This window comes from Panthera uncia, chromosome E3 (genome assembly GCF_023721935.1).
Source record: "Panthera uncia isolate 11264 chromosome E3, Puncia_PCG_1.0, whole genome shotgun sequence".
NCBI classification, from domain to species: Eukaryota; Metazoa; Chordata; class Mammalia; order Carnivora; family Felidae; genus Panthera; species Panthera uncia.
This window is the reverse complement of record NC_064815.1, coordinates 17,985,375-18,055,443: the sequence shown is the minus strand read 5'-3', so window position 1 is coordinate 18,055,443 and position 70,069 is coordinate 17,985,375. Positions and strand designations below refer to the sequence as shown.

Sequence of the window (70,069 nt, the reverse complement as noted above, 5' to 3'; positions counted from 1 at the left end):
AGAAATAGTTTGTTTCTCTTAATGAAAAAGCAAGTAAACTTTCTTTGATCCCACTTCGCCCACCAATCACTACTCCATTTTTTTGCTTCCTTTTTGCAAAACAGTTTCTAAAACAGTTGTCTATTTACTGCATTCAGTTCTGTTCCTCCCACTCTCGTTTAAACCCATTCCAATAAAGCATTTGCCTCACCTCAGCTCCCACTCCACTAAAACTGTTTTCATCAAGGTCACCAAGGATACATGGTTAACTCCAATAGTCTCTATCTTCACCTTTAAGTGATTCAGCAGCAGCTTTTGACATTTGACTACTCCTTCTTGGAACTCATTTGTACATTTGCCTTGGGGTCTCTCCACTCCCCTTGTTCTCCTTCATTCCAGTTCCTCTTTCTGGTTTCTTTTGTCAATCCTTTCCTTTCTCTCTACCCTCTTAAGGAGGATCCCAGAGCTCAGTCTTTGGGCCTCTTTGTTTTCTGTTTTTTGTTTTTATTTGAGAGAGAGAGAGAGAGAGAGAGTGCACAGGAGAAGGGCACAGGGGGAAGGCTAGACAGAATCTCAAGCAGGCTGTACGCCCAGTGCAGGGCCCAACCATGACACGGGGCTCAATCTCATGACCTGAACCAAAATCAAGAGTTAGAATCTTAACCCACTGTTACCACCCAAGTACCCCTGAGCCTCTTTTTTATCTACACTATGTTCTTAGGTGGCCCCAAGGCTATAAATATCGTCTATATGCTGATGTTGCCAAAGTTTATGTCTCCATCCCAGACCCCTCTCTTGAGGTCCAGATTCAGATATCCAACTGCCTGTTCAATGTCTAACAAGTACTTCAAATCAAGTATGTCTAAAATGGAATGCCCGATGGCTCCCAATCTTGCTCCCTACACCTTGCTGCATCTCAGCCTCAAGTAAGCAGACAAGGCTAGGCCAAACCAAGGCAGGACAGATAGGCTTAGTAAAGATACAATGAGCCACTTTTAAGTTTAGACAGATTATTACTTACGCAGATGGCAAAACTAAATTTTCTCATGGTTCTTGTCGTGAGGATCAAAAAGGATAAGCCAAAAAATGGAAGTCTATATTCTAGACTTATAGACAAAGCAGTTCTAGTCTGTAGCTCTTATGGGTGGGGAGGCAAGAAAGTTTTATACTTCATCAGAACCTGGGAGACCACAGAAACTGTCTCATCATGGCCTCCTAAGGGAAGGAGAGAGGCAAGCAGGAGATGGCCCCAGAGCAGCTCCTCAAACCCCTCCCATATTCTCTCTTCTGGGAAGATCACAGACGTTCTACCAAAAATCAGACAAGCTGTGGTTCAAGCCTTTGCCTGTGTGGCCTATGTGGCTGTGCCAGATGGCCAAGGCACCATTGTGGAGATGTTCTCCCACATTCACTCAATGACAACAGTGCCCTGTGTGACTGTGCACATATTGTCCCATTCTCCTACCTTTACTTCTCTCAGCTCACCTCCTCTTTGACTCCTCATTCCTTCCACTCTAGCCATGCTGGCCTCCTTGCTGTTCCTCAGACATACCAGGCACACTTCCATCTTAAGGCCATCACATTGGCTGCTCCCTTTAACTGGACTATTCTTCCCCCAGAGATCTTCAAGGCTCATACTCAAGTCTCTATATTCAACTTCATAAATCCTCTTTACCATGTTTCTTCTCCCTAGTATTTTGGCTTTGCTTTCAAGAGAATGAAGGTAGCAGGGTCTCCTTAATCTCCCATGACCCACATGGCACCTAGGATCATGGCTCCTCTCTTCCAATATAATCTCCCAGACCCATCTCTCCAAATCTCTTTCTGCCACCTACCCAGACAAGTTACCTCTGTCCGAACCTCTTCAATTTGCTTGACTCACCACATTTAAAGGAACTAGACACACAGGATCTACTTTCTGAGAAGGTTCTGGAAAAATACATATAACAAAATATTGTTTCCATTACACTTACTGCTGACAAAAGATCCACTTGAATGCCATTCTTAACAATCTTATTAAGCCTTTGGGGTCTGAGGCCAGACTAAGGGGGTTAAAAATCATATCTCAATAAGTGACTTTTTGACCTTAATTAAGCAAGTTATTTCTTGACCTCCTTGTCCTCATCTAGAAAATGATGGTAATAATAGTACTTAACTTCTTGGAGTTGTTGTTATGATTAAATGAGATAATACATGTCACAGTGCATGTAGTGAATATTCAATCAACATTAGCTATAATTATATTATAATTATATTATTGAGTTAACCAATGATATGGCTAGCACAATCCCAATGATACATAAAGGGGGTATTGGCCTCAAAGTTGCCTGCTACTTACTCAGAAGCATTCTAGACTGTTCCACATCCTCCCTCAGTTGCCAAGCAATAAGTCAAGCTTCAGGCAGGTCAGATAAATAGTTGTATCATAGGCTTTGTGGGAGTTTGGGGGTATTCCTCCCAAGATCACCCTAAGGGTATGGTTGGCCAGGGGTCACTTTCAGGGCAGAGTCAACTATGCACTGCCACCACCCCTAAAATACTTCTTCCTGTTTCCCATCCTTGAAAGAAGAAGTGGCTCAGAGCCTGACCTGAGCAGGACAGAGGAGAAAATTACTAAATCCTGGAATAGGACAAAAGAACCACACTTCCTTCACATGAAAAGAACAGAAGGAGAAGAACTGCAAACTCTTTTATCTGATATTTTTGCTTCTAGAGGAGAGGGGTAAACAAATGTCAAAGGGCAACAATTTCTCCCCAACTCCACAGGACAGATCATTTCTGGGGAGTAGGTCAGATATGTCCTAAGATACATGACTCTATTCAATCACTGAGAGGTTAGGCCAAGCCTACGAAACCACAGTGATTGTATTTTTTTTCTCCTGATCGTTTTAACACTCGAACAGTATTTCATACATCAGCTTTTCTGCACTCACTCCCAGCAGATACGATTTACAAATTTGTCATGATAGGGTAGGCTTAATTCTGTATCATGGTTTTGTCATATAACATTTTAGCACAAATATTTCATGCAGCTTTACAGAATTCTCATTTTAATGGGTATGAAGTATTCCACTCAATTGAGACATTTTAGTGGTTTTGTTTTAGGTAATGCTCATTAAATAATTTTTTACACACAACTTTTTGCTTCTTTGGAATTTTTTTCCAGATATAATTTTTAAGATGAAATGACTGGGGCAAATTAGATGCACATTTTGGGGCCCTTTGTACTCACTGCCAAATGACTCTCCAAATGGGCATTCCATTTTGAAGCCAACATTTTACAGTGCTTTATAGTTTCAAGCCATTTGATAAATTTTATTTCAACCACCCTGGCAGACTAACCTAAATTCCACCTCCTGGGGCAGATACTTTAGTAGGTTAACTCCAGCTCCCTCTCCTGTGCCTCCAAGAGACTGGAAAAGCTGCCTACAGCTTGCCTTATAGCCAGGAGTGGCCATACGATCCCATTCCGACCAATGAGATGTAAGGGAAACCTTGATGGACAAAGGGGCTGATATTTCCCCTCCCTGAACCCCCTGCCTAGAATGTGGAAGTGATGATTTGAGAGAACTAAGCTGTGAGGAAATAGAGAGGTGACAGGAAAGAAATGAAGTCTATTCACAGAGAGGAGGGAGATACCATGAGGGAGCCATACAGCCCCTGAGACAGACAGATGCAGAGTGAGTTCTGGAGCAGCCTGGGTTCTGTGGGTGCTTTCCAGTTTTAGTTCAGCCCCCACATATCCTCATACCTGATCCCTACATATCTTCATACCAAGCCCTTATTTTCTTGTAGAAATTCAGGCAGGTGTCTATTCCTTATAGACAGTCAAGCCCACAGATACTACAGGTGTTCTTGTAATTTATATCCCACATTGGTGGACTCAAAGGATTGAGGCAATTAGGGTTTTGTTCTTCCTGTGCCACAAGAGGAGAGGAAGGTGTTCATACATGAGAAGCCCATTGATTGCTGTCTGAACCACTTGTATCCTGCAAAACACTGCAGGATAAAACAGACTGTAGAGACGACTTCAATTTTTTTGTTCTGTTGTCAAAGTACGACCCCAGTTTCTGGCTAAATAAATTCAAGGATCAATAGAGAAAAGGGCTAGCATCAGATCCATTTTTATACCCTATTTGAAGCATCATCATTCAATAGAAAGCCAACTGAGCACAGAACTGCTCTGTGGAGATTCAAACATAAATATACTTGGTCTGAGTTAGCCTCTGGAAGCCACCCAGCATCATGCTGGTGCTAAACCCAGCACAGCCATTGACTTGGGTTTAGCCACCAGCTCTGCTTTCTACTAGCTGTGTGACTTTGAGCAAGTTAACTTACCTCTATAACTACTCATTTTCCTAATAATTATTAAAACATAAAACATAAAACAGTCAATTATTTTATTAGCAAAAATAGGTTTATTCAACAATAGCAGAGAATTGCAGTTTGGTATATAGAAGCTATGGCAAAACCACAGGCAAGTCCAACAAACAAAGGAGAGGAATTTTATTTTATAGAAAAGAAAGAAGAAGCTGGGAGGGGTTATTTTGAATGAAAGTCCACTGGAGAGAAGCAAGAGTTCAGGATGATGACCATTTCTCATTGGCTGAATTGCAGGGGTGATCAATTTCTTGTAGGTGATGCAGTACACATCTTTCTCTGTTGGGGCCTATAATTTATCATTCTTTCCTGTTGAAGAGTCTTCTGTTGGGATCTATAATTAACAATTCTTCCTTGATGTTGAATGGTACAGCTCCTTCTTCTCTCTGCTTTAGTGAGATTTACTTTTATTAATTTTCACATAATTGGAAATCATATTACTTACTCATAGTGGATATTTGTTGTTTTAGTCCACTCAGTACCTAAGTACCATTCTTCCCTCCTTTTGCTAATAGCCAGTTTCCTTTTGACCAGTTAACTCTCCACCATTGTATAAATTTCTTGGTGATACAGTAAGTCCATGTATGTTAAGGTGACACCCTCCCTTAACTAAATGAGTAGCCTCTTAACCAGAGTAAGATCAAATGGACTCTCTATTTTTTTTTAACGTTTATTTATTTTGAAGGTTTTTTTTCTGAGAGAGAAAGAGTGTGCAAGTGAGCAAGGAGCAGAGAGAGAGAGAAGTGGGGCTCATCCAGGGCTTGTGTTCACTTGAAGTGGGACTCGAGCTCACGTGAAGCAGGGCTTGAGCTTACTGGATGTGGAATTCGAATCATGAACTGTGAGATCATAACCTGAGCTGAAATCAGATGCTTAACAACTGAGCCACTCGGGTGCCCCTATTTTTTTATTTTGAAACAGAGAGTGAGTGAGAGCATGCATAAGCAGGGTAGGAATAGAGAGAGAAGGAGAGAGGGAAGCCCAAGCAGGCTCTCCAACTCGGAGCTTGAACCATGAGATCATGACTTGAGCTGAAATCAAGAGGTGGACACCTAACCAACTGAGCCACACAGGCACCCTGGACTCTCTACTTTTAATATGAATTTTGAGCACAGTGATGCAAAGTCATAAAATTAATATTTGGTTTCTTCCTCTCCTGTCAGGACTGCCAACGCAATGGTTCTTGTCCTCTCTGAGTCTGCTTTCCTTCCATCCTATGAGCCACCAGTAAATTCCATTTTTTACCTGTTAGCCAGAGTCTGTTTTCCCAATAGTCCCTAAGTGATGCACTACTTAACAACAACAACAAAGTTGTAAGGATTAAATAATGTATGTGATAAGCTTAGCACAGTGCCTGGCATGTAGGATGTACCCAACCAATGGTAATTTGTATTGGTTGAGGCTGAGGTTCCACTGCTATAACAAAGACCCCAAAAATCACAAAGCTTTAAGCCAGACTGCCTTATTGACAGTCCAGGGAAGTTAGAGTATCCACAGTATTGGAGAGCCAGGCTCTTTCTAGCAGTTTGTTCTGTTATCCCAAGGTATGTCCTCATCCACCTCATCAAAGATGGCCTACCACCATGTCCACCTTCCCACTGGCAGGAAAAATAGAGGATATGGTGAGTGTGCCTCTTTCCTTTAAGGGTATGACCTAAGAGCTGCACATATCATTTCCCCTTCCATCTCACTGGCCAGAGCTTAACCACATGGTTACACATAGCTGCAAAGGAGGTTGGGAAATGTAGTCTTTACTCCAAGTAATCATATGCCTAGCTAAAATTTGATAGGGGCACTTGTACCCCAATGTTTATAGCAGCACTCTCAACAATAGCCAAATTGTGGAAAGCGCCTAAATGTCCATCAACGGACGAATGGATAAAGAAATTGTGGTTTATATACACGATGGAGTACTATGTGGCAATGAGAAAGAATGAAATATGGCCCTTTGTAGCAACATGGATGGAACTGGAGAGTGTTATGCTAAGTGAAATAAGCCATACAGAGAAAGACAGATACCATATGTTTTCACTCTTATGTGGATCCTGAGAAACTTAACAGAAGACCATGGGGGAGGGGAAGGAAAAAAAAGAAAAAAAAGAGGTTAGAGTGGGAGAGAGAGCCAAAGCATAAGAGACTCTTAAAAACTGAGAACAAACTGAGGGTTGATGGAGGGTGGGAGGGAGGGGAGGGGAGGTGATGGGCACTGAAGAGGGCATCTTTTGGGATGAGCACTGGGTGTTGTATGGAAACTATTTTGACAATAAATTTCATATAATAAAAAATAAAAAAATAAAGATTAATAAAAAAATAAAAATAAATAAAAATAAAAATCACTATCGCTTACTGATCAGAAAAAAATAAAATAAAATTTGGAGTTGAATTTTTAAAGAAGAACAAAATAGATACCAGGAGACAACCAGCTCTCTCTGCCATATTATCATTACCATTACACTGGACATCCTCTGGTTAGAACATCTTGTACAGTTTGACAAATAACTTGATCTTGTATCATTACTGTCACATTCAGCTTCAGGGTCTCCATATTCAGGGCTTTACAGACATTGAGATTTGGGGAAAGTCTGTATGTATAAGATTCTTCCTCCAGAAAAGTTACGTGCAGCTTAAATAAGACCAAGAAACAGGAAGATGGAGACTTCATGGTTCCAAATAAACACGTATTAGGGAATAGGCTAATCCTAGAGAGGCAAAATGAGTTGTGCATTTCCCCCTCCAAGGGACTCCTCAGCAGGGAAGGACCCATAGTAAAGCTAAATATCACACCAAAGAACACCTTAAACCTCAGATCACGAAAACCATGAGCAAGGGAGAAGACTAGGGGCAGCCTGCACCAGAGTGATTAGGAGGTGACTACAATAGCCAGCCAGGCATGTAAGGAACCCTCTGTCATCTCTCCAATTTTTTTCTCCCAGTGTCTCACCTTGGAGCTACAATTAGAAGAGGAAAGAGGTGGGGAGCCTGATTGGTTCAGTTGGTTAAGCAGCTGACTCAATTTTGGCTCAGATCAGATCTTACAGTCATGAGATCAAGTCCTGCATCAGGCTCTGTACTGGGCGTGGAGCCTAAGATTCTCTCTCTCTCCCTCTCCCTCTGCCCCTCTTTGCTCTCTCTCTCTCTCTGCTTTTTTTATTTAAATTCAAGTTAGTTAACATATATGTAATATTGGTTTCAGGAGTAGAATTTAGTGATTCATCACTTACATATAATACCCCGTGCTCATCCCAACAAATGCCCTCCTTAATGCCCATTACCCATTTAGCCCACCCCCCCACCCACCTCCCCTCCAGCCACCTTCAGTTTGTTCTCTGTATTTAAGAGCCTCTCATGGTTTGCCTCCCTCTCTGTTTTTATCTTATTTTTCCTTCCCTTCCCCTATGTTCACCTGCTTTAATGTGTTTCTTAAATTCCATATATGGGTGAAATCATATGGTATTTGTCTTTCTCTGACTTATTTCATTTAGCATAATACACTCTAGTTTCATCCACATTGCTGCAAATGGCAAGATTTCATTCTTTTTGATCACCAAGTAATATTCCATTGTGTACATATACTACTTCTTTATCCCTTCAGCAGTTGGTGGACATTTGGGCTCTTTGCATAATTTGGTTATTGTTGATAGCACTTCTATAAACATTGGGTTGCATGTGCCCCTTTGGATCAGCATTTTTGTATCCTTTGGTTAAATACCTAGTAGTGCAATTGCTGGGTCATGGGATAGTTCTACTTTTAATTTTTTGAGGAACATCCATACTGTTTTCCAGAGTGGCTGCACCAGTTTGCATTCTCACCAACAGTGCATCCTTTCCCCACATAGTCACCAACATCTGTTGTTTCCTGAGTTGTTGACTTTAACCATTATGACAAGATGGTAACCCTGTGGTTTTGATTTGTGTTTCCCTGATGATGAGTGATGAGTGATGTTGAGCATCTTTTCATGTGTCTGTTAGCCATCTGGGTATCTTCTTTGGCAAAGTGTCTGTTCATGTCTTTTGCCCATTTCTTCACTGTATTATTTGGTTTTGGGGTGTTGAGTCTGATAAGTTCTTTATAGATTTTGGATACTAACCCTTTATCGGATATGTCATTTACAAATATCTTCTCCCATTTCGTCAGTTGCTTTTTAGTTTTGTTGATTGTTTCCTTTGCTGTGCAGAAGCTTTTTATCTTGATGAGGTCCCAATAGTTCATTTTTTTTTTTTATTTCTCTTGCCTCCAGAGACATGTCTAGTAAGAAGTTGCTGCCAACTGGTGAAGCCACTCTGGAAAACAGTATGGAGGTTCCTCAAAAAATTAAAAGTAGAACTATCCCACAACCCAGCAATTGCACTACTACATATTTATCCAAAGGATACAAAAATGCTGATCCAAAGGGGCACAGAGAGGGAGGCAAACCATAAGAGACTCTTAAAGGTCGAAGAGGTTGTTGCCTGTTTTCTCCTGTAGGATTTTGATGGTTTCCTTTGTCACATGTAGGTCTCTCATCCATTTTTAATTTTTGTGTATGGTGTAAGAAAGTGGTCCAGGTTCATTCTTCTGTATGTCGCTGTCCAGTTTTCCCAACACCATTTGCTGAAAAGACTATCTTGTTTCCATTGGATAATCTTTCTAGCTGGCCATACATTTGCGGGTCCATTTCTGGGTTCTATATTCTGTTGCATTGATCTATGTGCTGCCTTTCTAGCAGTCCTATACTGTCTTAATGATTACAGCTTTGGAATACAGCTTGAAGTCTGGAATTGTGATGTCTCCAGCTTTGGTTTTGTTGCTCAGGATTGCTTTGTCTATTCAGGGTCCTTCTGGTTCCATACAAATTGTAGGATTGTTTGTTCTAGCTCTGTGAAGAATGCTGGTGTTATTTTGTTAGGGATTGCATTGAATGTATAGACTGTTTCAGGTAGTATCAGCATTTTAACAACATGTGTTCTTCCAATCCATGAGCATGGGATATTTTTCCATTTCTTTGTGTCTTCAATTTCTTTTATAAGCTTTCTGTAGTTTTCAGCATACAGATCTTTTATCTTATGTTTTTTGGTGTAATTGTAAATAGTATCAATTCCTTGATTTCTCTTTCTGCTGCTTCATTATTGATATATAGAAATGCAACTGATTTCTGTACATTCATTTTATATCCTGCAATTTCGCTGAATTTTTGTATCAGTTCTAGCAGTTTTTTGGTGGAGTCTTTTGGGTTTTCCACATAGACTATTATGTCATCTGCAAATATGCCCTCTCTCTGTCTAAAAAATAAATTAATTTAAAAAAATTTAAGGGGCGCCTGGGTGGCTCAGTCGGTTAAGCGGCCGACTTCGGCTCAGGTCATGATCTTGCGGTCAGTGAGTTCGAGCCCCGCGTCGGGCTCTGTGCTGACAGCTCAGAGCCTGGAGCCTATTTCGGATTCTGTGTCTCCCTCTCTCTGACCCTCCCCCGTTCATGCTCTGTCTCTCTCTGTCTCAAAAATAAATAAACGTTAAAAAAAATTAAAAAAAAAATTTAAGAAGAGGAAAGAGAAGAAAGAAGAATGAAAGAGTAGATCACACCCCTGTCACTGTAGTCCTTGAGCTAGAAATATACCTTATATGGTGTAGTGAATATATACACATATATTGTATGTGTACAATATGGCTCTATCCCAGGACCCAACACTATATTTTGCTGGGTCTCAGGAAATGTTGTTTAGATGAACCACATCACAGTTTAATTTTGTATTGGACACTTGTGGTTGCCTCCCCAGCATCCAATTTCCATCTTCCCAGCAACTCTTTTTTTCTTAGTTTTTATTTAAATTTCAGTTAATTAACATACTGTGTAATATTAGTTTCTGGTGTACAATATAGTGATCAAACAATTCCAACATCACCCAGTGCTCATCACAAGTGCACTCCTTAATCCCCGTCATCCGTGTAACCTTCCCAGCATCCAATTTCCTCTTCCCAGCAACTCTTAATATCCATTTAGAGAACTATGTGACGTAAGGTTCTCTCCAGCTCCAAGGGTGGAGCATATGAACTAAACTAAGCCAATCTTTATATTCCATACCCCTCACTTCAGCAAATGGTTTAAGTGTGAGCATGTGACCTAAGCCAGACTCATCAAAGTGGATCTGAGGACAAAGAGTTTTTTCTCTTTCCAGTGTAATATAAAACTTGGAACCACTGCAGACATTTTGGTACCATTAAGAAATTCCACTTGTGGATAAAGCAACACAGCATAGAAACAGAGCCAGATGCCTCCTGAAAATGTGAAACTCTGGATCAAACCACATCTGAAATTCTCTCTATCTCTGAACTATCCAGTTGCATGAGCCAGTAAATTATTTTTATTGCTTAAGTCATTGTGAGTAGAATTTTTTATTTGCAACTGTAAGTATCCCAACTAATACAGAGATATTAAGTTTTACATAGTGGAAGAATATCCAAGCTGGCATATGATACAAACTAACAGTTTCCAAATGTCAGCCTAACACAAGTTAAACAATGGGATGTATGTAAATCTATGTGAATTTTAAAATAGGCCAAAGAAAAAGCAGAGAACGTTTGGAGCTTATTTAAATGTGTTGGATACCTTGCTGACAAATTTAGATAAGAAGAGACAGTTCAACCCTCTAGAGGTGCCTTCTTTAAAATCTTTCAATATTTCCTACCACCAACTGTTAAAAGCCAACTCCTTAGCCCCTGATAATTTAGTACATAGGTAACTTTCAGCCTCATTCCTAACCATTTACATAACCCAAGCTCACTGCATCAGTTACATTTAGCATGCCATATGTGGTAGCCAGCATTCGAGATGTCTCCTAATGATTTTCCTCTCTTAATATTCACACCCCGTCCATATTGAATTATGGCTGGCCTGGGTAACTAATAAAATGCAAAAGAAGTGAAGGTGTGTGGCTTCCAAGGCATTTAAGCTTCTGCCTTAGTCCCTTGGATTGCTAGCTCTGGACTCTGGAGGAAGCCACCCACCATGCTGTGAAGACATTTAAGCTACCCTGTAAAGAGGCCCTGATGGGGAAGAACTGAGGTCTCCCATCAATAGCCAATACCAACTCACCTTCTATGTGAGTGAGCTACTTTGGAAATAGATCCTTCAACACCAGTCAAGCTTTCAGATATCTGCAGCCCTGGCTAACATCTGACCACAACGTCATGAGAGACACTAAGAACTGCTCAGTCACACAATCCCCAATTTCCTGACCCACATAAATCATGGAATAAATCATTATTTTGGGGGGGGGGGATTTAAAAAGCTTTTATTTTTTAGAGCGGTTTTAAGTTGACAGCAAAATTGATAGGAAGATAGAAAGATTTCCCATACATCTCCTATCTGTACATGAGTATAGCCTCCTCCATTATCAGCATCTTCCACCAAAGTGATATATTTGATGCCTCCATAGATTTGTACTTTCCAAAATGTCATAGAGCTGGGATTATACAGTATGTAACCTTTTCAGACTGGCTTCTTTCACTTAATAACAAATGTTTAAGAAAACTTCATGTGTTTTCATGATTTGATAGTTCATTTCTTTTTAGCACTGAATAATATTCCATTGTCTGGGTGTACCACAGTTTATTTATCCATTCACCTACTGAAGGATATCTCAGTTGTTTCCAAGTTTTGACAGCTATGAATAAAGCTGCTATAAGCATCCATGTTCAGGGTTTTGTGTGGACATAAGCTTTCAGTTCCTTTGGTTAAGTATCAAGAAGCATGATTGCTGCATTGTATGGTAAAGTATATTTAATTTTGTAAGAAACCACCAAACTGTCTTCCAAAGTGGCTGGGCCATTTTGCATGTCCACCAGCAATGATTAAGCCACTCAGTTTGGAGTCATTTATTTGGAAGCTTTATGTAACTACAACCTACCATTGAACATATGTAGAATGCCTTCCTTCTGCCTCTCTTTGTTATCCCTATTAACTCTTACTTCTAGAAACTTGCTAGAAACTCCTCCAAAGGTCAATCAAACTGTCACCTCTTCTGAGAAGCTTGCCCTGATTTCCCTATTCAGACCCAGGCTCTCTTGTTCACAGCTCTATTAGCAGTTCTTACACTGTATTCTCATTAAGTGTTTATGAGATTATTTCTCCCACTATAGCTTATTGAAGGCAACAATTTTTTTTACATTTTTAAGAAGTATTTTAATTGTATTTTATATGTACATGTGTGTGTATCATTAGACATAATTCACATAAGATAAGAACTAAAGCTATCTTCCCAAGAAGTATTTGCTGATTGCATTTCCTTGGCAAAGAATCTAGAAAGTAGTGATTTTTAGAAATATTGAAATATGAGCAAGTAAAATTTTTTTCTACTTTATGATTATTATTATTTGAGAGAGAGAGACAGACAGAGAGAGTCCCAAGCAAGCTCCACACTCCACGTGGAGCTCTACTTGGGACTGGATCCCAGGACTCTGGGATCATGATCTGAGCAGAAATAAAGATTCTCCCCCTCTGGCCCTCCCCAGCTCGCTTGGGCTCTCTTTTTCTCTCTCAAAATGAATAAATAAACATTTTTTTAAAAAGAAAAAAAGATTTGTTTTCATTTCATAGCACTCCAGGAGAAGACTCATCACTGAGACCTTTGTACAAAAGAGCTATAGACAGACAGCAGTAATACCAGCTGCTTTATGTTGATGTCTCTATTGGTTGGATTTTAATTCCTTAAATTCTTTAAAATTCTTAATGACTTTTTAAAATGTTTATTTTGGGAAAGAGAGAGAATCCCAAGCAGGCTCCCTGTGGTCACCGCAGAGCCCAACACGGGGCTCAATCCCACTAACCATGAGATCATGACCCAAGAAGGCAACAATTTTTAATTATCCAAATGTATATACTCAGGACTAAGCATGGTACATGACACATTAAATAGAGCTTAGCAAATGTTGATTGAATAAATAATAACTGAAACTTCAATTCAGGATAAGACAAAGAATGTTGCAAATAAGGAGTAAGAAAAAAGGAAACAGTAAGGAAAAGTACCAAAGATATTGTTGTAGAACTGGTCTCACTCTTAACTCTTTAGCTCACACTGAAAACTCCTTTCCTGGGTCATAAAAATGTCAATGAAGCCTAGATAAGCTGTAGTGGGTGGTTCCATAGTGTCTTCTGCTCTCAAAAAAATTAGTCTGCAGATATAAAAGTGTAAGAACCATTGCAACAGAGAACTGGAGCAATAATGTGGCCAAAAGCTGAATGCCCGGAACAATGTGGGGGGAGGGAAGGAGGCTAAATTTTGACAGCATATAGAAAGGAGGAACATCTGGTTTCAGACACTTCCTGCTCACAAACAGAACAAAAAGAAGTGTGGTTTAACAAGGGGTCCAAAATAAATATATAGATAAAAATAAGAATAAAATGGGGTCCACTAGTGATGCTAGAAAAGCCATAGCTCCAAGTCTTCTTCCAGAATCTTGATAATGAAAGTTATTTTAAGAGTATAGAACACAAAGGTCTTAGAGGTAAAGCACTGAGTCTAGAAACAAACTGGAATTTGAGAAGAAGTTGGAATAATGTCCATTTAGAACCTGGAAGGGAGAGGTGAATCTTGGAAAGATTTAGAAAGTAGAAAAGGTAGAACAAGTTCAGATTTAGTTATAGACATGGAATGAACTGATTGATCTGAATTAATAGGCAGCATTAATAGACATATATTAAAGATTAATTTTCAGAAATAGAATATAGTTTTTTAAACACTGAAGCACATTTTACAAAAACCATTCCAATTTTATGCCACAAAAGAGCAGAAATAATGCCCTATTCTCTGATCATGATACATTAAGGTAAAAATAGAAAATACCAAAAATAGAAAAATGCCAAATTCTGAAAATTGAGCATTTTAATAACATAGGACAAATAGTGAACACATATTATAATAACACATTATATTTTAAAATAATAATAATAAAACACCAATTACTACCAACATTGATTGTTTATTCTGTGCCAGTTCTAAGTGTGTTAACTCTTCCAATCTTCATAGAAATCTTATGAAGAAGATATTATAACCCCCATTTTAGAGATTAAGAAACTGAAGCACATAAAAGTTATATATAATTATATACCAAGTTTTTTGCAACAGTGCTTATGTCTGTCGGGATGCTTTGGACTACAAATAACGGAGATACAAATTCAAACCTTAACCAGTGTATCATATCACAGAACAAAACCAGAGGTGGGTTCCAGAGTTGGGTACTCAGCAGCTCAGTGGCATTATTAAGAACTCAATGGGGCGCCTGGGTGGCTCAGTTGGTTGAGCGTCTGACTTCGGCTCAGGTCATGATCTCTTGGTCTGTGAGTTCGAGCCCCGCATCGGGCCCTGTGCTGCCAGCTTAGAGCGTGGAGCCTGCTTCGGATTCTCTGTCTCCCTCTCGTTCTCTGCCCCTCCCCCGCTCATGCTCTGTCTCTGTCTCTCTCTGTGTCAAAAATAAATAAACATTAAAAAAAAAAAAAAAGAACTTCAGTGATTCCAGGGTGCCTGGCTGTCTCAGTTAATAGAACATATGACTCTTGATCTCAGGACCATGATAACAAGCCCCATGTTGGATGTCGAAATTATTTAAAAAGTTAGAATAATGATAAAGTTTTAAAATCTTCCTCAACCTTAAAATAAATAAAAATAAAAGTGTAAAAACAAGAACCCAGTGATTTCATGTCATTTTATTTTAATTCCATGGTTATGTTAAACTGAATTATTCTCAAGTTTTCCTCTTTACAAGGATTCCCCTTGCTTCCTCTTTTCCATGTGTATATGAGGCTCATTTGCCTAAAGTGTTTAGCTTCCTCAATATCTACTGCTACAGGTTTTGTTTTGTTTTGTTTTGTTAGTTTATTTTCAGAAAGAGAGCAAAAGGACAGGATCTGAAGTGGGCTCTGCGCTGGCAGCAGCAAGCTTGATGTAGGGCTCGAACTCACAAACCGTGAGATCATGACCTGAGCCGAAGTCAGACACCCAATTGACTGAGCCACACAGGAACCCATCTACTGCTACATTTTTTAGCTTCTTGCTAAACCCTTACAACTGAATCCATGAATTCCTCATTCATTCATGTGTTCATTAAAATTCAGTATCGTGTATTAAGCAACTATTATGTGCCAAACATTAGAGATCTAGAAGTAAGCAAAACATGGAAAATCCCTGCCCTCCTAGACCTTATGTTCTACAGTTGACCCTTGAACAATACACAGGTTGGGGCACTGACTGCCATGCACTCAAAAATCCATGTATAACTTTTCACTTCCCAAAAACTTAATTAGTAATAGCCTACTGTTGACCAGAGGCCTTACTGACAACATAAACAGTCAATTAATACATATTTTGTATGTTATTTGTATTATATACTGTATTCTTACAATACAGTAAACTAGAGAAAATAAAATATTACTAAGAAAATCATAAGGAAGAGGAAATACATTTACAGTACCATATGTATATTTACTGAAAAAAATCTGGGTGTAAGTGGACCCATGTAATTCAAACCTGTGTTGTTCAAGGGTCAGTTGTAGTTGGGGAGTGTAGCAGACACTGTCAGCTCCCTATCCTCAAATCCCTCAGATGCTAACACCCTTCAAACCCACTGGGCAACTTCCAGAAGGCTGCTAGGGCTGCAACCCATTAAGCTGGAAGTGCAGAGAAGTTAATGCCCACCTCACCCCAAAAGCAGCTCTCAACCAATAACTTTCAGAAGTTGGTATATAAATGCCCTCGGTCCTTCATATCTTACGTGGCATAATTCTGAGGTATGTTTTTCATTGTTTCCCAGCATTTCCCCTCTGGATTAAGGTCCAGTCACCCACTAAGGTAACTGACTTAATGCACCCTGTGTACAAAGTTTCAGTTATACAGGATGAATAAATTCTGGAGATTTAATGTACAATAAAGTGAGTATAGTTAATAATACTATATTGTATACTTGAAATCTGCTAAGAGAGTAAATCTTAAATGTTCTCACCACACACACACAAAGATAACTGTGAGGGGTACTCAGTAAGAACAGCATGTGGCTCTTGATCTCAGGGTAATGGTTTGAGTCCTACATTGGGTGTAGAGATTACTTAAATAAGTAAACTTTAGGGGTGCCTGGGTGGCTCAGTTGGTTGGGCATCTGCTTTCAGCTCAGGTCATGATCTCGCAGTTCATGGGTTTGAGCCCCATGTCAGGCTCTCTCTCTCTCCCCTCTCTCTGCCCCTACCCTGCTTGCACTATCTCTCTCTCAAAATAAATAAATAAACTTAAAAAAAATTTTTTTAATAAAAAATAAAAATAAAAATAAACTTAAAAAAGATGACTATGTGAGATGATGAAAATGTTAATTAGCTTGAATGTGATAATCATTTCACAATATACACATATATAAAAGCATCTGTACACTATAAATATATACAATTTTTATTTCTCAATTATACCTCAATAAAGCTGGAGGAAAAAAATCTTAATGTACCCTTTATTATCTGCCTTTCCTCTATGACCCTCTGCGAGTAATCCTTACACCTTTCAAACAAACTCCCTTACCCAAATCTTTCCTCAGGGTCTGCTTCTGGAAGAACACAACACAAGGTAGATACAGATGATAAAATAAAAAAATAAAAAATAAAAAACTGCTTCAAGGAAGTCCAATGTCCAGGGTGTGAAATGCAGCTGAGACATAAAGATGAAAAAGAAATGCGCCCATCAGATTTAGCAACACAAACCTGACCTTGACAAAGGTCACTGCAGAGCCGTGGGGCATGTGGAAACCAGACTGCTGTGGCTTGAAGAAACAAAACAAAGTAACTATGGTCTCCACACCAGGAAGAGGAAGCAGTGATGGCCTTGGGCATGTGGCCAGGGAAGACAGGGAGATAGATGAGATGCACAGACCACTGAATAGAGTATCTACCTCTAGGACATGTCTGGACGTACCCAAGAGATTTAGACAACTCACAAAGAGGTTAGTAACTGAATTAATAGTAACCACTAAGAAAACAAAGAAAAGAAAAAAGACGATTATTACCTATAGAGAAAACAAAAGTTACACAAGAGAGAAAAACAAATCAGAACATTAGATGGCTTGGCCGTGAATAACATGTACACCATCATAATAGATAACAAAGTCGTCAATTTAATCAAAAATAAAGCTTTCACTGTATTGGGAGCATAGAAGAGAGGAGTGGTAAAACAGGAGAAAGCCCACCTTCCATAGCAGGAAATCCTAATAGGTCATGCCTAAAAGTTGAGTAGTCACTTTATATGGATGTTGCTTACAGTTACGAAAATAAATGCCAAAATTATCAAAAGTGATGGCTTGAGGTGGGGGGGGGGGGGGGGGGGGTGGGGGTGGAGGGGACCAAAGGACTGTAGCTTTTGTGACAAACCTTGTATAACCATTTGATTCTTAAGCCAAGCTTCTTCAAACATTTCTGAATGTAACTATAGTAAAAAACTGAATTTTACTTTACAACTCAGTCCATACATACAAGTATTAGGGGAGTTGTGAACCAATGGGATCTCTAATACACTGCTGGTTAGTGTGAAAACTGATGGAACAACTTTTGAAGCACAGGCTCAAACACTGCATAACTTGTCCAGCAATTCTACTTTTAGGTATTTGTCAAGGTAAATCTAGCACATACGCACCAGAAGACAAATGTAAGAATATTCATATTCACACTATCTATAATGGCTAAAAAAACGATCCAATGTCTGTGATAAGAGAATGAACAGATGTAATGTATAAATAGAATATATACAGCCAAATGAAACACCATCGATGAATCCTAGAAACATAACGTTAAGTCAAATTATCAGGTCCCTGGTATTGCATGGTGCTAAGGAGTAACTGCTGATTTTGTTAGGTGTGATGATAGTAATACGATTATGTAAAAGCCTCAAAAGTTTTTAGAAATGAGTACTGAAGTATGTATAAGTGACTGTATGTAGAAGTACAATTTTTTATTTATTTTTTAATTCAAGTGTAATTAACATACAGTGTTATATATTAGTTTCAGGCATACAATATAATGATTCAACAATTCTATACATTAGTCAGTGTTTACCACAATAAGTTTACTCTTAATCCCCTTCACCTCACCTATTTCACCCATCGCCCTACCCACAGCAAGCACACTTTTTCTGACAGCTGAATTATAGCCTTTATTAAAGTTATTTTTATAAACTTGTGTTTCCTAATATGAGAAGGTAGCTTTTTACTTTAACACATGCCTTGCAAATTTACATCCCCAGTAACAAGGGCTTTGGTGAAACATAATAAGATTTCTAAGATTTGCTTTAAAGTATTCCAGGGAGGGGTGTCTGAGTGGCTCAGTCAGCTTTTTGACTTTGGCTCAGGTCTGATTTCAGGGTTTGTGAGTTCTGCGCTGACTACGGTGAAGCCTGCTTGGGATTCTTTCTCTCTCTTTCTCTCTCTCTCTCTCTCTCTCTCCCTCCATCAAAATAAGTAAATAAACCTTTTCTTTTTAGTATTCCAGGGGCGCCTGGGTGGCTCAGTTGGTTTAGTGTCTGACTTCGGCTCAGGTCATGATCTCACCACAGTCCTTGAGTTCAAGCCCTATGTTGGGCTCTGTGCTGACAGCTCGGAGCCTGGAGCCTGCTTCAAATTCTGTCTCCCTCTCTCTCTGCCCCTCCCCCCATTCGTGCTCTGTCTCTCTCTGTCTCTCAAAAATAAAAACATTAAAAAAATTTTTTTAAATATTCCAGGGAAAGGGTGCCTGGCTAGTTCAGTCGATAGAGCATGTGGTTCTTGATACACAGGTTGTGAGTTCGAGCCCCATGTTGGGTGTAGAGAATACTTAAAAATAAAATCTCTAAAATAAATACATAAAATATTCCAGGAAAAAGAAAGAAAAACGTGATAGGTGAAGCAAGAGTGGCAAAATCTTGATAATTGTTGAAGTTGAGTGATGAGCATATTGAGGTTCATGATATTCCTACTCTCTCTGTTTTGTGGGTTTAAAATTTTCACAATAAGAAAAATTTTAATAAACAAGCCAGTTCCCAGAAGACAGAATATTTTCATGCCACATTCATATAGCTCAAAAACAAGTCAAATGAAACTAACAACATATGTGATAATTAAAAGAAGGACCAGGAAAAATGAAAAACAAATCCAGGTGAATTGTCACCTCTGGGGATAGGGGAGAAGTCCATTCATGAGTAAATTCTTTGAAAAAAAATCTACTTGTTGGGTTAGATACTGGATTCATGGTTGCTCAGGTTTTTCAATACATAAGTTACAGAATACAAGAGAGGCATTCATAGACCAACTGATGATAGTGTACAAATGAAGGCTTGCACATAATCCAATTCTGTGTGCACCTGAGGTTTAACCCAAAATAAGTACGGTATATGTTTTCTGTACCAGGGATCTTACACTTCCAAAAGTGGGAGTAGTATCTCAAAAAGATTTCTGAACTAGGAATTGGGAAAGAGAGCTCCTGGCCTTTGTTCTGCCACTAACTTGCCACATTGCTTTGGAAACTAATTCCTGTGGCTAACTCAGTTTCCTCACCTATAGAATGAGCAATTTGGCCAAACCGTTGCTGAAGCTCCTTTTAAGACAGAAAGGATGGTCAGATACTGGGCCAAGAGGCAAAACACAACAGGCTTCTCTGGCAATACGCTTACAGCCCCTCCCCACAGCAGAGAGACCTCACCCCTCACAACCTCCCCCAGGGCCTCACTTCTCCATTTCCAGTCACCTTCCAGGACCCTGGGTCTGGCCTTCATTCTTCCCTGGTTCCTCTCTCTTGTAGAACAAGTGCTGAGTCCATTTCCTGATGTTCCCAAACCCAGCATCTGCCCCTTCAACTTCCCTTCCCCCTCCCCCTTCCTACTTCCCACCCAGAAACCCAGACACCCTGGCCTAGTCTCTAATTATTCTTGGGAAATCCATTCAGCCTTCAGTACCTGTAGAACCAGGGCAAGGCCTGGTGGCTCACAAAGCCACCTACACACCACCTTCCCCAGGCCCAAATGTTTGTTCCCAGGTGCAGGCAGGGTCAGAGTGTAACTTGGCCTCACAGCAGGGGTGACTCAGCCTGAAACAGGAAATACTCAGGGAACCTGCTTTGCTACTGTGTTCCTCCCAAGCCAGTTTCATGTGTCCTCCTGCCTCTCTCCTGTCTTGCTCACATCCAGGAACTGAGCCCACATCCAGCCCTTTCACTGCCTCCATCTTTCTCAGGAGCCTCCAAGCACAGAGACTCTAAGCTAATCAGAGTTGGAGGGTGTGACTGATGCTGGCTGCTGGCTGGGGCCTCACACTTCTCTGTGCTCCAGAACTTGTCACCACCATAGCTGCTTCTCCCTGCCTGAGGACTTTCTCCCAAGTGTCAGAAAATTACCTGCCCTTGTGAAAAGCAGGCTGGAAGTGCAAGGGAATTATCACCCCTTGGGGGCACCCTCCACCAGGACTGACAGGAGTCAGTGTCTAAGTGCCCAAATTCTTTAACCCCATGTGGGATGAGGGGAGTGCTTTTCCCTGTTTCTCAGCAGGAGGGAGCGCCCCTCCCCACAGTGCTAACCTGCTTCATAATGCACCTTCCCTGGCTCCCTGGATGGCTTCCCCACAACCCTTGGGTGTTTCCTGCACTTCATAAATAAGTCTGTTTTCACTAAGATCTTTGCCTTAAGGTCCACTTCTGGGGGAACCCAAATGAAGACAGTTGGATCTCAGAGAATTGTCTAGGCCAGCCCTTTCCCACTACAGATGAGACTGAGACCCGGAGAGGAAAGATGACCTGTTCCCCGGAGAGGAAAGATGACCTGTTCCCCCAACACATAGTCATCACCATGGACTTTCCACCCACATGGCCACCTCTACTTGAAAGAGAACTTGCCAAAATATTTCAAATCCTTTAAGTAGTGTTTTCCAGATTTCATTTATTCACATACTACCTTCACAATTTTTGCCACAAGCCACATGTCCTCTTTATCCTTGTCATACCCACATTACCACCGGTACTATTTAATTAATATACTTTTTAATTTATTTTTTCATACTTTTTTAATGCTATTTAAATCCAAATTATTTAACATATAGTGTAACAATGGTTTCAGGAATAGAATTTAGTGATTCATCACTTACATATAATACGCAGAGCTCAGCCCAACAAGTGTCCTCCTTAGTACCTATCACCCATTTAGCCCATCCCCCACCCACCTTCTTACTTTTAATTTATTTTTTATTCAAGTATAAATAACATATAGTATTACATTCATGTCAAGAGTACAATATAGGGGCGCCTGGGTGGCTCGGTCGGTTGGGCGACCGACTTCGGCTCAGGTCACGATCTCGCGGTCCGTGAGTTCGAGCCCCGCATAGGGCTGTGTGCTGACAGCTCAGAGCCTGGAGCCTGTTTCGGATTCTGTGTCTCCCTCTCTCTCTGCCCCTCCCCTGTTCATGCTCTGTCTCTCTCTGTCTCAAAAATAAATGTTAAAAAAAAATTTTTTTTTAAAGAGTACAATATAATGATTCAACAATTCTACACATTACTCAGTGCTCATCATGATAAATGTAAATTAATACATTTTAATAGACTCATTTTTACTTAAATTTCCTTTTTCCATGTTAATTTCTGTTTTTAAACAAAAATTGTATTTTTAGTACATAATATATTCATATCGTTCAAGATTCAAAAGGTACAATAATGTACACAGTGAAAAGTTTCCTTCCCAGTCCTCCCAAAACCATAATACCAGTTTCCTATATCTCCTTCCCAAGAAAATCTTGGACTATACAAGTGTGCATATGTGTATTTTCTCTAATACATGTTTTTTTAACATTGTATTTTTTAAGTTCATTTATTTATTTTGAACGAGAGAGAGAGAAAGAAAGAGAGAGCAGGTGCATGCAAGCAGGAGAGAGGCAAAGAGAAAGGAAGAGAGAGAATCCCAAGCAGGTTCCATGCTGTCAGCACAGAGCCCAACTCAGGGTTCCTTCTCACAAACTGTGAGATCATGACTTGAGCCAAAATCAAGAATCAAACGCTTAACCGACTGAACCACCCAGGCACCCCTAAGATTTTATTTTTAAGTAATCTCTCTACACCCAACATGGGGCTTGAACTCAACAACCCTGGGATCAAGAATCACATGCTCTACAGACTGAGCCAGCCAGGTACCCCTCTAATACATATATTTAGAAGTTAATGTTATATCAAAACTATAACTAAAAACCAGTATCACTTGTTTAAGAATAGAAGGTAATGGTAAAACATAAATATAATAAATACAAAAAAATTAAATTCCTAGAAGATTTTGCTTTTAAAGGGTCTGAGCCTAAGATGTGTTCTTTCTCTGTTACAAAAATGAGTGTCAGAGAAGTGCTAAGGTGTAAGAGAGTGTCAGAGAGGTGCTAAATCCCAAATGGAGACTTTTTCTGTCCTGAATCAGCAGGATTATGGAAGCACCAAAAAGAAAATAACATTCTCATGTGTCAGTCACTGATGAATGCCAAGTTTGTCCCAGTAAAACCAACTTATAATTGGTAGACCATCCCTACCAGAGACAGAACTTACTTCATATCCTTGAGCAGTAAACCAGCTCTGAGTTCAAATCAGCTTTGCCACTTGCTATCTGTGTTACCTTCTCTGAGTATCAGTATCTTCATTGGTTTGAAAGAGAAAACAACACTGATAGTCCCCACCTAACAAACAATGCTCCTAAGAGAGCAGTCCCATTGTTCTCTGAGCCCTCATCCCTCCACCTCGTAGACATTCAGATGGCACCTGCTCACTAACAAAAATGGAGAGACTGCAGAGAAATAAAAAGAAGAAAAATCAAAGGCGCCTGGGTGGCTTAGTCGGTTGAGCGTCCACCTTCAGCTTAGGTCATGATCTCATGGTGAGTTTGAGCCCCACGTCATCTCTGTGTTGACAGCTCAGAGCCTGGAGCCTGCTTCAGATTCTGTGTCTCCCTCTCTCTGTCCCTCCCCCTCTCACACTCTGTCTGTCTCAGTTAAAAAATAAATAAACATTAAAATAAATAAATAAATAAATAATAAAAATAAAAAGAAGAAAAACTAAATCACCAAGAATGTTTTGGTATTTCTTTCATCTTTTTGTTTGTTTGTTTGTTTGTTTGTTTTTCAGAGAAATTTTTTCTCATAATTGCAACCATGGTGGTTACATAGTTTGATACAATGTTTTATTTCTCATTGGTCACTCGTAACATGAATATTTCCCATTTCATTAAAAACTCCTCACTATTATATCTCACAAAGTTTCACAATTATTTGAAGGCAAAGGATATATTTACACCATGGAGCTGTTTCTATTCAGCCAGGCTTTGGGCAACTAAGCAAGAGGTGCTTCCTAGCTCTCAAGTCCTTTCCTAAAAGGGCCAGCTCCACCCAGCCTTGCTAAATTCTCTACTCAGCATCTCCTCTCAGGAAAAAGCTAGAAAAACAATAGCAACAACTTAGATTGTCTATGATGACCTTCAATTTTACTAACACAGTATTCCTTCTGAGAATCTCAAAGTACCTATCACATCCTCCTGGCAAATTCTTCAGAATTCTTTTAAGATGGGGATTAAATAATGGCTGTGTAGGAGACCATGCCAAAAGAGGCCACAGTTTGGAAGGAACAGACTAGGGCTTCAGGCTTGGCAGCATGATTCAATTACCATTGGGAACTACTGAGAGCTTCAGTTTTCTCACAATGGAGACATAATTCCAGCCCTCCAAGAGGATCAGATAATATTATAGATTTGAAAGCACTCTGTAATTAAATTACTAAATTTAATAAATTAAACTAATAAATTCTAAAGCACTCCTTTTGTAACAAAAATTAGGAATTGAGATGCTCTAAATAAGTTAGGCTTCAAAGTTTAAACTCTAGTTAGAAATATTTTAGGTACAAGGGGGCACCTGGGTGGCTCAGTCGGTTAAGCGTCTGACTTTACCTGCAGTCATGATCTAACGGTTGGTGAGTTCGAGCCCCACATCAGGCTCTCTACTGTCAACACACAGCCCACTTCGGATCATCTGTCCCCCTCTCTCCCTGTCCCTCCTCTGCTTGTGCCTTTGCTCTCTTGCTCGCTCTCTCTCTCTCTCTTTCTCTCAAATATAAACAAACATGAAAAAAAGAAAGGGATATTTTAGGTACAAGGAATCTTTCTACCAGACAGAGTGGTAGAGCACATGTCGGGAAACTCAAAATTCATAAGCCTTGACCCAAGAGAAGAACTCATAGAACACAGAGAAGCATGTGTCATCATTCAGGCACTTAGAGGGCCTGAACAAAAATGCCCTGTTCAGATGACACTTAGGCCACAGATTTTTAAACTTTTCCTCTAAAAAAAAAAAAAAAAAAAAAAAAAAAAAAAGGGGCACCTGGGTGGCTCTTGATATTAGCTCAGGTCATGATCTCACAGATTATGAGTTTGAGTCCCATGTTAGGCTCTACACTGACAGCATGGAGTCTGCTTAGGATTCTCTGTCTCCCTCTCTATCTGCCTCTCTCCTCTCAAAAATAAATAAATAAATAAACATTAAAACACACACACACACACACACACACACACACACACGAAAAAGAACTCCATAAAGGATAAGCTGTCAGATTAGGAGACAATACTTACTATACATGTCTGTAGTAGACAAAGGATAAATATGCAGAATACACAAAAAGTCACTATAACTCATTAATAAAAATAAGCAAGTGATATGAACAGGCAATGTTTTAAGTTTATTTATTTTGAGAGAGAGAGAGAGCACAAGTTGGGGGGGGAGGGGGCAAAGAGAGAGGGAGACAGTGAACCCCAAGCAGGCTCCACACGATCAGGGCAAAGCCCAAGGTGAGGCTCCAACTCATTAACTGCAAGATCATGACCTGAGCTGAAATCAAGAGTTGGATGTTTAACTGAGCCACCCAGGCACCCTGAATAGGCAATTTGTAAGAGAAACTATAACTGGTCAAAAAGTGGATATAATGAGAAATATGTAAATTAGAGTAAAAGAAAAACGGGATACTATTTATTTATCTATTTCCCATCACATTGGCAAAAAACAAAAAAGAATTTGAGTTTGAGAATATTGAGTGCTGGAGAAAATTTAGGGAAATTTTCATCTCACATGATGCTGTTTAGAGTGTAAATTAGTAGAGTTTTTGTTTAAAGCCCCAAAGCTAAGGACAGCATGTGTTTGAAACACTGCCCCACATTCTAAAAATAGCTGCAGACATGGGGCACCTGGGTGACTCAGTCAGTTGAGCATATGACTCTTGATTTCAGCTCAGGTCATGATCCTAGGGTCATGGGATCGAGCCCCAAATTGGTCTCCGTGCTGAGTATGGAGCCTGCTAAAGATTCTCTCTCTCTCTCTGCCCTTCTCCCCTGTTTGTGCTCTCATTCTCTCTAAAATTAAAAAAATGTCATATTCATGTAGAATATAACATCATTTATATAGAAAGAATAGCATAATACTGTATATTTTCTGTGAAACATATATACGTACAGGAAATCCTAGAAAACTACTCACCAAATTGACAACAGACATTATTTCTAATGAGGGAGGAAGAGAAGAAATTAGGAATGGGGAGGGGAGGGGAACATGGTTGAAGAAATTTCCCCTTGTCTGTAAGATACTCTTAAGTATATTTGTGCATTATTTTTTTTAATTTTTAAAAATAATTTTAGGGGCGCCTGGGTGGCGCAGTCGGTTAAGCGTCCGACTTCAGCCAGGGCACGATCTCGCGGTCCGTGAGTTCGAGCCCCGCGTCAGGCTCTGGGCTGATGGCTCGGAGCCTGGAGCCTGTTTCCGATTCTGTGTCTCCCTCTCTCTCTGCCCCTCCCCCGTTCATGCTCTGTCTCTCTCTGTCCCAAAAATAAATAAAAAATGTTGAAAAAAAAATTAAAAAATAAAAAATAAAAAAAAAATAAAAATAAAAATAATTTTAAGAATTCACATCCCTGAGGATCTAGATCCCAACAGCCAGTACAAATGCAAAAGTTTGTGAACATCTCTTATTTAATCTCAAAAATTCATGTCAATTCTGTACTCCATAATATGTTTGTTTTATTTGAGAAACTTAACAGGTGAGCATAGGGGAAGGGAAGGAAAAATAAGATAAAAACAGAGAGGGAGGCAAAACATAAAAGACTCGTAAATACAGAGGACAAACTGAGGGTTGATGGTGGAGAAATTAGATGATGGGCATTAAGGAGGGCACTTCTTGGGTGCTCACTTCGGCAGCACATATACTAAACAAAAAAAGGGGGGGTACTTGTTGGGATGAGCACTGGGTGTTGTATGTAAGTGATGAATCACTGGATCCTATTCCTGAAGCCAAGACTATACTGTATGTTAACTAACTTGAGAATAGAAGTATATATATGTTTGTTTTAATACGAACCTGATGTCTGCAATGTTTACTTATTGGTTAAATTACACAACTTTCTCACCACCACCATACCAAGAATAATAATAATCTTGGCGCACTTGGGTGGCTTAGTCGATTAAGCGTCGGACTTCGGCTCAGGTCACTATCTCACCATCCGTGAGTTCAAGCCCTGTGTCAGGCTCTGTGCTGACAGCTGGGAGCCTGGAGCTTACTTCAGATTGTGTCTCCCTCTCTCTCTGCCTCTCTCCCACTCACACTCTGTCTGTCTGTCTGTCTCTCTCTCTCTCTCTCTCTCTCTCTCAAAAATAAACATTTTTTTAAAAAAAGAATAATAATCTTGGTGTAAAGTTGATACTCTAAGATTCATCATGTACCTGTGGATTTGGGTCTTTCATGGTATATCATCATGTTCTCAGGGGTTACTTGAACTTCGGGGAAAGAGGCAACAGAGCCTGGTCAGGCATTTGTCATTGTGAAGCCTAGTGCTGTGAGGACACATATCAAATAACAAGCTCTTGATAAAGGGTTTTCCTTGCAGTCTAGCATGGCCTTGACGGGTGCCAGTTTGTTCTTGTACACAAGGAAGTCACGAGGTTCAGGAAACCTCTCAGCAGCCAGTTGCTCTGGATTTCCAGAGTCTCCATGAGCGGGGAGTACTAAAGGAGAAGATTCTGATCTTTTGAGACACAAGTGCGGGGGGGACCCAGTTCTGGTTTCCCATTTTACCTTCCAACATCACCAGGGAGATTCTGGATGGGTCAGGTGGCCACCACTCAAAAAGGAACGTTCTAACTAGGCAAAGTTTCCCACAAACTTGCCCCATCATGACAGCCTTTGCCTCAGGGACCCCCTCTCTCACTCAGGCAGCCACAGACCATGTCACAACGTCACTTCCCTCAATGCACAAGCTCAAGCCAGGGTAACCTTATGTAGAAGGAACCTGTGGAGGGTGTGAAAAGAAATTTTCCTGATAGAACTCCAACAAAGGGGAGCAAAGACTGAGGGCAGCAGCTGAAGAGCTGTGACAGCCATCCCATAGGCTGCTCCCGGCAGTAACAGAGCATGGCAGGGACACAAAGGCAGGCCCCTTCTGAGCACACGCAGGCTCCTTGCACAGGTAGCTTGTAGAGAAACCCCCACAACTACTGAGGACACTGCCACCCAACCTTCCTGCTGTCTCTCCTTCACTCAGGGCCAGACTGGCATCACAATCTGACAGCCCCATTTGCTCCCACATGGGCATCTTCCTTCATAAAATCCTTGCACATTTAATGCTGTCTTGACATCTGTTTCTCAAAGTACCCAATTCCTCAGAAAGTAGCTTTGGGCTCTTGGACATCACCAGCTCATGACAGGGAGTGCAATGGAATGCACCTTGCAAAGACGTGCTAAGGTCAAGAGAGGATAGGAGAAGGTGGTTTGGGGGAAATTCCTGTAGGGTGAGTGAGAGGCAAAAGGCATTCCTAACAGATAGTTGTGTGCTTTGGTGCTGCAGGGACCCCAGGAGTTCAGTAGGGCCAGAGTGAAGATGTATGCAGGAAAGTGGCACAAGATGAGGCTGGAGAATAGCAGGGTATCTCAGATGCAGGGCCAAATATCTAGGGCTTTTTCTTGCAGGCAGCAAGGAGTTTTTGAAAGTTTTGAGCAACTGGATCATAGGACAACATTTGTGTTTTTAGAAAGATTAAATGGGTCGGGGCGCCTGGGTGACTCAGTCGGTTGGGCGTCCGACTTCGGCTCAGGTCATGATCTCATGGTCCATGAGTTCGAGCCCCGTGTCAGGCTCTGTGCTGACAGCTCAGAGCCTGGAGCCTGCTTCAGATTCTGTGTCTCTCTCTCTGACCCTCCCCGTTCATGCTCTGTCTCTCTCTGCCTCAAAAATAAATAAACGTTAAAAAAAATTAAAGAAATATTAAATGGGCCAAGAATGAAAGCCAGGTGGACAATAGGCAATAGGTCATTTGTCTTTCACACAGATTTAATGGGGAAAGAGTCTGAATATAATCATCTCTATTAATGCCACTGGATTTCACAGCCAACTAACCCTTTTATTTTACTTTCTATCATGAAACAACTTCTCAAATTAATCCTTTCTCCCCAGACCTATTCCTCTGGGAGACACAGCCAGACCTGAGGCCTCCCTTATCCTACCCACTTTCTTTTCTCTCTAACCCCCAAGAAAATTCCCATATTGGCACCAGTTTCCAGGACTCCCCAGGCCCTTTCACACATCAGCAGCAGCATCCCTGACCTGGGAGAGCAAATGGCCCCACACCATCATCTTCTCTCATGACAGGAGGGGCAGTAGCCTCTAATCCCACCTGCCTGAGTCCCCCAAGGCCCCTCCAAGTAAGAGGGACTCTCTGGGTGTCAGTGGTTACTCCAGAGTCCAAGAAATGGGCCTTTGAGCTAAAACCAAAGAATGTGTGAACCAGGAAGTAAGCAGTGAGGGGCCAATGGGTGGAGGGATAGGGGAATAGCTTTCTATTCTCCACAAGCAGCAGGGCCCAGGCTGGAGTTAACATCAGGCTTTTCCTCTTGGTTGGCAACTTGGGGTATTTCTTCAACGTCCAAGACACTCAGTAAATATATTCCAGAGGCAGAGAGAAATAGTTGGGGGTCAGTTTATTCACTCAGCATGGGCTCTGGCAGTTTTCAAATGGCTGTCGATCTCCAGAGGAATATATTGTGGTTTTCCTATGCCTGAGAGCTGATAGTTATCGATAACAGACTCCGTATAACGGAAGCTGATTGAACAGACCAGTGTCTTAAGTCAGCAGTTCTCCAGGTGACCCCACTTGTAACCTGCAGCAAGAGCATCACCCTAGGAACTTGTTACAAAAACTAAATTTTGGTCTGCCGCCAGACCTAGTGAACCAGAAACTCAACACTCTGCTTTAACAAGTCACTGTTACATGCTTTGAAAATGTGGTTTTGATGCCTGGCCAAGTTGGAGAACCACTAAGTGAAAGATCTTTCTGTATGGTGAATCTGGAACCCCTGCCCCAAGGCCACCAAGAAGGAGGGGAATGTGAGGTGAATGTGAGGGGTTCCTTGCTCTACAGAGTTCTTCAGTCCCCCTTCCCCCATATTCCTGCCCTTTTCACTCCTCCCCTGAACTTCAATTTCTTCCTGGAATCCTTGGGCTTCCTGGTTCCCAAACTGGAATTTCCTCAGTGACCTGACTTTAGATCTTCCTTCCCCACAGCCACCCAGCCCCTGAAACCCTTAACTTCTCAGAAATTTTGGAGTCCCGAGTTCCCAGTCCCCAACCCCCTTGGCCCTGCCTTCAGCCCTCGCAACCTGTCCCCTGCCCACCCGTCTCCTTCCAGGCCTGCAGGACCCTGCGCCCCTCCCCAATCCGGCAGGCAGCTCAGGCCTCCTCACCATCAGGCCCCACAAGCAGCAGCGGCTGAGCATTTTTGCCCTTGTCGTGCCAGCACACGTCAAAGAAGGGGTACACAGGCCCCGGCAGGCGCTCGTGGAAAGCAAAGAGCTGCTCGAGGGCGTCAGCGTTGCTGGCATCATAAAAGGAGAGGATGCCATCGCCAAAGCTCAGGTAGATCCCAATGCGCAACGGCCGCCTCTCCGGGGTGCGCAGCGCGCGCGGTTCCTTGGCTTCGACATGCGCCTCCAGGATCTTGCCTTCGCGTAGCCCCAGCAGCCAGAGGCCCTGCGAGGGCACAGCGTGCAGCCGGCCTCGGCGGCTGGCCTGGGCCGAGATCACGCCTAGTGCCCAGCGTGGCTTATCGCCCACTTCCACCTCCCAGTAGTGCTCGCCATCAGACAGCAGCTGGTGTGCCACCACCGCCACGGCCTTGTCGAACTGGCACGGGTCCTCTCCGGCCGGGGGCGCCTTCTGGTCCAAGCACTCCACGCGGCGGCCGGAGGGAGACACCACCAAGCTCGGGTGGGCTGTGCTCGGGTCAAAGGTCAGTTCCTTCATAGCTGCCAGGGGAAGAGTGGTCAGACCCCTACATGTTTGCCTCCTGTGAGCTTCTCCCAACCAATTTAGGGGCCTGTCTGCTCTAATCCCCCCAATATCTTTGGTTAGTGAGCCCCTTCCTCTCTGCTTCTGGCCCGGGCCAAAGACTGTACCTCTCTGAGCTTCAGTCTGCTCAGCTGAAAAACAAAGCCATAACTGACTTCCTCCACAGTAGGAAGGCATTTAAGTCAGTATCTGAGGCCCAGGTCACAAAGCAGGAGAGAGTCAGGAAGCCTGGTCCTAGGTCAGTCCCCACCTCACCCAGCTGTGTGACTTCAGTCAGTCTTGAGCCAGTCTCTGGGCCTTAGTCTTGCCTTGGATAAAACAGAACCCGCCTCCATTCCCACTTCCCCTCAAGGCAGTTAGGGCTGAACCAGCCATGTATATGAGTCCTGGAATTCCACAATCTATGGCACCTCACAGCAATCTGGCTCTCACGGAAAGGAAGCAGAGAGCCCTTGGGCCTCCCCAGCCACAGGCCACCAGAGTCAGTGTCTGGCCCTAGCCAGTCCCCCAGGGTGCCAGCAATGCAGATCCTCAGCCTCCAACTAGCAGGGATTATCATCTCCACTGTCCAGAAGGGGCAGGAACTGACCAGGGATCACCAAGGCTCAACCCCCAGCCCTAGCCTCCCCTCCTTGCCAGCAGCAGCAGCTTTTTAGTAGGCAGAGTCCTCCCCATGTCAGTCACCCACCCATAAACCCCATGCCCTCAAAGTTCTTTCTCTGAGCACATGTTACAAGGGTTCAGGGGAAACCCCAGAAGTAACGGGGCAATGGGTACCTTCTTTGATGACTTCCCCAAGTTGGGACTGAGGCTTCTCTGTGTGTAGCTGGAGCCTCCCCTCAACCACACAGTTACAAACAGAAACCCGGAGATAGCACCTCCCAGTACCTGGCATCAGAGCCCGGAACATCTTCCTCCACACCTGGAATTTGAAGTCGTCTGAGATGACAGGAAGCTGGATGTCCAGCCGGGCAGGCGGTGGTGATTCTGCCAGGATCTTCTGTAGCCTGGAGCGGGGAGGGAAAGGTGGGGGGAGGTGTCTGTGGGGGGGACTTCCTGGAGGAGGCATGGGGTGGGGGTGGGGGGGACAAGAGATGTTATCCCAAAGAGAGGAGGACAGGGGCCATGGTGTGGAGTCCCAGGATCTCTCCTGCATCATACCCTGCCCTAACACTCTGTCAGAGTTTCAGTTTGGAAAGACAAAAATGTTCTGGAGAGAGGTGGTGGCAACATACTTAATGCCGCTGAAACTAAAATGTACACTAAAAAGAAAAAATAGTTAAAATGGAAAATTTTATATCATGCATATTATACCGTAATTTTTTTTTAAGAAGAACCTTTTGTTGGGATAAGGTCCACACTCCTCAGCCCTTCAGTCTGCTCCCATCTACCACACCGACTTTGTCTTCTCTCCCTCTTACCAGTCTTGTCACCTGCTGTTCCCTCTGCCTGTAGCACCTCTTCCCCCAGCTCTTCACCTCTCCTTGTCATTCCTCCAGTGGCCCATCAAATGTGCACTCTACTGGGAAGCCTGCCCCGGCCACCCCTTTCCTGCCACACAGCACTAAGCTGTGTCCCTGCCCACATCTGTCCCCAGCGCCAGTCTGGGAGGTGCCTGAGGAGAAGGCCCAGGTCAGGTTCCTTTCTGTGCTCAACGCAAATGCAGGGAGATCAAGGTGGACAGAATGGAGGTGTGTGAGCTTCCTGTGGTTAGAGGGTGGGCCGGCCAGTGTCCCTGAAGACTAGGGCAATTTGGGAAAAGGGGAAGGGCCAAGTTGGTCTCACCTGCTGGTCACCAGGCAGTATTTCTAGAAAGAGAGAAAAAGAGAATGGAGGTGAAGCAGGCAGGGGAGACACTGGGGACTTACGAGAATGGGTGGACCAGCAGGAATGCTGAGTGTGGTGTCAGGAAGACTCAGAAAAGCCCAAAGAAACCCAGAATTCAAAGCCAACCCTAGCCCTTTACCTCTGTGTGAATTAAAAAAATGTACCCCGCCTTCTTCAAGAAACCAATTCCCGGGCGCCTGAGTGGCTCAGTTGGTTAGGCGACCAACTTCGGCTCAGGTCATGATCTCACAATTCGTGAGTTTGAGCCCCGCGTCGGGCTCTGTGCTGACAGCTCAGAGACTGGAGCCTGCTTCGGATTCTGTGTCTCCCTCTCTTTCTGTGCCTCCTCTCTCTCTCTCTCTCTCTCTCTCTCTCTCTCTCTCTCTCAAAAATAAATAAACATTAAAAATTTTTAAAAAGAAGAAACCGATTCCACCTGGTAGAAGATTGTCCAAATAAATACACAAACCTCCAATGTCTATGACAGGAATGGTGCCCACTAAGATTCAGTGTCTGTGCAGCATCTAGCCTAAACAACCATAACAGCAGTCCTGGGGCCCACCCCTCCTTGATGCATGACCCTGACTCTGTCCCTGTCCCTCTCTGGGTCCTGAACTCTGGTTGAGAGGCAGAAAGGGAAGGTCATCCAGTGCTCACCATGAGGAACTCAGTCTGTGGCTTGTCCGCCACCTCCTCCAACACCTTCTCCATCTGCCGTAACTGCTCCAGGTAGGAGTTCAGGCTCCCCAGCTCCCGCCGCAAGGCAACCCCGGCCTCACCCCGCACGCGCTCTGCCTCACGGTCCAAGGAGCCCTCCAGTGCAGCCAGGAACACCCGCATCTTGCCCAGCTGCTCCCCGACAGCCCCCCGGAACTGACGCACCGTCTCCTGTGGGAGCGGACAGGCAAAATCCGTTGGCTGGGACCCCCAGCCTGGATGCCCAGTCCCCAGGGTCTGCCATGCTGAGCCCCTCACCTCCACCTCCAACAGCTGATGTTCCAGCACGGCCACACTCTTCTCCTTGCGCATACACGCCTCCTGCAACTGCATCTTCTGCTGTGGCAGCTGCGTCTGGGGGGGATGAGGCATAAAGAAGTGATGCTGCTGTCGCCCCCCCCCCCAACCAAACCCTCACCTCCCACCCTAAACCTGCCATCTCTGGCTCAGCCTCAATGCCAGCTCCTCCTCCAGCCAGGCTAACATCTTACCATTCCCCAAACTCATGTGCAGATCTTGCCAATGTCTAGAATGCTTACCCTCCCATTGTGTATTTAAGGAAGTCCCCCATGGCCTTGCCTTCCCTGATCCCACCCCTCAGCAGTCAGCACCCCTAGCACAGGTCTTTGTGAGAGTGCAAACACAAATGTGGGGTCCTCCACCAAACAGGGGTACAGTGGTGGCACACAGCAGGCTTCACAGGGTGAGTGTAGGTTGTATGAAGAAGAAATATGGCCTCCCCCTCTCCCTGGGCTTTACCCTATCCTTAAAAGCAGAACATTAGCAAAACACCCCAATCGGCCTTCCTGCACACCTGAGGGCTGTGGCAATTTAATAAAAATGTCTGCTGCGTTGGGGCACCTGGCTGTCTCAGTCAATAGATCATGAGACTCTTGGATCTCCAGGGTCGTGAGGTCCAGCCCCACCTTGGGGGATAAATGTTACAAAAAAAAAAAAAAAAAAAAAAAAAGTCTGCTGTATCAGCCAATTAAACACATCTGTAGGTCTGTCAGTTGGTGAGTGCTGAAACGCAAGTGTAGGGAAACTCCTAATAGCTCCAGCCAAAGTCACTCTTCTCCACAAGGAGAATCTGATGGCTCCAGTCCTGCTTCCATGGCTTCCAGCCTCAGTTTCCTCTTTTGCAGAATGTGAGCAGTCACCCTCACCTCACCTGTGGTTATGACAAATTGGCGGCCTTCTCCCCACTCCCCCTAAGGGAAACTGAGAGACTTTCTAGGCTCTATCTGCGCATGAGTCCACGGCTGGCGGTAGCCCCAGGATTGGACCATGGAGACCATGGTCACCTGGCCAGGCGCCAGGTCCGTCTCCTTCCTGGGACGCCCTCCTGGGCAACGGCCCTGCCTGCACAGGACAGAGAGGGCCTGGTGGCTCTCAGCATGGAGCCGTCAGAGGTTCAGAGGCGGCAGGGCTAAGCCATGAGGCAGAAGTGCGACCAGAACCCCTGACTCCCGATGTGCTCAAGAAGTTCAAACTGAAGCGAGGGGAGGAGCCGCTCCCGGAAGGCTTTCAGAACATCCCGCCCGGGTCGCTGGGCCGCTGGGCCTCGACGTGCTGTGATCTCACCTACAAGCTGGACACCCTCTGCCGCGAGGACTATGAGCTCAAGGCAGTCCTGCTGCGCGACATCGGTATACAAGAAGAGACCGCAAGGTTTCAGGGGATGGCGTGAGTCCCGGCAGATCCCATTCGACCACTCTTGAGTCCTGAGGACACATGGTCTGTGGACCCAGTCCCTCTTCGTCGCCAGGGACCCAGGCATTCAGCCATGCCCCAGCCTTCCTGTCTCCCTCCTCCTTCAGACTTCTTCCTGGCGTCCCTTCTTCAGAATTCCTGCCAGCCCCTCCACGCGGCCAGGGCATACCCCGGCAGGAATGTATCCTGCCCCACCTGCCCCTTCGAGGCTCCTGGGTCACCTGGTGCTCTGTTCCATTTCGCAGACTCTATTCTCTCTTTGCAGATCTCTCTCTCCCTCTCTCTCTTTCGACCAGATTGGGAGTTCTGGGGTTAACAGCAAAGGTGAGCCTGGATTAGGAAGGCTCCTGGGAAGAGGAAGTTCCTGCACTGATCTAGGGGACCACCAGTCAGCACTGAACAGAACTGGGCAAGGCAGGAGCTGGAAGAATGGTGAGGCTGGTTCCCTGGAGGAGTCTGGAAGCCTCGAATATCAGCCTGAGGAGGTGGTCTACCCTTTTTAGAAGTCTGGGGGCCTGGGGTGCATGAGTGGCTCAGTCAGTTAAGCGTTAGACTTCTGCTCAGGTCATGATCTCAGGTTTATGGGTTGAGTCCTGCACGAGGCACTCTACTGTCAGCACAGAGCCCGCCAGCTTCGGATACTGTGCCCACCCCCACCCTCACCCCACCCCCCTGCTTCTCTCTCTCTCTCTCTCTCTGTCTGAAAAATAAACATAGAAGGAGGAGGAGGAGGAAGAGGAGGAGGAGGAGGAGGAGGGGGAGGAGGAGGGGGAGGAGGAGGGGGAGGAGGAGGAGGAGGAGGAAGAAGAAGAAGAAGAAGAAGAAGAAGGAGGAGGAGGAGGAGGAGGAGGAGGAGGAGAGGAGAGGAGAAGGAGGAGGAGGAAGAGGAAGTCGTCGTCTGGGGACCAAACAGAATCCATGCAGTGCAATGCTGATGTTTGTGGGCAAAGATAATCCGCAGAATCCCACCCAACTCCTCATTCAGGAGAAGACAATGGCAGCTTCACTGCGGGGGAGTAAGGACCGCTGCCTGCCTCCAGAACCCGCCTCTTCCAGCTCCCCACAGCTGTCCTTTATTCTTCCACAGCCCAACAAATGCTTCATGACATCTTGGGGGGCCTGTGTAGACACATACTCTCCCTCAGCTACATGCCCTCAGATGTGGCACACGTCTGACATGGACGAACCAGCGTGAGCCTGCGTCTCTGTTTGCTAATGTCTGGGTGTCTTTTCTGGGCACCCGTGGCAATTGCAAACCTTGGGGTGCCCACAATTGTGTGTGGGCTCTGGAAGCGTTCAAGACTTCCAGCTCCATCTAGAAAAACAACCTGGTTTGGGGTCTCGGTGCCAAAGGGGGCCTGCGCACAGACCTGCGTTGCCCTCCCCGCCAGATATTGTGACCCTTAGGCCCACACAAGTTTTGCAGCTCCGAGGAGAACGTGGGCGAAGTAGCCTAGCCGCCTCAGCCTGAGGCCCCCAGCCGCCTGACCTGGCCCCAAGCCCCGCCCATCTAGTCATTTCCTCCCGGGCCTCCACCCAACTCGGCTTGGAGGCGGTGGCCCCCGCTTCTCTGGGCGCGCTCCAGTAGCTAAACCCGGAAAATCTACGTTTGGGCCGCAGCCCCTGAGCGCCTCCTCCAGGCTCCTGGCTCGGCCCCGGCAGGCTCCGCCTTCAGCTCCTCAGCCCGCATTCCCGAGCGGCCTCGCCCCGCCCGCGTCCCCCGAAACTCCAGGCGCCCAGGGCCCTGAAGCTCAGAATCCAGGTCAATGCAGTGACCTCCAGATCGGCCCAACTCCGCTCCAGCCAACAACCTCGTCCCACCCCGGTCCCCGCCACCGCCCCCCACTGCCGCCTGAGGCCTCCCGAGCCCCGCACCTTGAGGCGCGCATGGGCTTCGGCGGCGGGGAGCAGGCGGTGGCCGCGGTGCGAACCGAGCGAGGCGCACACGCCGCACACGAGCGCGCGGTCCTGCTCGCAGTAGATGCTGAGCGGGTCTAGGTGCTCCTCGCAGTGGCCCTGCGGCACCTGCGCCAGCCCCTCCACCAGGCGCGCCAGCTGCAGGTTGGTGCTGAGCGCCTGTGGCCGCGTGAGTGCCTGGCAGCACGGGCAGGGCACAGTGCCGTCCGCCGCCGGCTCCCCTGCCACGCGGCTCAGGCAGGCTCGGCAGAAGCTGTGGCCACACTCGGCCGTCACAGGCGCGTCAAACAGCTGCAGGCACAGCGGGCAGGACAGCTCCTGGTGCAGGAGACCGGGCGCGGCCGACATGACGGACCTGAGGAGAGGAGGGGTCAGTCAGGGAGGCTCCGCGGAGCCGCGAGCTAGGCCCGGCCCCAGACCCAGACAGGGGGGATCCCCAGCCTATAAAGACCCCACATCTCATACACAAAAGGACTCTAGTTCTGGGCAAGGGGGAAGAGGGACTCAGTTTCAATCCCCAAAGCAGCCTCAGCTGCATTTCTCAGCTTCAGTCCCCAAAATTGCTTCTAAGAGGGACCTTGTCTCAATCCCAGGTCCTAAACCCGAGTTCCGGTTGCAGTCTTACCCACTGTCCTTCCCTGTCTTAACCCCAGGCCTCAGCCCCAGCCCCAAATTCCCCAGAGCCCCCAGGCCCTACCATTCTTTCACTCACCTCTCCAGAACCCCCAGCCCTCCCCTCCCCCACATCTCCAGGCCTCCCGAGGACCCATAGGACTCACAGGTCTGGATGGAGATCTTGGGCAAAAAGAGACTCCCAGGAGGCCCGGTCAAGGTCAGGCCTAACCTTACAGGGAGTCAAAGCTGTGTCTGAAGACAAGCAAGGGGCAAGCCGCAAACTCAGAGCAAGGACGGGAACTCACAGGGGCAGCTAACAGTGGACACCACCGGGAAGGCACACAGTGAATAATGGACAGACCCTCCCAGACTGAGCCCTGGCCCCAGGACTATATTTAGCTGCCCTGCCCACCCCTTCCCATCACTTCTGGAAACCGTTCTAAAAGTGAGGACTGAGTGGTCAGGGGACAAGCATCACATGTCAAGGCCACCTGTCCTGGCCCATCCCACTGTCCCTTCCCCGGCTCAGCCTGGAGCCAGAAATCACAACCAGCAGGGAGGCAGGGCCTGTCATACCATAGGAAAAAAAAAAAAAAAAAACAGGAACATGTTTGGGAGGAGTCTCTCCTTTCTCCTCCACCCCCACCTCCACACTCTCTAGCCTCCCCCTTCCCTGCCTGTGGTCCCTCCCCAGTTTGTCACCCACTTACTCCCCAAGTTTATGGCTCTCCAAGATCACACTGCAGGAGGACAGGACTTCAGCCCACCGTGAAAGCTTTTCTTCCTCCAGACTTGAGGAGAAAGGCTTTTCCCTGCTGGCCTTTCCAGTGCCCAGCAGAATCCCTGGGGCAAAGCCGGCTTCCCTAAGTGCTTGGAAAATGAATGTTAGAGGGACAGTTGAATAAATTAATGAACTGAATCCAGGGCCTGCAGCCAAGAAGTTGATTCTGCCCTGAGAGCTTCAGGCCTTTACATGCTTAGCCTTCGATTCTCAGTTTACGTATCATTCAGAATGAAAACCAAAGTCCTCACTGTGCCCTTCAAGGCCCTATGTTACTCTTCTCTCACCCCTCCCCACCTGCTCACTCCAGCCTTGGCCTTTGGGCTTGCTGTCCCCTCTGCCTGGAACACTCTTTCAAACCTCTGTACAGCTGGTTTCTTTCCTGTTCTGCCTCAGTTCATTACCTGGTGTCACCTTTTCAGTGAGGCTTTTCCTAACTCCTTGATTTTAAATCTCACATTTCCCTTGCCTGTTCTATTTTCCCCCATAAAATTTATTACCATCTGACAAGCAACATTTTACTTATTGGCTCTTGAAAGTCTGATTCCTCCTACTGGAATATAAATTTTTTACACTGCTTGTCTCCAACCTAGAATAAAGTGTGTACACACTGCACGTACACAATAAATACTCAATGAATGAATAAACACACAAGCTCACTGGGTCCTTTTCTTTTGGCCTCGCAGTCACTTTCTCTCAGCTTTTCCCTGTATTTGTTCATTTCTCCCTCAATGGCATTCTGTCTTAATCTGAATTCCTGCTTATGTTTCAGTCTTAATCTCCCCCTTTGGACTCTCTTTTTGCCTCTTGGGTTTTTAATGTTCATTTTTATTAATTTTATCCCAAATGTGCACATGAGGTGTTCTTTAATAAGAAGAGACAGAGTTATTAAATATCTCCCAGCAAGCAGTAAATGTCCTGTGCCATAGGATGATGGGATGAGAGCCAGGTCAATTTTCCCATGAGGGTAGCCAGACACCTTATAGGTGAGCAACAAGGAAGAATTCCTTTCAAGGAGTAGAAATCAACTGTTCCCCTACCCTCCTTGAAGATCTTTTTATTGCAACTCTTTGCCAAGTAAATAAATCTCCCCAGAAGCCAGGTAGATCCCTGCCCATCTCAGCTCATCTTTTGTTTGATTGTTTTTATTTACTTATTTTTAATTTCAAGAATATATTTTATTTAACCTAATGTATCCAAGATACTATCATTTGACATGTAACCAATTTGAAAATTATTAATGTGGGGCATCCTACTGACATAGACCATGCAACTCTTGATTTCAGGGTAGTGAGTTTAAGCCCTATATTGGGCATAGAGCTAACTTTAAAAAAAATTTATTGGAGTGCCTGGATGGCTCAATCAGTTAAGCGTCCGACCCTTGATTTCAGCTCAGGTCATGATCTCATGGTTCATGAGTTCAAGCCCCACGTCTCTGTGCTAACAGCTTGGAGCCTGCTTGGGATTCTCTCTCTGCCCCTCCCCTACTCACTCTCTCTCTCTCTCTCTCTCTCTCTCTCTCTCTCTCCCTCTCTCTCAAAAATAAATAAATTTTTTAAAAATATATTAATGAAGAGTACCTGGGTGGCTCAGTAGGTTAAGCATCTGACTTCATCTCAGGTCATGATCTCACAGCTCATGGGTTCGAGCCCCATGTCGGGCTCTATGCTGACAGCTCAGAGCCTGGAGACTGCTTCAGATTCTGTGCCCCCCTCTCTCTCTGTATCTTCCCCGCTCACACTCTCTCAAAAAATAAACATTAAAAAAAATTAACGAAATATTTTACATTCTTTTTCATACTAAGTCTTTGAAATCAAGTGTGTATATTACACGTAGGGCAAATCTCATTTCAGAATAGCCTCATTTCAGGTGCTCAAGAGCCACATGTTTATAGTGGCTATCAAATGGGATAGCACAGCTCTATAATCTCAATGATCTTATAATAGATGAATATTAAAGATTGTCTTATTAAGCCTTGTTGATTAACTATAGATTTGTGCTTATGTGCTTGATCAAAATCCTAGGAAAATGCAGAATTTAGGGAGAAAAAAGAACTCTGTTATTTAAGCAGGGCATTCTTGTATTTGTCACCCTACAAAAGTTTTATTTATGAACTGAAACTCCCATTCCTTTTAATAATTTGTTAAATCCCAAAGCAGTGTCCAGATAAACAATGAATTGCAGTCTCAAAAGCATAAGTAAACCTTAAATATGACAAGTCTTTGAACTTGTCTCCAAGCTCTGAGGCTCATTTTTTCTTGAATACTTGAAGTGCTTGCATGTTACATGCTGGCCCACTTAGGAACATACCCCAGGCTTCCTGGCACCTCAGAGGCTTAACCTAGGAACATTATACAGGCTATAATCATTTAGGCCTCTCAGAAAGAGATAAGTTTTATTATCTTTTGGATCATAGCAATTGACTACACAGATGACTACAGATTTTACCCTCAGGGTATTGAAAAGTCTCAAGAAGCTACCAGGGCTTTTTATGAGAATGCTGAGAAACCCAGGGAAGTTTGATTTCCCCAAACAGGGGCAGGGGGGGAGGGGGGGGGTGGAACAAGAGCATATCTGGAGCTGGTCTCTAAAACCACAAACCACTTTACTTCCACTCAAAAGTCAAGAGGCCCCTGCATGGCTCAGTCGGTTAGGTATTCGACTCTGGCTCAGCTCATGATCACTCAGCTCGTGAGTTCAAGCCCTGCATCCGGCTCTGTGTTGACAGCTCAGAGCCTGGGGCCTGCTTCAGATTCTGGGTCTCCCTCTCTCTCTCCCCCTCCCCCATTCACACTCTGTCTCTTTCTCAAAAATAAAAATAAAAAGTCAACATACTGAATATAGATCTCACCTGGAGTTTTCAACACTGCCAGGCTGAGGCTAAAGGTTTTGGTCAATAGGAGTTGGTGCCCAGGACAAGGAGGACAGTCAACTCAATCCCTCTTCATAAATGGGCCAGATTTGACAATGTACACATTGGTTGTCTACAGCAGTTTGGAGGATAAGAAGGGGCCAGGAACAAACAATATCTAGAGGAGGAAGAAGTAAGGACTTGTATGGCTAACCCTAAGAAGCTCTGTGAGGTCCCTGGGGCCCAGAGCTCAGAGGGGACAGATTTCAGCTTGCCCTAAGGGGGAGCTTCCCAATAGCTGAAGTCATAAATGCCATCGGAGGTAAGACCTCCTTGTATTGGATAAATGCAGAAAGAAGGCAGAAATCCCCCAATCAGGGCCAGAGCAGAAGCAGGTCCTGAATGCTGATATCACAGACTCATGCTGGGCGTCCCCAGGAAGATCGCCTGCCTCTCTGGGCTCCAACACCTTCAGCCACAATGTAAGGATACATAGGATAATAATACCATCCCTGTAGGGTTGTTATGAGGATTAAACCAGATATTATATTAAAACGCCAGGGACAGTATGCTGGCACCCAGGGGCTTAGGAGGCAGTGACTGCCACCACCAGGCTCAAATCTTGACTCTGCTCTTTCCTCATGTGACTTTGGGCAAGTCATTTAACCTGATTTTCTCATTTATAAAATGGGAATCATGTAAGGATTTTTATTAAGACTCTTGGATTGTTATGAAGATTCAACAAGCTAATTCATATAAAGCGCTCAGAACGATGTCAGGCCCATAGGAAATGTTCAGTAAACATTGGCTATTGATATTACAATTATTATTACTAAGTATTCCAATGAATCTTCCCTACAACACTGTAAGGCCAATAACATCATCCCTACTCCAGAGACTGGGGGAAGTGAGGCTCAGAAACCCTAACAATGACAAAATCACGCCATTTGCAACTATATGGATGGAACTGGAGGGTATTGTGCTAAGCGAAATTAGAGAAAGACAAATATCATATGACTTCACTCATGTGAGGACTTTAAGATACAAAACAGATGAATATAAGGGAAGGGAAGCAAAAATAATATAAAAACAGGGAGGGGACAAAACATAAGAGACTCTTAAATATGGAGAACAAACAAAGGGTTACTGGGGAGGTTGTGGGAAAGGGGGTGGGCTAAATGGGTAAGGGGCAGTAAGGAATCCACTCCTGAAATCATTGTTGCACTATATGCTAACTAACTTGGATGTAAATTTTAAAAAATAAATTAAAAAAAAAAAAATGACAAAATCACCTACCATGTGCCAGGCCTGTTCCAAGTACTTTACCATTCTTAATCCATTTATAACCTCATAACTTCATTTATAACCTTGCAACACCCCAGCATTGTTCCTATTTTACAAGGAGGCAATGAGGCACAAGATTAATAATGTTCTAGCAGTCTATGGTCCTTCTGGCTGCAGAAGAAGCAATCTGGTTCCAGCAATCAAAGGTCACTTTTGTTGGGGGGGGGGGGGGGGGACCCAGGAGGCACCTTACCAGTACCAATAGCTCTGGCTCTAGTCCAGGGGGCAAGGGTGGGCCTGAGGTAAGACCTGGAGGTTCTTTCCTGCCAGAGATCAAAGCTCAGAGCTCTCTTTGAGCACTTCCCCCAGAAAAGGAGGTATTGAGGGAGAAGAGATTATCATGGCTTCCCAGAGAAATCCTCACCTATTCCTCACCTCCCCAGATGGAAATCACCCTGACAAGTAGGCTCTGCCTTTATCTCCGTGGGGGACCCTGGCCAGGTCATTGCCCTACTTCAGGGTCCTGATTCCCTACGGGCTGATGAGGTGAATGCATTAATGTTACAGATCGCAGACCTCAGAGAGGGGCTGTGACCTCCCTAAGTCACACAGCTAAGAGAGGATCTGGGAATTGAATCTGAGTGGGTCTGACACCACTCATTTCCTGCTTTTCCCACTATTCCACAATCTTTTGAATGTACTAGTTCTAGAGCTTTCTGCAAAAAGGAGGAAGTTAATATCATTATTATAACATCTGCCCTCCATATTTGTGGACAGTCCAAAGGAGGAATAAATTTCCATATACATAATCTCTCCAAGCCATTTATCAATTTTTGAGGAGAGTGAGACTTTTAGGACTTTTAGGTGGTTGGAATTTGGGCCTATGAGTCAGATGGTTCAATCTGTGTTTCCTCGTTTACTACCACTGTCAGCTTCCAGAGTAATTTTATTATTTCTTAATTCTTAAATTTTAATTAATTAATTTCTTAATTAAAATTTCTAAATTAAAAAATTAATTTCTTAAATTTTATTATTTCTTGGAAAAAGTGACTACTCTGAAAAATTCAGTTTTCTCCTCCATAAAGCAGGATAAATACACACAGCTCACAGGACTGTTTGAAGGTTTAAATGAGATCATGTATGTTAAGTGCTTAGCACAATGCCTAGAACATAGTAAATTCCAAAGAATGGAAGTTGTTATTACAATTATTACTGCCTCCCACCAGCACTTACCATGTGGTTGTACATCTAGTAGATGCTTAATACATCTTAGAGTAAAATAGATTCTCCAAAAACTTTGTTCCTTTCTGAGTTCACATCCACCTGCCAAAAAGTGTCCTTATTCTCACTGAGCTCCAGCCTGAAACCACTGGAAGGAGCGAGACTTCCAGTTCTAGGAGAGGAATAGTTGTTTTTCCAGCCCCTCCTCTCCTTCCCTATGACATCACACCAAAAGGCTAGTTGTTTTTCCAGCCCCTCCTCTCCTTCCCTATGACATCACACCAAAAGGCTAACACTTGCTCTGAGACGTTGGGTGAAAATCACAGCCTGGATCTTCTGTGTCCCAGTCAGAATGTGTGTGCAAGCAAAAACATGACTGGGGTTGGACACCAAGAACAAGCTGGGCTCAAAAGGGTCCTGGGTAGTCACATGTAGGAACAAGGGAAGGACAAAATGTCACACCACCATGACACACATCCTCAATCTGATCACCTCCAAAAAAGCCAATTGTGAGAAGCCCACCCTCTACTCCTAGTCACAACTCATACTCCCCCAGAAGCAATTTCCTGCAGCCACACAGTTTCCATTGAAATATGTTACATGGAGGGGGCACCTGGGTGGCTCAGTCAGTTAAGGTCTGACTTCAGCTCAGGTCATGATCTCAAGGTTCATGAGTCTGAGCCCTGCATGGGGCTCTCTCTGCTGTCAACGCAGAGCCTGCTTCGGATCCTCTGTGTCCCTCTCTATCTGCCCCTCCCCATCCCTGGGCTCACCTGCGCACTCTCTCTCTCAAAAATAAAATAAACACTAAAAAAAAAAAAAAAAAGGAATACGTTACATTAAGTTTACTTAAAGCCAAGGCCATCCCATCCAAACAGGGGTTTAAGAGATACAGTCAAATGGCCATGTGGTCAAGAGGATCCCTGCTCTATGTAGGGGTTGAATCAGGCAATCGTTTTTAAAATTCCATGGTTCAAAAATCCAAAGCATTAAAGATTCTAACAAATGTGAAAGGAGCAGGTTTCTATGATTCTAGATTCCAGAATTCTTTTGTCATTCTATAAAAGCGTATAATGGCTAGAACTATGCCAAGCCCTGTGGTAGGTACCAGGGACCACAGAGGGTCCTCAAGGAGCTCTCACTCTGGTGGAAAAACAGAGTGAACAGACACACTGTATGATAAAGGCATCATAAAGGCATCCTGCAGATACGTAAAGGAATAATTAGTTTTGTGCAGAGACGACAGAAAAAACAGGGAAGAGTAGACAGAGGACAAATTCAGAAGCTAGACAGACAAGCTATATGATCCCCTCAGCTATATGACTTTGGGCAAGTCCTTCGACCTCTCTGAGCTTCAGTCTTCTCACCTGTAAAATGGAGCTACTAGCCCCTGTCCCAAGGGGATTGTTGTCAGGATTAGAAATAACGTATGATCACAACCTAAAGCGGTTCTCAAAATTTTATTATTTCTTTGAAAAAGTGACTACTGATGAATGTTGGGACAAGCAGGAACTCATCAAGCAGACCAGATGGGAAAAGAGGCCAAGCAGAGAACAGGTGCTGCATGTGGAGAGAAGTCCAGAGGCCAAAAAGATAGAAGGTACAGCTGAGGAGGTTAGCAAGGGCCTTGAAGGCCAAGCTGAGGAGCTTGGACTTGATTCTGAGGACACTAGGGAGTCACAGAGTTCTGAGCAAGAGGGGTAAGATCAGTGTGTAGGCTGGGAAGATGTAGCCTTTGGGCCACAGTGTACAAAATGAGTTGGAGGGGCGCCTAGGTAACTCAGTCAGTCAAGCCTCCAACTCTGACTCTTGATTTCAACTCAGGTCATGATCTCACAGTCCTGAGATCAAGCCCCAAATAGGGCTCCTCATTGAGCATGGTGCCTGTTTGGGATTCTCTCTCTCCCTCTATCTGCCCCTCCCCCACTCTCTCCCATGCTCGTACTCTCAAAATAAACATTTTTTAAAAATGAGTTGGATATTCTGAAAAGATAAAGACCAGTGAGGAAGAACAATAATAAACAGCCATAAGTCAGGTGGCTCAGTCAGACTCTTGATTTTGACTCAGGTCATGACCTCACTACTCGTGAGATGGAGCCCCATGCTGCATTGAGGAACCTGCTTGGGATTGTCTCTCTCCCTCTCTCTGCCCGTCCCCTGCTCACTTTGCTCACTTCCTCTCTCTCTCTCTCTCTCTCTCTCTCTCTCTCTCTCTCTCTCTCTCAAAATAAATAAAATTAAACTTTAAAAAATAAAAAATAGGGGCAACTGAGTGGTTCAGTCATTTAAGCATCTGACTTCAGGTCATGATCTCGTGGCTTATGGGTTCTAGCTTCATGTCGGGTTCTGTGCTGACCACTCGAAGCCTGGAGCCTGCTTCAGATTCTGTGTCTCCCTCTCCCTCTGCCCCTCCCCCATTAACACTCTATCTCCCTCTCTCTCTCTCTCTCAAAAATAAATATTTAAAAAATACAATACAATAAATAAAATAAACAGCCATCAGCCAAGGAACACTGGCTATTGGGCCACAAGTGCCAGCCATGGCACATAATAATGGCACATAATACACCCAGACCATGTGAGTGCAACATGCACAAGGATGGAGAATGGACCCTGCTACTGTGTTGGAAGGTCTTGAACACAACGTGTTGCAGGTAACAATGGCCTCATTTATCCCTTCATTCAGCGAGTCATCACTGAGCGTCTACTAGGTACTCTTGATGCTGGGGATTCGGCAATGAACAAGACAGACAAGGTCCCTGACCTCACTGAGCTCACATTCTGATGGGGAGATGGATGTCCAATAAATGAATAAATGTACATGTCAGGGTCACATCAGTAAAAGGAAAGGTGATTGTTACAACCCAATTGAAATGGAAAAATGAAGGATTCCAACATCCACCTAAGGAGAGCCAGGATTCAAACTAGGAACTGTACAGCTTCAAGTCCATGGTCTTTTAGCTCCTAGCAGCTGCCTCCCTTTGAACATTTAGATGCAAAGCACACCCTCCAGTTACCAGTATCCTCCTTTTAGCCACAAGGCCCTTCATTCATTACTGATTCCACAAAGATTTATCGAACAACCATCATAGGCCAAGCGCTGTCTTAGACGCTGTGGATATAAGTGTCTGCACAAGCATGATTTACAGACTGGCAAAGAAGACTGATGCTAAACAAATCCACATAATTACAATTTAGTCACAATTGCTATGAGAGCAGGTGTTATGAACTAGTCTGGGAGGGATTCCAAACCTGGCCTTCCAGAGGAAGTGACATTTAACTGGAGTCCTAAAGTCTCAAGAATTTATAAGGCAAAGAGTGAAGAAAGACTTCCAGAGACAGGGAACAACACATGAAAGGCTTGTAGAAGCAAAGGAGTCTGGCACATTTGAAGAACTGAGGGGCCAATACGGTTGAAACTCAGAGATGGAGGGAGAGCAGGGTGTGACACAAGACAAGGCTAGTGAGGTCTGCGGGCACCAGACCAGAAGGGCCTTCCCAGACACAGTAAAGGCAACTTAAAGATTTGGGGCATAGCTTGGGCTCCAATGCCTATCCATGCCACCTTTCATTTGCTCTTCTAGATCAAGCCCCCTGGGCCCAGAGTGGCTCTCCACCTATGACTTTCCCTCATGAATTTTCTCAACTATTCATCACAAGTGTCTCATCATCACTTCCCTAGAAATTCAGCTCCTGAGACCAAATCCTGGCTGCCCCAGCATTTGGCAAGGTTTGAGAGGCCATCAGGTAGCCCATGTTACGCTGGAATACTTACTAAGTGGATGCGTGTTATCCCATTTTACAGATAAGGAAACTGAGGCACATACAGAAAAAGCACACACAGCTATTCTCTACCCCTTTTTTTACATCTCATTTCTCCCCAGCATGTGGGATTTGGTAAGCTACATGGTTCTGGATGTTAGGGTTCTATGATTCTAAAGATTCTATGACACGTAAGAGAGGATAAGATTCAGGGAAACGTGGAGATTTTAGCGTTCTAGAATTCCAAGATTCTAAGACTTGGTGCTTCAAAAACCCAGGTTCCTGGTCGGTGCTAGCTACTGCAAACCTGGAGATGCAGGCGCTACCCCATGAGCCCCTCTCTTTGCCAGTCTCCGGCGTCTCACCTCGCGAATCAGCTGGAGGATGCGATCCTGACGCCCCCCAATGGCCAGGCTACAGTCTGCAGGCCTTGATGTGTAGGAACCAATGGGGTAGTCCGGCACTCTGTGCCCCAGGGTATCGGGCTGGGGCAAAGGCGGTTATTGGGAGAAGGCGGGGAGTTCCAGGTCCCGCCCCGGAGCAGACTTCCTGGTCCGCAGACAATCCAGGAGAGCGACTGCAGCAGGGGACCCGGGAGCCATGGGGTGCACTCGCGACGCCATCCTGGACGCACTGGAGAACCTGACTGCAGAGGAGTTCAAGAAGTTCAAGCTGAAGCTGCTTTCAGTGCCCCTGCGCGAAGGCTATGGGCGCATCCCGCGGGGACCCCTGCTGTCCATGGACGCCATGGACCTCACAGACAAGCTGGTCTCTTCCTATCTGGAAGAGTACGGCGCAGAGCTCACGGCGCTTGTGCTGCGCGACATTGGCATGAAAGAGCTATCAGAGAGGCTGCAGCAGATCACGCGCAAAGGTGAGCACTCTCCCTCCACGCTCTGGAGGGGCCCCAATCGCTGGGCCTCCTACATGCCCACACTACACCACCCCCACTCGAACGTTTGCCCCTTTGGGTTCTTTCGCTTTCTGTTCCTCCTACGGACTAAAATTGCAAAAACTCCTCCTCCTGACGACCTGTGCTTGGCCCTGATCTTGGCTTCTTGACCAAGGGGCCCCTGCCAGAGACTGGAGATAAGGTAGGAGGCAAAGGGGACCACTTGACTAATTTCCTTACAGACCAGGCAGCCGCACCTGCTGGGATCCAGGATTCTCACCTGAAGGCAGCCAAGCCAGGTGAGGCCTCCACACCCAACCTTTCCAGCCACACCCCACCACACACCCCACCCCTGCAGGCCTGCAGCTGTATCCCACAGCCAGGAACACTGAAGAAGGCTGGGCCCTACCCTTCCCACTCACCTACATGCCCCTTTGGCCACCTCTGGTGGGAGGGGGTTCAGGGGAGGGAGAGATCAACAAAACAGGCCCCAGTATCTGCCCTGGGAACTGGCTCATCTTTTTTCCTCCATCCTGCCCCCAGCAATGCACTTTGTGGACCAGCACCGGATGGCCCTTATCACACGGGTCACAGATGTGGACGGGGTGCTGGATGCCCTGTACGGAAAGGTCCTGACAGAGGAGCTGTACCAGGCAGTGCGAGCAGAGCCCACCAATGCACTGAAGATGAGGAAACTCTTCAGCTTCACTCCAGCCTGGAACGTGACCTGCAAAGATCTGCTCCTTCAGGCTCTGAGGGACACCCAGCCCTACCTGGTGCTTGACCTGGAGCAAAGCTGAGGTATCTTCGCCAGCAGTGGCCCCATGTACAACCCCTGGCAGTTCCAGCCAACTTACCCCATGATTTTTCTTATGCATAATAGAGGAAAATCCAGCTCGTACTTGTGTGTTTTTCCTACTCCCAGCCTAAAGGTACATGCAGAGCTAAGCTACTTTATAAATGCCACAGAGGCCAAGTGAAGGCCTGTTCCTAGGGCAGCTGGCTCCCCAAACACTTCATCCTTCCTGCCTCAGTCACCATGAAATACCCCCTCATTTACCATTTGGTAGCTCCTCCAGTGCTCTTCAGAGTCTGTCCTTGAGGTCATAGTTAGCCCTGCGGCCAAGGTCTAAAAGTTAAGAGAGGTGTGTACAAAGGGTCTGGAACTGAAACGGGTTGGCCTTGTCAGAGACATTTATCAGCAGACTAGCCTACAATAGCTTCTTTCATGTTTTCCTTTGGGAAAAAAATACTGTAAAATTAGAGCACTTTACAAGGGCAGAGACAGAGTATCCTCTAAACAGGATAGAATGGGGCACCTGGGTGACTCAGTTAAGCATCTAACTCTTGATTTTGGCTCAGGTAACGATCTTACAGTTCATGAGTTTTGAGCCCCATGTTACTCTGCACTGACTGCATGAAGCCTGCTTAGGATTCTGTCTCCTTCTGTCTGCCCCTCCCCTGCACACACACACTCAGGCACTCTCTCTCAAAAATAAACATTAAAAAAAAAAAAAAAAAACAACAACAGAAGAGCACAAGAAATCAAGCATAATTCTAGGGTTCCTTCTGGGACTGGCACGGCCTTCAGCAGGCTTAATTGCCCCCTGTTCCCTCACCACCTTGGAGGAAGGGGTTAAAGATTACACTTTGCCCAGAAAACATGCCAACCACAAAAGCAAGACTTTGGAAGGGAGTTCTAATAGCCATTTCTTCTCTTCATTGAATTTTTGCCTACAGAGGAACATATATTTTTCTCTAGGAAACCGCACTTAAGGAGCCTTCTTCAAAGGCTGTCAGGGAACCAGGATCCTAGAACTACACCCTAAGTACACATTGCACCCAAATTCTGGCTTTGAGACAAGATGGGGGAGGTTAAGCACAACAACAGGCTGGCACACCAGCCCAGTATCCCATTCTTAGGGGTTAGATCATCAGACACAGGATCCAGATATGCGGGTACAATGTGGCTGCTTCTGTACCACTCACAATGATACACGAGTTCACAATGAAAAGCTGTGCAGACTTCACTCTGAATACCCTCACCTAGAGGACACAAGAACTCCCTCAGAGGTGTGTGCACAATATCCTGAACAGTCTGTATTAACATGTCCCTATCCTGATCTACTGGATCACCAGAGCAACAAGAGAAAGCAAGTACGTAGTTGGCTATAAGAAGCTACCAAGCTAAGATGTGGCCTCTGTCAGGGCCACCCAGTCACATGGGACTGACTGTTCCTAATGCTACTTGGGACTCCAGAAGGGCAGAGTTTTCCCAAAGCAGCAATCAGCCCTAACACTGTTTCCTGTGGGCTCATCATTCTTAAGCCAGCTACCCCATACAATAAATGTTAATGGTCCCCATTCCATACTCAACCCTGAGATGTGTTCACTTATGTTCTGCAAGGACCTCACCATGTTCAAACTGAAGTGGTCTTCCTTTCACCATCCCTGGATCTTGACATAAGGTGGTATCAGCGTAAAAAAACAAGAAATCCTAGCATGTTCCATAAAAGTCCAGATTTAGTCTTGCTTGATGCTACTAGCTCTTCCAAGACTAACACCCAGGTGTGCAAGGCTGGCTCAGTCATTGGAGCATGCGACTCTTGATCTCAAGGTAATGAGTTCAAGCCCTATGTTGGGCATGGAGACTACGTTAAAAAAAAAAAAAAAAAAAGACTAACATCCAAGACTAACTTACATCCATCCAACCGCCTTCTTTCTCAACCTCACTGCTGCCACCTGGCTTATGCCTAACATCTCACCTGCGACAGGCTCTCTACCTCTAGTCTACCTTCAAGGGCTGGAATGATTAAAACTGATCATGGAGACAATGGCTTCACTTCTAACATTAGGACACCTAAACTCTTCCAGCCTGGCCCTTCAAGACTCCATCCAATCTCTATCTCCCTTTCACATATCCCATGATCCCAAAAATACTTATTTGCTCACCCCAATCCCCAGAACACGCTGGTCCCTTAACTAGAACACCTTGAAACTTCTACCTGTCCTAGCATGCCCACAGGCATGCCTTTGTCTGCGTTCCAGTAGCTCTTCCATGTCAGTATGGTAAAGCAAACCATGTTAGTTTGTTCTTACAGAAGATCCTCCCATTAGACTTACCCCCCCATAAAAAAGACACCTTTCCAACAAGTGCCTTGCATACAGGAAGTAATAAATGGTAGCTTATCTCTAGAGGGTTTGTTCTAAAACTCCACATGAACCTAAGGAGTCTCAGCAGATGGGAGCATAGGTAGCATTTGCTTGCACAACAGAGATCCTTAAAAACAAGTTACAAAAACTAGCACAGGGGTGCCTAGGTGGTTCAGTTAAGTGACCAACTTTTGGTTTCCAGCTCAGGTCATAACCTCACGGTTTGAGTTTGAGCCCTGTGTGGGGTTGTGTGTGGACTTGAGTCTGCTTGGGATTCTCTCCCTCCCCTCCCCCACACTTGCTCTCTACTCAAATAGTAAAAAGAAAAAAAACTGCAAGCCTGAGACAAAAGAAATGGTTCTAAGAAACTGCTCCTGAAGTCAAAATTTCTCCAGAGCTTTTTTTCCCCTTGGGGTGCCAGGGAGAAGCATGGGAGAACTGAATCCTGCCTTAAGTCTTGTTTTTTAATGCTTTTAATACTTACTTTTGAGGTGGGGAATGGCAGAGAGGGAGACAGAATCCCAAGCAGACTCCATGGTCTCAGGTACAGCTCAGTTTGGGGCTCGAACTTGTAAACCACGAGGTCATGACCTAGGCCGAGATCAAGAATCTGCCACCTAACCAACTGAGGCACCCAAGGCACCCCCTGCCTGAAGTCTTTAAGCACGGTACAACATAGTAGTCAAAGACACAAGTTCTACAGCCAAAGGACATAAACTCAAACCCCTGCTCCACTTCATATCAAGTTATGAGACTTTAGGCCGGTTTGTGCCTCAGCATCCCCATCTCTCAAATAGGGATATAGGAATGGAACAGTAACTGGCCCACAGTTAGTACAAATTAGCATTAGCAAATATCTCCACTGGAGTGTTTTGGTTCCTGGAGTGGCTCAGTCGGTTAAGCATCCAATTTCAGCTCTGTGCTTCAGATTCTGGGTCTCCCTCTCCCCCCCTCCCTCGATCATGCTCTCCCAAAAATAAAACATTTTTAAAAATTAAAAAAGGATGTTTTTGTTCCTAAGCTACCCAATGACTTAACATAAATAGCACCGGAAACAATCAACTTTTGCTTTAATCTCCAAGCATCCCAAGACTGAAAAAAGAACAGAGACGCCTAGCTGGCTCAGTTGGCAGAACACGTGAATCTCGATCTCAGGACTTTTAAGTTCAAACCCCACACTGGGTGTAGATTATTTAAAAGATCTTAGGAGCACCTGGGTGGCTCAATCGGTTAAGGGTCTGACTTTAGCCCAGGTCATGATCTCATGGTCGGTGGGTTCAAGCCCCATGTCGGGCTCTGTTCTGACAGCTCAGAGCCTGGAACCAGCTTGATTCTGGGTCTCCCTATCTCGTGCACTTTCAAAAATAAAAATAATAAAAACATTAAAAAAAAAAAAAAAAGCTTAAAGGAAAACAAGAAACACAGTATTACACCCTTGCAGATCTGAATATACCCCTACCTAGTACCGTGACTGTTATTCCATCCCCAGGATAGTTGTTTTAAAATAAGAACAGGGGCGCCTGGGTGGCTCAGTCAGTTAAGCATCCAACTTCGGTTCCGGTCATGATCTCACACCCCACTTATGGCTCCACACTTTCTCCCTCTCCCTCTCATAGGATTCTCCTTCTGCCCCTCGCTCACTCATGCTCTCAAAACTAAATAGCTAAAAAGCATAAAATTTTTCAAAATAAAATAAAAATTGTAATAAAATTCTGTAAGCTGGACTCAACCTTCTATGAATGACATTTAGCTTAGTTCCTAGCTAACACCATTTATGTAGAATGTTTTACACACAATGTCAAGTTCCTCTTCACAGGTGGAAAGTGCAGTGAACTAGCATAAAAGGAATCTCTGCAAAAGTTTTTATAGGGTATAGATCTGAGTGTGCAGTTGAACCAGCAACATCAACATTGCCAGAGAATCCATGCCCCACTTGGACCTACACAATCAGAATCCACATGCAAACAAAATCCCCAAATGATTCAATGGGTTCAACTTAAGACACTGCTGTAGAGGAACTGGCTCCACCATCTCAGTCTGAGGTTTGCAGAGGCCTCCCCCTGGATGTGCTTTTTCACTCGGAGACAGTAAACAGGGTAGGCCAGTTTTCTCTCAAACTCTGGAAAAAAAATAGTTATAAAAGCCCTGTCAGTCTAGATCTAACAGACAAGTCCCCACTCCCTACAGAGCCTGCAGGACACTGATGAAAAGCTACAGGGAATGCGTACAACGGTGTAACACTGCCACCCTGAGGTGTGTGTGCAGGACGCTACCTGGAAGGCTTGGCTCCTGCTCCCCTCAATGTTTATTCTTCCCATGCCCATCCCACTCACCCTCCTTGGGGGGGGTTCTCTACTTAGCCATCTAATTTGGTTCCCACTACAGCACAGGAAATCCCAAATTCTTAATCCAGCAGTCCCAACTCCACTCTTGTCTGCACTCCTCACACTAGTGGCTCAATTGTTCTGTTAAAGGAACCCTTCTCTCTGGCACTACAGCCCCAAGATTTAGGACTAAAGCCATTGTCCAAAGAGCTGAGAGAGCACTATCCATCAGCAAGGTGCCTGATTTCCAGACCCAAACTCCTGCTCATGAGGCAAATATTTTCCTCACTTATTCCTGCCTCAATACCAGGATTTTAAAAAAATATATTTTTTAATGTTTATTCATTTTTGAGAGAGACAGAAAGCAAGTGGGTTAGGGGCAGAGAAAGAGAGGGAGACACAGAATCCAAAGCAGGCTCCAGGCTCCGAGCTGCCAGCACAGAGCCCAACGCGGGGCTCGAATTTACAAGCTATAAAATTATAATCTGAGCCGAAGTCAGATGCTCAACCAACTGAGCCACCCAGGAGCCCCAACACCAGGATTTTAGATTGAACAGCATCCACAAGCTTTTCTAACTACTAACACCATGGGATTACGGGCCCAATAATTTCAACAAGCCAAGCCCTAAAGTCAAATGTGCTGGCAAGATCCGCTTGACATTACTTCTTCAGCTCTTATGTGTCAGTACCATAAAGATTGTTATTTCATGGAAAGGTAAAACAGACGATTTTAATAAACTTAATAAGTAATTCTAAGTCTAAAAGTATTTCAAGATAAGGGGCGCCTGGGTGGTTCAGTTGGTTAAGCATCCAACTTCGGTTCAGGTCATGATCTCACAGTTTGAGTTCAAGCCTCACGTCAGGCTCTGTGCTGACAGCTTGGAGCCTGGAGCCTGCTTCAGATTCTGTGTCTCCCTCTCTCTGCCCCTCCCCCCCCTCTCAAAAATAGATAAACATTTTTTTTAAATTTTAAGTATTTCAAAATAAAAACTAAAGACGAGCGGGGGCACCTGGCTGGCTCAGTTAAACGTCTGACTCATGATTTCAGTTGTCATGATCTCCACATTCGTGAGATGGAGCCCTGCATCTGGCTCTGCACAGACAGCAGATTCTCTCTTCCCCTCTCTCAAAATAAACATTAAAAAAAAATTTTAATAATAAAGATGAAAGGAAAAAGGCTAAGTACTGAGGGCTCCAAGGTAGGAAACAATTTGAGTTCTGGAAAACTGGGGCAGGAATGGTTGCAGATAAGACCCCACAGCTCACACTGGAGTCTAGCCTCCCTTGCAGACTAGTGTGGAAGTGAGATCTGGTGACAAAACCCATGATGGATGATCAACAAACAACAGAATGGAGTGGGCTGGGAAGAAACATGCATAAAGATGTAATGTGTTGTCTCATAGGGTTGCACCCTAGACCTTAATTCCCGGTCTACCTACCCATCAATGACTTCACCCCATACCAAAGGTACTCAAACCTGGACAGATGCAGCATATGATGGCAAAAAATACCTCAGAAGACTAACACAGAACTAAATCAAAAGGCAGCAAACAGATCTGCAGCACACCTTTCCGCACTCACCACCTACCCTTCTCCCTTCCTTCCTAGTTAGCCTGCCCCAATCTCAATCCAAAAACTGCCAGACACCTAATGCTTCCAGACAGCAGATTGTTTTCAATACTTCAGTATGTATTCTTTAGGAGAAAAAAAAAGGACTAGCCTAAAATCCTCACCAGAGAAACATGACTAGCTATTGCTGGCCATACTTTTACAAGGGAATGCAGCAAAGAACAGAAGGTCCAAATTCCAAAACCCCGGTCTCATCTTCTCACCAATGCACTTGCAATCAGAACAAGCTGCTCAGGGGGCAGCTGGGTGGCTCAGTCGGTTTAGCACCAGACCCTTGATTTCAGCTCAGGTCATGATCTCAGTTTGTGGCTCTCTGAGCCCCACGGGACACTGCAGAGCCTGCTTGGAGTTCTCTCTCCTCTCTCTGCCCTTGACCCTACCCCCACATACTTTCTCTCAAAATAAGCTGAAAAAAAGAACAAGATGTTCAGAACCAACATTCTATTTCCATCTTCATCCATTGTCCTGGGAAAGCCTCCAAATTGGATCTACCTACTAACCAGACATCTGAGACACCTGGGACCCTATTTCCTTTAAGAGCAATGCCAATCGCTAAAGCCCTTCAAGGGATAGAAAACCTGGGTGGCTCTGTCGGTTTAAGCTTCCAACTTCGACTCAGGTCCTGATCTCGCGGTTCATAAGCTCCAGCCCCCCATCGGATCCCCTCTGTCTCCCTCTTTCTGCCCCTCTCCGACCTCTCTCACAAAAACAAATGAAATGAAACTTGAATGTTTATTTTTGAGAGCGCGTGAACACGGAAGGGGCAAAGAGAGACGGAGACACAGAATCCGAAGCAGGCTCTCTAGGCTCTGAGCTGTCAGCACAAAGCCCGATGCAGGGTTCAAACTCACAAACCATGAGATCATGACGTGAGCTTTAGTCAGAAGCTTAACCAACTGAGCCACCCAGGTGCCCCATGTAGCATTTTTAAAAAATACTAATAAAGGATATAAGATAGTAATACTAGCAGACCCAGTCAGTAATCAAGTTCACAAAAAACTCCAACCTCCTTCACTCCTTGCAGCAGGATCAAGGAACCACAACTGAACCCTAACACCAGAACCCTAGTAGTTGAAGCAGAAACAAACTTTTTATAAACATGAATCAGTCTTTTTTTTTTTTCCTTTGGAATAAGACTATTCAAATCAATCACTTAAGCAGATTCAAAAAACAGATCAAAGAAATAATAAAGGCAGCCCAATCACACCAAAGAGAACTACCACATCCTTGGCTCTAAATGAAGGATTCTCACATGTACCAAGTTCCATAGTCAAACCAAAGGATTGCCTGGGAGAACCTCAGCCAATCTCAACCTACTCTTAGTTACTGAGCACCCCCCACTCAGTAGGGAGAGTAAAGCAATTATTTATTACTTCCAAGGCCACCACTTCCGTCTTGGAAATTTGGTGAAGCAACCGTCTATAGAGAAGGCCTTAAGCATACTCGACAACTCTCAACAAAGAGGAAAACACTTCCAAACTAAGAGTCCCTGGAACTCCACAATCTATGTTTCTGACAGCAATATACCTTTTTCTACTGGCTGTGATTTTCTGTCCTATATTAACTAAAATTCATACTCACCAACTCATTGGCAGGTACAGGCAAGTTTTCTAAACTCCCATTTGAGAGTTGAAAAAAATGGAGAGGCACCTGGGTGGCCCAAGTTAAGTGTACCACTTCGGCTCAGGTCACAATCTAGCGGTTGGGGAGTTCGAGCCCCGTGTCAGGTTCTGGGCTGACAGCTCAGAGCCTGGAGCCTACTTCAGATTCTGTGTCTGTCTCTGACTCTCTCTGCCCCTCCCCCCACTCACACTCTGTCTCTCTCAAAAGTAAACATTAAAAAGTTTTTCAAGGGGCGCCTGGGTGGCTCGGTCGGTTAAGTGTCCGACTTCGGCTCAGGTCATGATCTCACGGTCCGTGGGTTCGAGCCCCGCATCAGGCTCTGTGCTGACCGCTCAGAGCCTGGAGCCTGTTTCAGATTCTGTGTCTCCCTCTCTCTCTGCCCCTCCCCTATTCATGCTCTGACTCTCTCTGTCTCAAAAATAAATAAATGTTAAAAAAAAAAAATTAAAAAAAAAAAAAATTTTTCAAGGGGCACCTGGGTGGCTCAGTCGGTTAAGCAGCCGACTTCGGCTCAGGTCATGATCTCACAGTCCACGAGTTCGAGCCCCACGTCGGACTCTGTGCTGACAGCTCAGAGCCTGGAGCCCGTTTCAGATTCTGTGTCTCCCTCTCTCTCTGCCCCTCCCCTGGTTCATGCTGTCTCAAAAATAAATAAACATTAAAAAAATTAAAAAAAAAAAAAAAGTTTTTCAAAAAAAAACCCAGAAAACAAAGGGTTTGAGGGGTCAGGAAATGCATACGGTAAAGTTGAGAACTACCTGAGGTTTCAACTCATTGCCCCTACTCCTTTCCTATCTCCAACACACCCCCTGGAAAAGGGAGGGCTTTCCACCACCAGTCATTAAGGTTCAAGCCTAAAATCTCAAAATACCCAAGACCTCAGCCCTCTAAGTGCAGGCAGGATACAAAAGTGACACCCTGTCTCCTATCTACCCAAGCCCCACCTTCAGGAAAACTAGGGTGGGGGAGGCCCCACTCACCTTGAAAATATAATAAGGAGCTACTTCTACCTTCCTTTCCCAGCCAACCTTCCCTCTTCCCTCAAATTTAGCATCCTCCTAAGACCTAAGCAAACAAAAAGCTTTAGTTTATCCCCTTGAGAACAAGGATTTCAGAATGAAAATGCTAAGAAATGAAAATGAAGTTCCAAGAACTAGGCCTCAATCTTGGCTCTACCATGTTCTGATTCTGAGAGCCACATAACCCCATGCACGTCATCATCTGCCTATAGAGTGAGTGAGGCCACAGAAGCTCTGACATAAGCAGGTACACACTCCTTCCTACAAAAGACCCAATTTGGCTGGCTATGTGCTCTCCATCATGGTTACTTTGAATACTGCCCCCAAAACCAATCTAATTTGTTTGAGCCCACCTTAGAAAAGTGTCAACAGAGCCAAAAGTCCTTAAAAAGGGTAAAACGGATAGAACAGTAAACCAAGACCAACACATAAATAAATGTGGTATAAGGTGGTAAAAGAAAAACCCCCACATAGTGGGGCATATTTTGGGGCCACAGTCATGACATCACAAGTTTCGCTTATCCCATTTATACATCCAACTTTTGCCATGACAGAAAAGTTTGAATCTCTACTTTCAAGGATGCCACTTAACTTTTTCTCCCCTGGACTAAGTAGCACACACTTTATTCCAGTTCCTGCTAAACAGGAACAGATTATTCCAGTTCCTGCTAAGCAGGACGATCTGAAAGAGAAAAACTCCCCACATTCTTGACCCAGGCAGGTATCAATCCTCCAGTAGAGTGAAGAGGAGGAAGGAAAAAATTTTAACTAAAATGATGGTTTTTAATGGGAACCAGAGGTATGGTTACAATTACATAGTCCGACACAAAAAACCCATGAGTGATCAGGAGTTGGAAGGTTACAAAATAATGAGGGTAACACTGGGTACAAGAAGAAAAGCTGTTGCAGAACCTCAGGAGCCACGCTAATACGGCCTCTCCCTGCGATCCTGTCTGTGCTCACCCCTGCAAGAAAGAGTATCCATTAGGTCTGAATTACCAACCTCTCCACCCATCCAACCCCCCAAATCCTATCTGCCCCTGCTACCTACCACCAAGAAAGGTCTCTTCTCTACAAGTATAGAGTATAAATAAATGTAGTCTATAGATTAGTTCTCCAAGATAATATAACCCTCCTGCTCTCCTTCCATTCCCCCACTATGGTTATAATCTCAGCTTTCCAATCTAGCTCTCAAAATGAAACCTTCCTATCATATGACCTCCCTTCAATTACTTTTATTTAAGAGTCTTACCTGGAGTCCATCTTGCCAGGGCCAAAGCCACCTCTGTCCCCACCACCCCGGCCCCCTCGGAAGCCCCCACGGTCCCCGCCTCGGCCTCGGTAGCCGCCCCGATCATAGCCTCCTCTGCCACCACGACGATCGTCTCCATAGTTACCCCCTAGGACAAGAGAAATAGAATAGATCATACACCCCCAAATCCCTACCTTCCCTCTAACCTCCCTGCTTAAAATTAAGGGCCCTGTGATCCCAACTCCTTATTACCAGTTCTGCCCCTTCTTACCCATATGAGAGCCTCCTGGTCCTCCTCCTGGGCCATCTGGTTTAGGGGCCTTACACTGGTTGCATTCATTCCTCCAAGAGAAGTTCATGTTCTCACATATACTGAGAAAAAGACAAACAATTAGTTTGGAAAAGTGGGAGTAAACAAGACCCAAGAATTAGGAAAAGATTCTAGTGACTTTAGAGATACAGCGAGGAAACAGAGGCCTCAGAAAAGCAAAAAGTCTTCTCAGGAACAGAACCAGGAAGAAAAAGTACAGATTACTAAATCCAGTGCAGTATCTTTCCCACTATAACAACCTTAATTAGGTAAGCTCTCAACCAAATTCTGTCCCCATCACTGTACCCTTGACATCTGTCCAGAAAATATCCAACTCTGCCATAGTATCAAAAGACACACATTTAACAGGACTGAGGAAAAAAGTTTCACTCACGGATTAGGACACTTCCAGTCACCAGCTCGCTGCTGTCCACCGCCACCACCACCTCCACTGGGGAATCCTCCCCGGCCACCGCCACCACTACCACCACCTCCATAGCCTCCACGGCCCATGGGTCCTAGTGTAGATAAAAGTAGGAGTCTGCTCCCCTTCCAAATTTCATTAACCTAACCTTCTTTTCCTATGCAAGCCCTTACCATCCTCTCCACTCTACCCATCTCTTTATACCACCAGCAGGGAGTAGCTCCTCACCTCCTCGCCCTCGGCCTCCACGACCATTGCCACCACCCCGATTGAAGTCTGCTCGCCGAGTAGCAAATGATACCTTAATGGGATTCCCGGAGAATTCTTTACCTGAAGAAATAAAGGTTTACAATGAGACTTTTTATTAAGACCTATGAATCCAAAAGCAAGCGTGGTACAATCAAAAGATTCTACACCTTCCTAACAAAGGTTTATCATCAGATGTGATAGAAGCCAAAGACTACAGTTTACCCTTGAACATGGGTCAGAACTGCACAGACCCACTTATACATGTATTTCTTCAATAAACACAGTACAGTACATTGAATGTATCTTCTCTTTACACTTGTCTTAGTAACATATAATGTACAAAATAGGTGTTTATCAACTTATCAGTAAGGCTTCCAGTCAACAGTAGGCAACTGATAATTAAGTTTTGGGGAAGTAAAGTTATACGTATATTTGTAATTGCACAAGAGGTCAGCAGTCCTAAATCCCCAGAATGTTGAAGAGTCAACTGTATATATGCTAAAGCACCAGGTAAAAAGCATTGAAGACATGGGGCACGTGGGTGGCTCAGTCGGTTGAGCATCCAACTTCAGCTCAGGTCATGATCTCAAGGTTCATTATTAGTTCAAGCCCCACACTGGGCTCACTGCTTGCTATCAGCACAGAACCAGCTTCAGATCTTCTGTCCCCTTCTCTGTACCTGTCCCCCCACTCACCCTCTCAAAAACGAATAAACATTACAAGAAAAAAAAACAGCATTGAAGATGTAAAAGGAAACATTAAAATGTAACTTATCTCCCAAGGCTAGCTGTCCTATCCCACACACTCCACCAGCCTCCTCATACATACCATCAAACCAGTCAATAGCTGCTTTAGCAGAAGGTGGGTCATCAAAGGATACCGTTGCCTCTCCCTTCAGCTTGCCTGTTTCTCTGTCTGTGTACAGATTAATCATGGGCTGTCCTGTTTTCTTATTTGTCTGAAAAAAGCAACATGAGATAACATCTTACAAGACAGCATTACCCACCTTCCACCTTTCTTCAAGAATCTGAGGCTGATCAGAACCATATTTCAGCTCCTCTCTTCCCAGTTACAATTTCCTATCTCATGTAAATTGAATTAAAGTCACTGACTACAATTATGTCTCACTTCAATACTGAAAGATCATAAACTGCAAATTCAAAAGTTTAGGACACTCCCCCTCTTTTTTCAATTGTGCCTTTCTGCGTGAAGATGTATTCTTTCAGAAAATGGCAACAGCTAATGTTTTTTCCTCAAAAAATTGAGCTGGCAACCATTAAGACTTTTATTTTTACTAATGTGTGAAATCCAAAAACTTCCAACACTGACAGAAAAGACAGCACTACTATGCTCCACAGTACCTTAATAATACCAATCTGCTTGAAGTAATCAGCCACAGACTCAATTGTAACATTTTCGCCCAAGCCTTGCACGAAGATGGTGTTGTTGTCTGAATTATCCTGTTCTGCTTGAACAAAAAAAGAAATGTGAATATGGAGAACACCAGCAAAGGTTTAAAAAAAAAAAAAAAAAGGTGACAGTGACTCTTAACCCAACTTTAATACTTGTTATTAAGCTTTCCAAGAAAAAAAATCCCAAAGAAACCAATCTGACTTAAGGTCAGACAAAAGACAGAAGTCTACCTCCCTTCTAGTATTTGAGTGCCTATATGCTAGCCATTTCACAAATTTAGTTTTACAACTATCCTTTGAAACCTGTTAATAGGCATTAAAGAAACCAGGGCTCAGGAGTTTACTGCCCAAGATCACAAAGTATACAGTGTTTGTCCATTTTCAAAGTAAGAAAGCTTTTTTACACTACAATCCAACACACAGCCAACAGAGACTAAATCCTTCCCTTTATGGGTCTTTTTCATTTACTAATTTAGTCATGATCCACATATGTAAAAACCACTGCTTTAAATCAGCAGTACCAGAGTATGATCTACACACAGATGCATCACCATCTCCTCAGACTTATTGGAAATGCAGATTATCAGGCTCCCCCCAGACCTACTAAATTGCTGGGGAATTAAACCACTCATGAAGGTATTTCTGATATATGCTCATTTATTTACAGATAACTGCTAACTACAACTATGCCTAAATTCCCTTCATTTTCCTTCTTCTCTACCCCTGACCTTTTTCAGACTCCTTTAAGTATCAAAGAACAACCAATAAAAGTTCTGACACCACATTAGCCACTCTTTCATGCCAACTGGACTCACCAGAGTCATGACGTGATCCTTGGTCCCGAGGGCCTTAAGTGACATGAAAAAAAAAAAAAAACAAACAAGGAAAGAGAGGCTGTTAGTCAACAGGGAGAGACAGACAAGGAACAAAATTAACACCAATCCAAACTCTTGCAAAATTATCAGGTTAAGTGCTCCCAGCCTCATCCAAACCCTGTCCTGGGTTACCTACCCAGAGAAAACCCTAGACAGGGCTGGGGAAGACACACATACATAAGATCTGTATGTAACTTGAGTCCCCACAGGGACAACTCCACACTTCAGAAAATTCTGCCTCCCCCAGCTCAGGCTGGGAAATGTCCTCAGCACAGACTGGGGGGGGGCCAGGAATGAGACCCATTGCAGTTAACAAAACCAACTCATAGCTTGGCCCTGTTCTCTCACACCAGAGAGAAATGGGCTCACCACCAGCAATGTGATATGCATTCATCCAGTTTCTCCAAACTTTAACACCAAAGACACTTATCCCTTGTGGAACAATTTTTAATTTCATCTTTAGAAAACCATTCTTAAAACCATGTTGTTTCCCCAACCACATGAAGATAAAAAGCATACATAACAGCTATTGTATTTTTAAAGCATGTCCCAGGGAACAGACCAGAAATCTTATTTCCATAATGCAGCCTCTATTTTTTTTCCAGAGACCATCTTTGACCAAAGTTTATCTGAATTCACCATATATAAATATTGTACCCACACTCAATGACACCTAAATCATGAACCCAAGCCTTTGGCTTTAAATGTTGAGACAAATCAAGAAACCTTTTGTTAGTTAACCAAACCAGAAAAGTTCCTTCCAGCTTACTGGGAGACTTCTCAAATTTGCCATTTTTCCATGAATTCAGTTTGTGCTGTTAAGACCTGGTTATTTCCCATGAGCCACACATGCTCCCAACCTTTCTTGTAGTAGTCCACACCTTCCTTCCCAGAGCTAGTTTCTATTTGCTCATCTGATTTGAGTTTAAGTACATATATGTAGAAATGCATTGACACCATTCAGTATTTAATATATAAACATATACCAACTTCACCATCTTCAGGGCAGGGCAATATTTCACATCCCCCTTCCAGAATTAAAACATTTGGAGATTGTTACACACACACACACTAGCCTTGGACACACTGATCAAAAGGATCCTAAAGCCAAGTTGGCACCACGTGTTCCAGCACACACTCTCCAGTTTCACGTAACGGTGGTCACTAAGTGCCAGGTGTGGAAACAGTCCTGTCAGAGGCCTACTAAACACCTCTTATTAACCTGGGTCAAACCAATTTGGCACCAGATGACTGCTGAGTCTTACCCCGCCTGCCTCCAAGTTAGCACCCATCTGGCAGCAGGTGGCATTCTACCCCACCCCTTTCTGGAGGTGGTTCTGGACACTTCCAATACCTTTGACATTTAAAACACGCTAAGACATCTGCAAATGAACAATCAGACAAAGCATTGCTGGGATTTGGGAATTTTGGAAACTCTGTTCACTTACCACCAAATTTATTGAAGCCACCACGGTCACTTCCGCTGGAGAAGACAAGTTAGAAGAAAGGACATGAAGCTTCCAACGGCTACAAAAGGGCGTTTTTTGATTTTGTTTAACATTCCCCAAACGTGAGTTGGTGTTTTGGGAAAAAGATACAAGTGGCTACTAAAATCCATTCCCCTTCCTGACCACCCCTTGTCTGACCTTTGAGCATGTCACACACTCGTGTGCAATTTCTCAGACACAGTTTTTAAGGATTTTGCTTTAAAAGGTTATGTATCTATTTCCTCTGGAAAAAAAAAAATGACCCATTTTCCTTGGTCGTTCTTCCGATGTAGCAGATGTTTTTTCCTCTTGTCGCGAGTGGTTGACAACCCAGTAGTTCGTTTAAAAACCCTACCCCCCAATTCACCCAGAAGACATTTCACACCAGGCTGGGGTAGCCCTGAACACATTTTTGTGGTTTTTGCTTTGAAAGCAGCAAGCAGACCCAACCCCATTCCATAAAAAGTCAAAACCAAAGGCAATTTCCCCTTAAAGCAAGACAAACTTCGCTAAGCCCTATCCTAACTACTGAGCTCTTTTTGATCTCCCCCCACCCCCGGGGTCACCCCTTCTACACTGCGAGAAGAGCGGAGTATTTTGCAATGTCACCTTTCATACCTGTGGCACATAAAATGCAGAGCAAGTTAACAGTCACATAACAGTTGTTTTTCTTTTCAAAGTTTTGCATTAAACACACGCACACAACAGAGTTTTCCTTATTTTTGTAAGGTTTTTGAGATTGCCCCCACCCACCTCTGAATACTTACCACACGCAAACTCTCATTTAAAAACCCTACTTTTCCAAAAAAGGAGTTAACACACTGACATTCCTCCCCTTTTCAAAGGGAGACAGAGGAAGGTCCTTCAAACATATTTACCAACAGATTTGACCAATGCTTTAACATCAAATCTAAGGTTTTATACTTCAACTACAGCGGGAAGGGGAAGAAAGAGAAGGTCCAGCTGGACAAGTAGCAGGAGGAGGGGGACAGTGGAGCAAATAGATGGGATACCACTGTCAAGCGTATTTTGTCCAAAAGGTCTGCACACTTCAGACAGCTCCATGAACCAAGTCACACACAGAATCATTACTGCCAGTCAAATTACTGCCATCAAGCGCATGGATTCAAATAACTACAAAATGCGGGAAGAGTAGCCAATTCCTGGAAGCTAAAGTCATCAGGTTAAGCATTAACAACTCCTTTAGAGGACACATGGGAATACATTTAACAAGTTTCCCTACTACCAGGAGTGGGATCATCGGTTTCCCTTGCAAAGAAGACTTTACTTGCATGTTTCTTGCCTAGGATATCAATGACTCCAATCCATATACACCCACATATTTTTTCCTTTTTCTTTGAAAATAAAACGTCAGTACTCAAATCTCTATTCAAAGGTGTGGGTGAGAGTTCAGCCTCCCAAATTCTCACCAAAAAATGGGGATGTACGAAGAAACCATCAACGTCCCCAACTCCAAGCCCTCACAAATCCCTAGAATAAAACTAATCATGCACTAAGGAACTGGGCTTCAAGGGATATTCATGCAATCCTCCACAGTCCCCAAGAGAGGTTACTCCCTGGCTCACAAGAACACCTACCCCATGCCGCCTCTGCCTCCACGGCCACCTCCACGACCTCTGGGTTCATAGCCACCACTGCTGCGGTTGTAACCACCGCCACCGCCCCGGCCGCGGCCCCCACGGTCCTGCTGGCCTCCCCCGTAGCCACCGCCACCACCACTCTGGTCCTGACCGCCATAACCGCCGCCGCCGCCTCCACTCATGGAGGACTGATCTTGGCCATAGTTACCTGTCAGAAGTGAAAGAATTTTTTAAAGAAAAAACTGAAGTGGGAAAAAACAGTGCCAACACTTAGACGACAGAAATAAAAAGACAGCTAAGGAACAAGAAAACAAAATGTTAAGAACCTTTTAGGATAAGGGGCCAAACAGCAGAACAGAAGTCTCTACAGAAAACAGGCATGAGACAAAACTGAAGACACCTCACCTCCACCACCCCCTCCACCACCACCTCCAGTGCTACTGTTGTACTGGTTCTGCTGTCCATAGCCTTGAGGGGGATTATAGGAGCTTTGCTGCTGTCCATAGCCTTGCTGCTGTCCACCATAGCCAGACTGCTGGCCATAGCCCCCACTTTGGGGCTGCCCATAGCTGCTGCTCTGAGAACTACCACCGTAACTAAGGAGAAAGAAAAAAACAGAATCATAATGCCAGTATGTCCAAAACTTCATTTTTGGCACATTCCATTCCCTGTACCCACCCCCGTTACAAAGTCTCCTTCCCCCAACATTACTCCTAGTTGCTCCTAGGGAGAAATGAATTCTTATCAATTCACACCTAACCATATTCCAGGCTTCCCCCTCCCCAAACACCTTACCTTCCCGAGGTGCTGCTAGGAGCTGGCTGCTGGCCATAGCCAGGATAAGAGGACTGTTGCCCATAAGATGACTGAGAACTCTGGCTACTGCCATAGCCACCAGTTGAGCCATATCCTTGGGGAGCTGACTGAGTGCCATAGCCTGCTAACAAGGAAAAGAAAGGAAGTCACAAATACTATGAGAAAAAAGACAGGTAATAGGTTGAAGAATCATTATGTACCACTTAATGCTACCCATACCTGAAAAGTCAGCCTCTTAGAAGCTGCTTGCAAATCTTTTAAATCAAAGATGCCCTTCCCCTTCTACCCTAAGGCTTATAACTCTAACTTCTACCAGCTTCAGAGTTCCAATCTCATCCCACCTACCCCAAAGCCAGTTTCCAGGACCACTACTAATCACAACCCACAACCCAAGAGATCCCTATTCATTAACAGTGTTTTTAATATTTTCTCCCTGTATAAAAAGCTTAAAACTTTCTCCCTTTAGGAAATCCTCGCCCCCACATTTCACTGTCGTGCTGAGGGAAAACAGGGAAAAGTAGACCATGAACAGAAAAATAAGTCAAAAAAAGAAACCAGAATTACAAACTAGTATTTGTTTGAAAAGACTGGACTCTGAATAAATAAAGATTCAGACTCCAAGAAAGAAAAACAGAAAAGAAAGAAGAAAAGATTCGGACTCCAAAATGTTTTCAGGGTTACAGACTGGTTAAGGGAAAAAAACATATGACAATTCCAACATTAGAGCACCGCTTAAGTTTAAGAAAAGCAACATTCAGGAAGAGCAGGAAGAGGCAGGGTAACCCACTCAAAGAGACTCACTGTTCTGGGTCTGTCCATAAGAAGAACCATAGCTGCTCTGGCCATAGCCTGAAGTGTCTGACTGGCCATAACCACTGTAACTCTGCTGTCCATAGGGCTGATTGCTCTGCTGGGAATAGCCCTGCCCAGGCTGGGTGGGGTACGCCCCATAGCTGGAGAAAAAGAAAAACACTGCAATCAGGAAAAGATACCTTAGCCTCCCCTGCCCCTGTACAAATTCCTGAAAGCCCTGAAATGACACTCACCTTTGGGTTGCTTGTTGGGTATAGTCTGCAAAAGAAAAATATAGTTACAATACCTCAGCCATCCCTACACGAGTGGAAAGGAATTAAATCTCTTAACTCAAGCCCTAGGACCTCCAGATAATATCAACTATGTTTAGAAAAAAGCAGAAATTCCCTCATGAAACACTAGTTGAGCGGAAGGACAAGGTGGCAGGTCATAATCAAGTTTACTTACAATAAAGAAAAGAAAGGGGGGAAAAACAAATTTTTACAGACACCACTAAGTCTTGACTACTGGAATAAACTAGAACCTTGGTGGAAGACTACAATTTCCTGCAAATTCAATTGATGCCAGGAACTGCACAAACCTACACACGTTTTCTTTTCATACCCACTCTAAGAGGAAGGGATCACCAGTAGTCAAACTAAAGTCACAGATCTACCTAAGTGGGACAGGTTTTAACGCAAGCGGGAGACAGCAATGATCAGGATGGGCCTCCCCACTCTCTCGACCAAGGCCAAGCTTCACCCTTTGCCCAATTTTGGAGAATGGCAAAGTTGGCTCTTAGAGGAAAAAACCAGGTAACCAAGAGAACGCTTTGACCCCAAATGACAGAGATCATCAGAGTTCTCCCTGGGAGCCCAATCTGGGTACCCAAGTCCCCAGTCCCGTGGCTCCGACTCGGTTTTTTCATCTACCTTGCTTTCCTCGGGGCTGTGAGGAGACTCGAAAACCAAAGACAGCGAAAGCGCTTTTAAATCGCCAACCGAACGCGCAGATCAACTCATCTCCTCAGTGCAGGAAACGAGGCCGCTTCCCCCGCAGGAAAAGGGTAAAGGACCGGGAGAGGGTGTGGCCTCAAGCAGTCATTCCTTTGGTTCCCACCATAGAAAGCGGAAATTTAGGCGGGAAAACCCTCGGCCAGGTCCCAAGTCCGTTAGACGACCCCCTCCCCCAGGCCTTCCCCCAAACCGTTAAGCGGGCGCACTGCCCCGATCCCCAGCCTCCGCCCCCGGCCGCGTGGCAACCGAGGCGGGAACCAGGCGGTCCCGCCCCTTCCCAAGGGACCCCGGGGGCGAGGCCCACACCGGACGCGCGCCGCGGAGTCTCCAGCGGAGGGTATCGCGACAAAAAGCAGGGCTAACACGAGGAGGGAGGGGGTTCGCGCCGCGAAAAAGGGGGGAGGGGCCAGCAGAGCGCGTGCGCGCACCGAATGCCCGGATGCAGCACTGCGACAAAGCGGGGCCGAGCTCGGGGCTGGGAATGAGAGGAAAAAAAGCTTCGAGGACCGAGCATTTCCATCCGTGTCTCACGTTTCAAATCACCAAAAAACGTCCCTCTCAAATCTCACCTCAAGTAAAGGGACTACGAAGGGAAAATCCCCTGCCCCGCGCAAGGCGCCAGAGGAGCGAAACAAAATGGCGACATCGGCCTCCCCCTTCCACCCCCCTCGCTGCTTCCCGCCACAGTGGTGCGAGAAGACCCTACATGCGATCGCCGCCCGGGTCCCACCGAAAAACAAAAGCCCAACTGGAGGGAACGAAGCCCCACGCCGGCGCGCCACCGCCGCCTCCCGCCCTTACATACCGTTTGAGGCCATGTCCGCGCACGCGCGCACAGGCCAACAAGCAACAGGATTCCAACACCACAGAGCACCGACGCCTCGAGGACTGAGCAGCCCCGCCTCCTGCGTCGAGGCTTATGTAGTCCTCCCCGCCTACGTACCGCGGAGGAATGTACCAAATGCTGGAAAGAAAGGGGGGAGCGTGGCCGGATTCCTACCAGTCTTCAGGGAGTATAAAGAGCCCGAACAGACAGAGAAGAGGCATATTAACTAAGAAACTTGCAAATAACGTATCTAATCCTATTTTTTCTGGCAAAGCACTTCGACTCGCCCTGTGGAACTAGCCCACTATCCACCTTCACCCCTATAAAGGTATAATGATACGGTCTGATTACCCTCTGGGGGCGGGGCAAGGGGCCTAGGGCGACTGCGGACGCAACTGTAGTCGTAGCCGGGAGTCGTGGGGCGGGAACCGAAATTCTTCTGGCTGGCCCATTTCACTGGGCCCCACTTTCACTCAGGATGGCAAGCTCTTGCGCTCTATTGCCCATCCACTGCCCCAGGAGCTTGGTAACTCCGGCGCTAACCTTCTCTGGCTCAAACATTCCTCCCCCGAAACACACACCGAACCTCTCCCTTCCTGTATCTCGATTTCATCGTCTTTCGGGGTCGCATTTCCTTAGTCCTTGCCAGGATTTGTGGATTGTGACGGCTGACCTGAAAGAAGGAATAGAGTTGTCCTAATCTGGTCCAGCACTGGTACCCCACCAAACCCTCAGGGTTTTGCCCTTGACTAGCGGTAGGACCAGAAAGCCCAGGCCCTCTGGACCTCAGAGAGCGTTGGGATTAGTTTCCGGTCTCCCAGCCTTCTACTGATACGGAGCTTTTTATTTTCTTGAAGCCCTAGCAAGGAACCAATGTGAATATCCAGTAATAACTGATATTTAGATAGAGCTTAAGTGGTTTCAAAATGTACAATCAGGGGCGCCTGGCTGGCTCAGTTGGTGAAGCCTGC

At 44.8% G+C, this 70,069-nt stretch overlaps 3 protein-coding genes and 2 long non-coding RNA genes across 10 annotated transcripts; 1 reads left to right on the top strand and 4 right to left on the bottom strand.

Moving 5' to 3' along the window:
- Window positions 1-4,681: 4,681 nt before the first annotated feature.
- LOC125928123 (uncharacterized) lies at window positions 4,682-17,390 on the bottom strand. The gene is made up of 2 exons (XR_007459564.1): window positions 16,890-17,390; window positions 4,682-4,748 (listed from the first exon to the last, which is right to left on the bottom strand). It is a non-coding gene; the product is annotated as an uncharacterized LOC125928123 (long non-coding RNA).
- Window positions 17,391-26,261: 8,871 nt separating this feature from the next.
- On the bottom strand, window positions 26,262-47,928 carry TRIM72 (tripartite motif containing 72). Of its 3 annotated transcripts, XM_049638695.1 has the most exons (8): window positions 43,649-47,928; window positions 38,210-42,521; window positions 36,843-37,239; window positions 33,513-33,608; window positions 33,195-33,425; window positions 32,496-32,518; window positions 31,599-31,717; window positions 26,262-30,667 (listed from the first exon to the last, which is right to left on the bottom strand). In XM_049638695.1, exons 3-8 carry the CDS (start codon window positions 37,230-37,232, stop codon window positions 30,093-30,095), a joined length of 1,434 nt encoding a protein of 477 aa, XP_049494652.1. In that variant the 5' UTR covers window positions 37,233-37,239; window positions 38,210-42,521; window positions 43,649-47,928; the 3' UTR covers window positions 26,262-30,092. The 3 variants fall into 3 exon arrangements, with proteins under 3 accessions (XP_049494652.1, XP_049494653.1, XP_049494654.1); XM_049638696.1 differs by lacking the exon at window positions 38,210-42,521 and having other exon boundaries at window positions 47,764-47,928; XM_049638697.1 differs by lacking the exons at window positions 38,210-42,521; window positions 43,649-47,928 and adding an exon at window positions 37,664-38,132.
- A 70-nt stretch (window positions 47,929-47,998) lies between these two features.
- Window positions 47,999-49,191, top strand: PYCARD (PYD and CARD domain containing). 2 transcript variants are annotated; one of them, XM_049638698.1, is made up of 3 exons: window positions 47,999-48,272; window positions 48,533-48,589; window positions 48,834-49,191. In XM_049638698.1, the coding sequence occupies exons 1-3, from the start codon at window positions 47,999-48,001 to the stop codon at window positions 49,088-49,090; spliced, it is 588 nt and encodes a 195-aa protein (XP_049494655.1). In that variant the 3' UTR covers window positions 49,091-49,191. The 2 variants fall into 2 exon arrangements, with proteins under 2 accessions (XP_049494655.1, XP_049494656.1); XM_049638699.1 differs by lacking the exon at window positions 48,533-48,589.
- A 1,757-nt stretch (window positions 49,192-50,948) lies between these two features.
- On the bottom strand, window positions 50,949-57,650 carry LOC125928122 (uncharacterized). Its single transcript, XR_007459563.1, has 2 exons — window positions 57,495-57,650; window positions 50,949-57,255 (listed from the first exon to the last, which is right to left on the bottom strand). It is a non-coding gene; the product is annotated as an uncharacterized LOC125928122 (long non-coding RNA).
- A 1,150-nt stretch (window positions 57,651-58,800) lies between these two features.
- Window positions 58,801-69,185, bottom strand: FUS (FUS RNA binding protein). 3 transcript variants are annotated; one of them, XM_049638692.1, is made up of 15 exons: window positions 69,078-69,185; window positions 67,511-67,535; window positions 67,266-67,417; window positions 66,444-66,588; window positions 66,054-66,244; window positions 65,646-65,856; window positions 64,009-64,043; window positions 62,501-62,533; window positions 61,635-61,738; window positions 61,102-61,231; window positions 60,253-60,354; window positions 59,995-60,118; window positions 59,562-59,662; window positions 59,291-59,438; window positions 58,801-59,003 (listed from the first exon to the last, which is right to left on the bottom strand). In XM_049638692.1, the coding sequence occupies exons 1-15, from the start codon at window positions 69,088-69,090 to the stop codon at window positions 58,964-58,966; spliced, it is 1,554 nt and encodes a 517-aa protein (XP_049494649.1). In that variant the 5' UTR covers window positions 69,091-69,185; the 3' UTR covers window positions 58,801-58,963. The 3 variants fall into 3 exon arrangements, with proteins under 3 accessions (XP_049494649.1, XP_049494651.1, XP_049494650.1); XM_049638694.1 differs by having other exon boundaries at window positions 66,078-66,244; XM_049638693.1 differs by having other exon boundaries at window positions 66,444-66,585.
- Window positions 69,186-70,069: the final 884 nt, after the last annotated feature.

Bases quoted from the DNA above. Each gene is read 5' to 3' on its own strand.
- TRIM72 (XM_049638695.1), bottom strand. From the start codon at position 37,232: ATGTCGGCCGCGCCCGGTCTCCTGCACCAGGAGCTGTCCTGCCCGCTG. The intron at 33,426-33,512 runs GTGAGGGGCTCA...CCGCTCCCACAG, and splicing joins ATCAGCTGTTGGAGGTGGAG to GAGACGGTGCGTCAGTTCCG. The intron at 31,718-32,495 runs GTGAGACCAACT...TCCCCGCTCCAG, and splicing joins TACTGCCTGGTGACCAGCAG to GCTACAGAAGATCCTGGCAG.
- FUS (XM_049638692.1), bottom strand. The intron at 65,857-66,053 runs GTGAGGTGTCTT...CACTTCTGACAG, and splicing joins TGGTGGAGGGGGTGGTGGAG to GTAACTATGGCCAAGATCAG. The intron at 61,739-62,500 runs GTGAGTCCAGTT...TTGTTCAAGCAG, and splicing joins AGGATCACGTCATGACTCTG to AACAGGATAATTCAGACAAC.
- PYCARD (XM_049638698.1), top strand. From the start codon at position 47,999: ATGGGGTGCACTCGCGACGCCATCCTGGACGCACTGGAGAACCTGACT. The intron at 48,273-48,532 runs GTGAGCACTCTC...ATTTCCTTACAG, and splicing joins GCAGCAGATCACGCGCAAAG to ACCAGGCAGCCGCACCTGCT. The intron at 48,590-48,833 runs GTGAGGCCTCCA...TCCTGCCCCCAG, and splicing joins CCTGAAGGCAGCCAAGCCAG to CAATGCACTTTGTGGACCAG.